The sequence below is a fragment of the Hippichthys cyanospilos genome, chromosome 13, assembly GCF_059441005.1.
Source record: "Hippichthys cyanospilos isolate Australia breed blue-spotted pipefish chromosome 13, RoL_Hcya_1.0, whole genome shotgun sequence".
Lineage (NCBI taxonomy): Eukaryota > Metazoa > Chordata > Actinopteri > Syngnathiformes > Syngnathidae > Hippichthys > Hippichthys cyanospilos.
In genome coordinates this window covers 9516924-9589012 of record NC_142381.1, presented here as the reverse complement: position 1 = coordinate 9589012, position 72089 = coordinate 9516924, and the positions used below count along the sequence as shown (strand labels likewise).

Below are 72089 nucleotides of genomic sequence, written 5' to 3'. Positions count from 1 at the left end.
TTCATATGTATTGTAACCATTCAGCACGGTTAAAAATAGATCAATCTTACCTCCCCAGACGTGTGTCTCCTGTCAGGTAGAACCAGAGTGTTAGCGTGGCTGCCTGGGACGATGGTCGACCCGATACTCATTCTAGGTCCAACTAGCATGTAGCGTTTGTCTCCCGATCTGTACTGGATGCTGTGACATAGTGTGCCATCATAATTGGCATCTTGCAGATATTTGGAAGTGTACTCTGTAGATTTGGAGCACTGCATAGCAATCAGCACAATGATGCTGATGACAAAAAGGAGCGATACCGAACCCAAAGTGATGATAAGATAAAAAGTCACGTTGTCCTCTTCGTCCATATTTGCAGCACTTTTAACGTCGGAAGATGCAAAAGCCTCTTGGGGTTCCACAAGTTTGACAGTAATGGTCGCTGTTGCCGAGAGGGAAACGTTACCATTGTCTTTGACCAGGATGAGCAGTCGATGCTCTGCCTCATCCGTCTCCATGAAGGAGCGAAGGGTTCGGATCTGTCCCGTATAGCGATCCAAAGAAAACAGACTGTGGTCGCTGACTTGCCACAAGGAAAACAGCAACCAGCCGTTGTATCCAACATCAGCATCATATGCTCTTATTTTTGTCACCAAGTCTCCTCCTTTCAAATTTCGGGGAATCTCCTCCACACCTTCAGCAGAACCATTGGCACTGACTGGATAGAGAATGACTGGAGCATTGTCGTTCTGATCCAGAATGAAAACGTTGACTGTCACGTTGCTGCTCAGAGGAGGACTTCCCCCATCAGTTGCCACAACTCGGAAATTGAAGCTTTTTAGCGACTCATAGTCAAAACTTTTTAGTGCTGATATTTCGCCAGTCTCAGGGTTAATGTTTAAAAAGGTTGATGATTTAACATGATCTCCTTCTACTCTATGAATATGATACGTCAGCGCTGCATTTTCATTTAGGTCTTTATCAAAAGCAGTCACAGAATAAATGGACTTTCCAGGCACATTATTTTCCAGCAAGTAAAGTTGGATTGGATTGTTCAAAAAGGTTGGAATATTATCATTAACATCCGCCACGTCCACATGGAGAATTTTAAAAGTGGACAGAGGAGGTTGACCGCAGTCCGTAGCTGTGATTGTGATATCATAATCCGCCACTAATTCCCGGTCCAGTCTGTCTTTTAGAACCATGGAGTACATGTTATCTTGAAATGAAGGTTTTAATTCGAATGGGACATTTGGTGAAAGAGTACATTTGACTTTGCCATTCGATCCAACGTCTTTGTCAGTAATGCTTATGAGAGAAATGACTGTTCCAGGTTTTGAATCTTCTGCTACCGTTTTCGACAGAGATGTCACGTCTATTTCAGGTTGATTGTCATTTTCGTCAACTATTTTAATTATCACTCTGCAATCGGTACTGAGAGGAGGTTGTCCTTTGTCTGTGGCATGGACATCTAATTTGTAAACATCAACTTTCTCAAAATCAATTTGGCCCCTGACTGTTATCTCACCGGTGTTTTTATCCAAACTAAACATTTCATAGATTTCAGAGTCAAGTTCTCCGCCAAAGTAATATTCAACTTCTCCATTTAGTCCATTGTCCAGATCAGTCGCATTTACCTTGATAACTCTTGTTCCGATCTTCACATTTTCAAACAAATTCATTGAATAGACGTCTTGAATGAACTGTGGAGCATTATCATTAGAGTCAAGAACTAAAACAGTGACATTAAGACTCCCAGATCTTGGGGGATTCCCACCGTCAACTGAAGTAACAACAAGTCTGTGCTCAGTGTCCTTTTCTCGATCCAGAGACTTTTGTAATACTAAGAAGGGTATCTTGTCATCACCTCTCTCTCGAATTTGAATATTAAAATATTCATTCAGATTTAATTTGTATGAACGTACTGTGTTAACAAGAACATCTGGATCCTGTGCAATTGGTAATTGGAATCGTTTTCCAGCAGGCATGGACTCAGAGATTTCAAATATTTTCTCTTCTTCTTGAAAAGTGGGTGAATTATCATTGATATCTATAATTTCCACACCAACATGATGTATTTCCATTGGGTTCTCAGCAACTAATTTCAGATTAACTAAACATGGTGTGACCCTCTCACATAGCTCCTCTCGGTTAATGGTTCTCCCCACAAAGAGGACGCCATTGTTCACATTTACCTCAAACCGAGACCCCTCAGTGCCTGGAACAATGCGGAAACGTCTTTCAGCTAACGTGCTGATGTCCAATCCTACATCCTTTGCGACGTTCCCCACCACAGTCCCCACTTTGACTTCCTCTGCGATGGAATATTTGATCTGTGCTGCAACCTGCTCCAAATAGACCAAAATGATGCAGAGAAAGAGACCTCGCCTTTGTCCAGCTGCTTCCATCCTCCCAGCCTGGATTACAGCATTGAAAGCCAAATTCGCCCAAATAATGTACACTCCAAAATGACAAAATGATTAATCTTAAAAGTATTCCCAAAAATAAAGCAATACAGGACTGAAAGGACGGTAACATCCGTCTCTGCTGAAGCCACCGTATCCTCTGATCACTTGAACAAAACGCTATCACATCGGACCGCCTCATCCTTTTTACTGTATGCCTATGTGACGCTGCCACCTAGTGGTTATAGTTTATTATGTGAATGTAGACTTTAAACACTAATACAAACAGGGCATCGCTGCATTTTTTTAGTTGCTGTTATATGAAAATACATGAATATACATAAATATGAAAAATAAATATAAATATATGAATCCAAACGCCATTCCCCATTGCATCACAATCAATGCTGAAACATAGTGTAAAAGAAGCTTGTATTTAAGATTCCACCAAATCAACAGCATTATCAAGAGTTGTCCATAATCTTTCAGAACCATGGACAGCAGTAAAACTGTTTCTGTCAGTGGGATATGTGAAGAAATTAGGTTTGTGGTTGATGTACGTATTTTATTGATCACAAGGGAAACTCAAATGTTCAGCTACTTTTTCACACAAGAGAGGTCAAAGATGAAAGTGGTAAAGGGTTGAAACTTAGATGATCATTTTGTTGTATGTGTATCTTGCATTCTTGATAGCATTGCTTTCTGGTCTTTATTCAGTGCTTTACAGTTCTTCCTGGGTTTTCTAGTGTTTTGGATCTTCTTATTATATGTTTATGTGTCAAGTTACTGTCCAGCTGTGATATGTTTTAATGTCAAATATGTTTGTTGTTTAAAATGTTATTATTAATATCGTCAGTTGTATTTTTGTTTAAAGTGTATCAAAAAGCCAACACCTATGACCAATACGATATTCACAATGACCTTCTGAGATTTGACTTGGCTGAAGAAGAATATTATAGAATACTCAAAAGTCAAATTACTCTCATTAAGGTAAGCTTTAACCAAAAAGAAAGCCTTACTGCAACAGAATGTCTAATGAGGTCTAGAAAACAAACAAAAAAACAGGCTTACCTCACCAGAAGTGTGTCTCCTGTCAGGAAGCACCAGAGTGTTGGCATGGCTGCCTGGAACTATGGTTGACCCAATACTCATTCTGGGTCCAACTAGCATGTAACGTTTGTCCCCTGATCTGTACTGGATGCTGTGACACAGTGTGCCATCATAATTGGCATCTTGAAGATATTTGGAAGTGTATTCTGTGGATTTGGAGCACTGCATGGCGATCAGCACGATGATGCTGATGACAAAAAGGAGGGAGACCGAGCCCAAAGTGATGATGAGATAAAAAGTCATATTGTCGTCCTCGTCCACTTTTACTGCACTTTTCACATCTGAAGCAGCAAATGCCTCTTTGGGCTCCACAAGTTTGACAGTCACAGTCGCTGTTGCTGAGAGCGAAATGTTACCGTTGTCTTTGACCAGGATGACCAGTCGATGCTCGGCCTCGTCCGTCTCCATGAAGGAGCGAAGGGTTCGGATCTGACCCGTATAGCGGTCCAAAGAAAACAAACTGTGGTCACTGACTTGTTGCAGGGAAAACAACAACCAGCCATTATATCCGATATCGGCGTCATAGGCTCGGATTTTGGTCACCAAGTCTCCTCCTTTTAAATTGCGGGGAATCTCCTCCACACCTTCAGCTGACCCGTTGGAACTGACTGGATACAGGATGACAGGAGCATTGTCATTCTGATCCAGAAAAAAAACTTTGACTGTCACATTGCTGCTCAGTGGAGGATTTCCACCATCGGTGGCGACCACTTGGAACTGAAATCTTTTTAGCGTCTCAAAGTCAAAGCTTTTTAGTGCCGATATGTCGCCATTTTCAGGGTTGATGTTTAAAAATGTTGACGTTTTACCTTGATCTCCTTCTCCTCTGTGAATATGATACGTCAGCGCTGCATTTTCATTCATGTCTTTATCAAACGCAGTCACAGAATAAATGATTTTCCCAGGCACATTATTTTCCAGCAAGTAAAGTTGGATTGGATTGTGCATAAAGGTTGGAATATTATCATTAACGTCTGCCACATCCACATGCAGAAGTTTAAAAGTGGACAGAGGAGGTTGACCACAATCTGTAGCTGTTATTGTGATGTCATAACCTGCCACTTTTTCCCGGTCTAGTCTGTCTTTCAGAACTAGCGAGTACATGTTATCTTGAAATGAAGGTTTTAACTCGAACGGGACATTTGGTGATAGACTACATATGACTTTGCCATTCAACCCGACATCTTTGTCAAAGATGCTTATCAGAGAAATGACAGTGCCAGGTTTTGAATCTTCTGCTACTGTTTTTGACAGAGATGTCACATCTATTTCTGGTTGATTGTCATTTTCGTCAACTATTCTTATGATCACCCTGCAATCGGTACTTAAAGGAGGTTGTCCTTTGTCCGTGGCATGTACATCTAATTTGTAAACATCAGCCTTCTCAAAATCTATTAGGCCCTTTACTTTTATTTCACCAGTATTTTTATCCAAACTAAACATTTCATATATTTTAGACTCAAGTTGTCCTCCAAAATAATATTCAATTTCACTGTTCAAACCATAATCCAGATCTGTTGCTTCCACCTGAATGATATTTGTGTCCGGCATCACATTCTCAGGTAAAGTTACCGAATAGACGTCTTGTGTAAATGTTGGGTGGTTATCATTGGAATCCAGCACTATAACTGTGACATTAAGATTTCCAGATCCTGGTGGATTTCCACCATCTACTGCACTAAGAACAAGTCTGTGCTCAGAGTGTTTTTCTCTGTCCAAAGGTTTTTGTAAAACTAAAAATGGGACTTTATCTTCAGCTCTCTCTCTAATTTCTGCACTAAAATACTCATTTGCATTTAATTTATAAGCACGCACGGCATTATTGACAACATCTGGGTCGTACGCATTTGGTAACTGAAAGCGTCTACCTGGAAGAGCAGACTCAGCAATTTCTAATATGAATTCTTCCTCTTGAAACGTTGGTGAATTATCATTAATATCTAGAATTTCTATGCCAACATGATGAATTTCCATTGGATTTTCTGCCACTAACTTTAGATTAACTAAACATGGATAGACCCTCTCACATAGCTCCTCTCTGTTTATGGTTTGTCGCACAAAGAGGACGCCATTGTTCACATTTACCTCAAACTGAGCCCCCTCTGTGCCTGAAACAATGCGGAAATGTCTTTCAGCTAAGGTTCTGATTTCCAGTCCCAGATCCTTGGCGACATTCCCCACCACGGTTCCCACCTTGACTTCCTCTGCGATGGAATATTTTATTTGTGCAGCAACCTGCTCCAAAAAAACCAAAATGATGCAGAGAAAGAGACCTCGCCTTTGTCCTTCTGCTCTCATCCTCACAGCTTGGATTACAGCATCTAAATCCAAATTCCACCAAAAAGATGTACGCTTCAAATTGGAAGAAATAGGTATCTCAAAAGTATTCCAAACTATAAGGCGATATGGAGTTGAAACGACAGCAACATCCGTGTCTGTTGACGGAACCGTCTTCTTTGATTAAAACTGTTGTAGAAGGGGCAGGACACGTAATGATCATCACTGTATACTGATATGACACTGCCTCCTAGTGGTTTTAGATTGCCTCCTCGAGGGAGCAGAGTAAACGACTATTAAAAAAAAAAAAAACGTGTATCAGCGTGATATAGCGCTACTAATTTTGTGATTCTGCTTGTCAAACTAGAAAAATAATTTCTCACAACATGCCTCTTTTATTTTAACGGTGATCCAGGAATTACCATCTCATTCAATCTACTCTTTAACACACAGATATATCCTCTCAAAATAATAGCAATTAAAATCCAAACAAATTTGGGATGAACACAGTGTGAGCTTTCATTTAAAAATGTATTTGACTGACATAACGGCCATTTGGTATTCAAATGTTGCTTCCTTGAGTTGAACAGCATCATGATATGTATATATATGTATATTTTTTTCCCAACCATAGATTGTGATGGAAGGCTAATCAACTGAGATAATCAGGGAAATAAATTTGATGCAGAGTATACAAAATGAAACACATTCAACAAATTGTTAATGTTCATTTTGTTCCTATAATTATGTTCTAGCGCTTCGCTTGTGTTGCTTTTCTTCTCAACATCCTTGATTTTTAGTGGTTAGTCAAGCATGTCCTGTTTCTCCAGGTTAGTCTCTAGAATGAAATTAATCCATCATCATTAACATGAGAAAAATATGAGAAAAAATCTGTCTTACCTCGCCAGAGGTGTGTCTCCTGTCAGGGAGCACCAGAGTGTTGGCGTGGCTGCCCGGGACTATCGTTGACCCGATGCTCATTCTGGGTCCGACTAGCATATAGCGTTTGTCCCCTGATCTATATTGGATGCTGTGACACAGTGTGCCATCATAATTGGCATCTTGAAGATATTTGGAAGTGTATTCTGTGGATTTGGAGCACTGCATGGCGATCAGCACAATAATGCTGATGACAAAAAGGAGTGATACTGAACCCAAAGTGATGATGAGATAAAAAGTCAAATTGTCTTCCTCGTCCACTTTTGCTGCATTTTTCACGTCCGAAGCCGCAAAAGCCTCTTTGGGCTCGACAAGTTTAACAGTCACAGTAGCCGTTGCCGAGAGTGAAACGTTGCCATTGTCTTTAACCAGGATGAGCAGTCGATGCTCTGCCTCGTCCGTCTCCATGAAAGAGCGAAGGGATCGGATCTGACCTGTATAGCGGTCCAAAGAAAATAGACTGTGGTCGCTGACTTGCTGCAGGGAAAACAGCAACCAACCGTTATATCCGATGTCAGCGTCATAGGCTCGGATTTTGGTCAGCAAGTCTCCTGCTTTTAAGTTGCGGGGAATCTCCTCCACACCTTCAGCAGAACCATTGGCACTGACTGGATACAGGATGACTGGAGCGTTGTCATTCTGATCCAGAATGAACACATTCACTGTCGCGTTGCTGCTCAGTGGAGGATTTCCACTATCGGTAGCCACCACTTGGAACTGGAAACTTTTCACTGCCTCAAAATCAAAACTTTTCAGAGCTGAAATTTCACCAGTGACCTCATTAATATTCAGAAATGATGCCACACTTTTACTTTTTTGATGAAGGGAGTATGTCACAGCTGCGTTTTCCTCTTCATCGGCATCCATGGCGCTCACAGAAAACAAAGAGTGTCCTGCTTTGTTGTTTTCCAGCACATAAAAAGTATATGGGCTTTCAGTGAATGAAGGCCTATTATCATTAACATCTAGCACATCCACATGTATGACTTTAGTAGAGGACATTGGGGGTGCCCCTAAATCTTTTGCTGTTATTTCTATATCATACACATGCTCTTTCTCTTTGTCTAAATTGTCTTTTGTGACAAGAGAGTAGGATTGTCCATCTGGGGACGACTTCAGGGCAAAGGGCAAGTGCTCTGGTACGCTGCACACCACCTGTCCATTCACACCTGAGTCTATATCATTAACGCCCACGAGTGCCACCACTGTCCCAAGAGGGGCGTCTTCTGCAATGCGACTCAACAGGGAGGTGATGTCTATTTTGGGTGGGTTATCGTTCACATCTTCCACCCGGACAACCACATTGCACTGCGTAGACAACGAAACTGTGCCTTTGTCTGCAGCCAGGACCTTCATTTCATAGACTTGTCTCTCCTCATAATCCAGATCTCCTTTTACAGTTAATTCTCCACTTTTTTTATTCAAATCAAATGGCACACTGGACAGTCCTCTTAGTTTGCTGCGGAAAGAATATTCAATCTCGCCGTTCAGTCCCTCGTCTGAGTCTGACGCGCTCACTGTCAGAAGATATGTCCCTACTGGTGCATTCTCCCTCACAGTAATGGAGTATTTCTGATGGTCACACACTGGAGCGTTATCATTTATATCAGATAGAATAATGGTGATGTTAATGGTACCTGTTTTAGGTGGTTTGCCCCCATCTGCTGCTGTTAATACTAAGTAATGCTGTGCTAAGATTTCTCTATCCAAAGGTCGTTGTAAAACAAGAAAAGGCAATTTACCTTCCTCGCCAAAATCTTCAGTTTCTAGGTGAAAAAAGGTGTTGTGGGTGAGCTTGTACGTCTGGACAGAATTTATTCCAATATCCAAGTCCTGAGCTCCCTCCACTTGGAGTTTGGATCCAACTACAGCTGATTCCAGCACCTCCAAAGTGCAATTTTCATCAAGGAATTTGGGTGCGTTATCATTCACATCTAGCACCTCAACAAGGATTTGATGCATCTCCAGAGGGTTTTCTACCACCACTTTGAGATTAGTGATGCATGGCACAGTGTTCCCACACAGGTCCTCCCGGTCTAATCGCTGGTGGACGGAGAGAAGACCATCTTTCTGATTTACCTTGAACTGCTCCTGCTTTGTTACTGACACCACACGGAGGTTTCTCTCCAGCAGCCTCCCGACTTCCAATCCAAGGTCCTTGGCGATGTTTCCAACCACTGTTCCCTGTTTGACTTCCTCTTGGATTGAATATCTTATCTGAGCAGAGATTCCCTCTGGATGAACAAATATCAGCAGTGGCAAACACAAAGAAATCCATGTCTCCAGCCATTGTCCTCTCATCCTGCATCTTTCCATTGTTAATCAAGGACTACAGTATTTCTAAACACAGCTATAAAATCAATCTTGTTGGATATATATTTCCAGTGTTTCATAACGGATCATTTAAAAAATAATCTGGACAGTAACCATTAGCGTCTAACTGCGATGGCTGTTTTTGTCAGCTAGTCCGCTTCTGTCGGTTGACGGTGAGTCGAGGAGTGAGAGAAAAATGACGCTACTCTCATTATATAGTCAAACAGCGCATTCTACTGTCGAAATTCTGACACTGCAACTTGCTAAAATACATTGCACCCAGCAATTTCATGTTGCATGCTGCTCCACATGATTAAGGTCAAGTTTTAAGTATATGTAAAAATTCCCTTTTGTCTCAAGTCACATAGCTCTTTTATGAACCTGATTGTACCTAACTCTTCTTCACAAAAACGATTGTTAACAAAACAACAACAACAACAATGACAGGTCAAAAACTACTGACCCCCTTTTGGGGTCAATTTGACATATCTTTTTTGAAACAACCCTACAATTGGTTGCTTGGTAGAAAGAAAACTCATTGCTTGTTTTGCTTGCTTGTTTGTCTTTGTTTGTTTGTTTTTAATAAAACAATCCAGAAGGTTGCTTCAAGTTGACCCAAATATTGTTCGGTCCTTTTTCGATGCTTCTTTTTTTTTTACCAAAACTGTGTTAAAACACGCTTGTTTTTTCTTTACCATCAGTTAATATACTTTGATCCAAATTTGCATTACTAACATATATTACATTTTTTTTTTTTTATTAGTAGAAGTATTCTTGTAGTCTTGTGATCAGTTTTCAGTAGTCCTTTATGGGAAAAGTTTTTCAGAATTTCTTTTTAGACATTTATATTAAAAAAATTGAAATGGTTTTTACTCAACTTATATTACAAAGAAAGAAAAAATAAAACAGTGATGTGGAAAATAACCCAATGAGTCAAAAAGAGTCTAACCAATATTTGGGTTAATGTCACCTAATATAGCAATTTTGTGCAAAACAATACTCATACTGCTGTCATAGACAACCTCAAAATTTGGTTATTGTGAATAAAACAACCACAAAGTACAATAAAATTGACCCAGATATTGGCTTGATGCGTTTTGAGGTTATTTTTTAAGTTTTTAAAGGGGTTGAACAACATTTTTTTTCATGGTTCGAGTAATTATTGTGTTTTCTTGTATTGTGGGGATGATTAATGTGTTTGACATCTAACTGGTCTAAATAACCAATGTGGCACAATTGAAAACATGTATTGGTAATTTTCGGCTAATGGTGGTTTTTCAGTCCTATCTTTTCACAGAGGCAGATGGGGACATTAGCTGGATCACACATTTAATGTTCAGGAAAATGGATTGGTATAGAGCTCAAACATGTATAAAATAAAAAATACCTTTGTAGAATTACTAGAGCTCAAAAACCTAAAAATAACCAATACACATGATATGCACTCAACACAGTGAAGTATTTATACAATTTAGCCAAAGTTTTGTGAATTTTTTTTTTATTCCAGTTCAATGTTCATAAAGGCAATTAGTTCCCAAGGATTGATGCAAGGCTGATTGGAAGAGGAGACAAATTTCCCTTCTTGCCGAGCTGGCTTGCCTAAACCAAGCTGGTTTCAAGCCTTGGGTCATTCCCCGCATTCTTCAAACATTATAAAAAAAAAACAACAACAACAACACCAAAAAAACACAAGCAATAAAGCGAAGAAAGTTGCGTTTTTAATTTAATTTAATTTAATTTAATTTAATTTAATTTAATTTAATTTAATTTAATTTAATTTAATTTAATTTAATTTAATTTAATTTTAAACCCCTTCCTTAAATGATTCTGTGTTTCCCTTCGAAAATGCAGTACAGAGATGACATAAAGTGCAACATCATTGTGATTTTTCTGTGCCTCCTCCCATCGTGTCCTCATGCAAGGTGTACAACAGTGACCTCTTCTGGAAAATATCTGCATGTGCAACTATTATCATTCACATTTGTGTGTGCATCTCTAATAAGAATGCCTACTCGTTAACTATTAAATTGGGAGTACAAAATGTAATCTTTGTAAATATATCGATATGTAGGTTGATTTCACAAACAAAAGATCCATTCGGCACGCCCTTCTCCACGACTGCGTCATACTTGTGGATGTGGGCCAAATTAAGGTGCGCATGCTCACACGCTGCCGCATATTGAAAGGTAAACCCCTCCCCTCTCCTCTCTCCCCTCCTCCTTTCACACTGCACCAATTCAAGCAGTCTGCATCATTGCAACTGATTTTCATAAACACTTAGGAGAAAGGATGTTCCGTCGTCTTTTAGGCTCGTACTTGCGCGTGCGTGCGAGAGCCTTGTGTGTACTGTATGTTGGAATATTAGATGACGCCTGCGTCAGCGCAGCAAGCAGGCACAACGCCCTTCAGGGCGCAGGCAGCTCGTAGCCATGGCAACCTAGCTCCTTTCCGCAGGTCACTGCCGAACTCGAGAATGGGGGAGGGATGCTGTGAATGTTATAACCAAAGCAAATCTTGTTGTACACCATTTCCTTAAATGTGAATGGTGGTCCCATATGAATTTTTAAATAATGACTGTACAGTAGATATCTAAAAGGCAATTTCGGATGAAGCGATGGTGTGTAAAAAACTCAAACTCTTAATGGTGCTTTGTGCTCCTATTTGCTTTATTGAGTGGAGCACAGGTCACTTGGCCAGAGTAGAAGATTTTGATCAAATAGAATAATGTTGACTTAAATTGTACAACATACTTTTATCACAGCCTTTCTTCTGAAATGTGCCAGAAATCTTTCTCACATGAGCTCATCTCCCTAGAGGCTGTGCAGGAGGCAACACTGAGGGAGACAATATTGCAGCTTCAGACCAGTTTGCTGCTTTATAGTGCATAATAGAGAAGTGAAATGAGTATTCACTGACAAAAAATGTATTTGTTGCTCATGTGCATCATCATCAAAACAATGAATCTCAAAATACTCACTTAAAATCAAATAACAAACGTTTGATGAGTTCCCATTTTGTTTTTATTCAGTCTTTCATACAATAAGATCACGTTACACCACACGACTATATACGGTATTTCACTGTCAAAGCACCACTGTACAAATGCACAATTTTATGTATTTGCCTGTAAAACATCACAACTTTAAACATTTCAGCTGTGCTAAAGTGTTTGGCTGAACGATATAGATGTAACATTTAATGCATAAATTGACGAGATTGGCACTGAAGAAGAAAAAGACAGCATTATTGACACTGCATTGAAACACTCCGAGTCCATGGCGCTTTATCTCACTGTATTGTCTTCTGGATATTAATTAGGTAATAGCTGCTTAAAGTCAAACATTTTCTTGTGACTGTTTGTACTCTTGAATATACTGTAAATGTTTATCTTCAGTACAGAAGTGGAAAAAGGCTTTTAATACCCACATGTACTTATTTGAACAAGAAAACATCATATACTCTAAAAAGAGTTGGGTTAAAAATAACCCAATTATGGTCCAAAAAATAAATGACTCAATATTTGTGTCAGCTTCACCCAACTTTCTGTATTATTTTGCTCAAAACTACTTAAAATGGGCTATTTTGCAATCTAAAAATGGGGTTGTTTTGTTTAAAGCAAGTCTGAATGTTGGGTCAGACTGACATAAATATTCAAACAGGCCCATAATTGTTATTTTGATGCATTTGTTTTAGAGTGTTTTCTCTGTAATGTACAACAAATTGGGTTGTTTTGTGTAACCAGAACCAACTAACTAGCTATGGAATACCTTTTTGTGCTCCATACTGAACACCAATAACACACTCAAGCACACCTTTCATTGAGTGACAAATACAAAATATCAGTACTGTAAACATTTTGTACTGAATATAGTAGACTTTAAAACTAGTTTAGTCAAAAATACCCAAATTATGGGTTAAAAAATAAAAAAAGACTGACCCAATATTTGCGTGACTTTTTGACCCTACTTTCTGTGTTGTTTTATCCAAAACAATTGTTGACGTTGTCTTTAAAAAAAAAGCTCAGATTTTGGGGTTGATTAGTGCAAAACAACCAAGAAAGTTGTAATTTTTTTACCCATAATGTTTTTTGTTTTTTTTTTAACCAAACTGTTTTTAGAGTATACCCATATACAATTTAAGACACTTTTGATATTAGGGAACATGCATGGTTTGTCTTCTTGAAAATAAATGAGTAAATAAATAAATGCATATGATAGTGTTTATGGTCCACAGTTGAGTAAATAATGTTTAAGCATACTCATGTTTATTGTAGACTAGAAGAAAGAAAGCTCTTAGCACTCTACACAAATGTCCTGTTGCTCTTCCTTTATGTTTATGTCATTTTGCAGTGAGGGATAAATAATGTTGGTCCACAAAAGGAGTTGTGCAATACCTAAAACTATGATGATCATGCAAAAATTAAAAAAGTTACAGAAGGTGAACCCTGATAAAAGCCTCACTTTTGTTTGTTTGTAACCAAACAACCCAAGTTGTTAACGTGAGAATGTTCTAGTAAAAGTCACAAAACTTTGCAGAGGCCTTTTTTTTTTTTTTAATTGGAATGTATATCGACTTGAATATACTTTTTGTTTCTCTGGTTGGCCATTCTTGTACAAAACACCATTAAAGCCTTATGGTGGATTATTGTAACTGTGGGCATTGCTTACAATGTTGTTTACAAAATAAATTTAAAAAAAAAATCACTATTTACAAAATTCCAATTCCATTCCTACAAACCACATTTTGTTGCTTTTTTTACGCCTAGTATACTGTGCCATTTCCACTGCCATTAATACAGAAAATGAGAAAGACAAAGTGGATACAAATGTAAAATACTGTACACATAATGGGTGGTCCTTTTAAAAAGGCAACAGTCTCATACAAGCAGTTCCGCATTCCATTGTCCTCTCAAATTGTCCCCTTGTTTTGGCTTCTTGGACTTTTGAAAGGGTCCAGTCTCTTTCTTGGCAAATCACATTTCCTGAAGCATATTTTTTTTAGATGAAGTGTGTTTGAAGCCATGCGGTCATACAGTGCATACGGAAGTGTTTATATAAAAAAAAAAAAAAAAAGGCTTAGATTGGCTTTTCATGTGCTTAAAGAATATACTGTAGATAGAGGACATTGTAGATGTGGTGGGGCTTATTTTCTCATTTACACTGCAGCATTCAAGTATGACGGGAATGAGAGTATTGTCAATTCTGGGTTATCGTAGCTCTTTTTCTCTGGAGCTCTCCTGCCACAATTGATTCAATATGCACCTTTAGGAGTTCTGGGCTTCATGTGGATCGCGTGCTGCTGCTCGTGGATGCCTGTCAATGACAACAAAAATATAGATTTTAAAACTAGAGACAAGAAAGTGACTGGTAAAGCTGACGTGTTTCGAGGCTGCAGGATGAGGACAGACAGGGTTGGCCTCATCTTTGGAAGTTCATGCTGTCATTGAATGCACCGTGCTTGTAAAATAGAGGAAGGAGCATGGTTGCTAGGAAACTGAGTGACTGATCTAATTTTGCACATTTTCTTGCACAGCAAAAAAAAAAAAAAAAATAGGTCAGACAAGGAATGTGTATAAAATTTGAGTTTGTTTACAAATATTCCCAAAGCAGTATGACATAAAAGGACTGATCAAGGTCCAATGGCTAAAGGTTTACCAGTCATATAGCAAATATCAAATATCAGGCTTATATCAGCCTAAAAGAGCAGTGTGTTGTGTAATTCCCCCCCAAAAAATTGCTTTTTTATTTTTTTTTAATTGTTTTTCAAAAATGTAGAAAAAATTATATCAGTACGTGGCATTGGTCTTGGTGACTATTCAAGAATTGAGTACCTGTACTGCTCGCGGTCTAACAAAAAACATCAAACATTCCCAATTTTATCAAAATATAGTACATGTTATATACATGCATAGTACATTCTCATGTTTGAGGTTAATTTAGGGAAGCAGACAGGGGACACCCTGAACTTTATATAGAAGGGTAGATTGTTTTACCAAAAAATTAACGTTAGAAAATGAAAAAGGAAACGTTAGAAACCCTATTCCCAGTAGTTTTGAGGATTGATGTGATCAATTGCAGACAAAATGTGGACATTAGGAGGAAAGCAATGTGTCTTTTGGCATAAGGAGAAATCAAACAGAAAATTGAAAGAACGACTGAAAATAATGGCAACACAAAGGGATACAAAAATACAATTTCTTAAAGAGTGCATTCACTGAAAGGGAATGAGATTCCAGCATACCTTCCAGTTGCAGAGCTGACTTTCCTCATTTGGGGTACTTAAGAGTGGGAAGAAAAAGAAAGGGTAACGTGAGATTATTTCAAGGATAATAAATACAATTCATTGTTATTATCCACTGTTTATGAGTGCTTTGATGCAAAGGATGCTAACAAGCTATACACTTCAGAAAGAGTTGAATATTCAGAGTAAATTCAAGGGTAAACTTTCTTCTCTTTAGACTATTTCCACCCAGTCTTTGTAAAATAATATGTACACTGCATTGTTACTTTGTCATAGCTCTTACACTTACCTGGATAGAAAAACACATATTACATGAAAGAATGTCAAGTTGAGTTTCAGGCTATAGTTTGGTTTGTAGGGGACTGTGTTGTAATACTCTGAAAAAAGCATTATAAATTGATTTGAAAATCACAGAAACATCAGTCATTTTTCAATTTGTGGTGGTATCCCCCATGCCCTCACAAAAATGTAAAATTAAAAATCAGTATGTGGGTGAAAATTAGTGAATATTTCATTGTTACTTTTTTCACAAAGCACACTTTATTCACTCATACATAGAAACCACATGTATGCCCTTATAAAAAAATCTGAAAGAAATTTAAGTTTTTTGCATTGCAGTGTACATAGAAATATGTTTATGAAGAATCCACAAATGGACTGCCATAAAAGATTTTTATTCAAGTATTCTACTACGAGTGTCCAGCCTCTCCTTTTGACAAAATTGTTGAGATATGAACTACTACATTTACAATAGCAATTAAATGTCACATTGCAACACGGGTTATTGGACTTCACGATTCATCACTGTGATTTAAAAAAGAAAAATATATTTTTACCTGCAAGGTGGAAGGAGCAGAATCACTAGTCTCAGACACGCCTGTACTCCTGGGAATACTAGACACGATGTATCGGGAGCCCTTTGGCATGGGCTGCCTGACCACCAGCTTTCCTTTCCTGGTCTCGGCCAGAAACAGACTGTACCAGTAGGCGTCATTGGACACCAAAGTGGAATCAGCAATGGTGGAGTTCCTCTCGCTTAACACGCTGTTCCTGCAGGGTGGAGCCGTTTTGCTAGGCTTGACCTTTTGACACTTGATCACGATGGTGACCAATATAGTGATGAGCAGCAGAAAGGAAACAGAGCCCAGACCGATGACCAAATACAAGTTGAGATCCGAGAAGATGTCATATTCCAGAGGTACCTCTGTCATGTCCGAGTAGGCTTTGATGGCCGTTTCCACTGTGGACAGCTTGATGGTGACAGTGGCAGACAAAGCGGGTTCGCCATTGTCCTTGGCAACCACTACCATTCTCTGGTGGCGTGAGTCTTTGTAACTGAACATTCTCATGGTGCGGATCTCCCCGTTGTACTGGTCCAGACTGAATAAGGAGGCGTCGGTCACTTGCAGGAACTGGTAGGTGACCCGTGAGTTGTGCACAGAGTCAACGTCCAAAGCGATCACCTTGGCCACCAGAGAGCCTTTATCTGTGGATCTGGGGATCTTCTCCTCCACCACCGAGCCGTGCGCTCTCCACGGAGATACAATAACCGGGGCATTGTCGTTTGTGTCCACGATGATGATGTGGACGGTCACGTTGCTGCTAAGCGGAGGAGAACCCGAGTCTCTGGCCTCGATGTGAAAAAGAAACTCCTTCTCTATCTCATAGTCAAAAGTCTTGAGCGCATAAAGGTTCCCGTTCTCTGGATTGATGGAGAACAGCATGGACATTGAGGTGTTGGCAATTTGCTTTTCTAGGATGAAGTAAACCAGGTACTGGTTCTCATGGAGGTCGGGATCAAATGCACTGAGGGAACTGAGCAAGGCACCAGGAGCGTTATTCTCCATCACGCGGATGGTGTAAAATGACTCAGGGAAGTGTGGGACGTTGTCATTCACATCCAACAGCTGCAAAGTCATCGTTTCATTGTCACTTAAAGGAGGAGAGCCTCGGTCTGTCACAGTGAAAGTGATTTCATATTCCGGAACCTTCTCACGGTCTAAAGGCTCTGAAACCACTAACTTGTAATAGTTATCATTGGATTCTTTCAGTTTGAAAGGCATATTGTGTGGAATGTGAAGATCCACCACGCCATTATTGCCTGAGTCCTTATCACTTACACTGACCACTGCTATCACTGTTTCAACAGGTATGTCTTCTTTAATTGGACTTTGAAATGACTTGATAGAAATTTCTGGGTGGTTGTCATTCATGTCTGTCACCTGTATAGTAACTTTACATTGACTAGATAAGGAAATTACACCTTTATCGCTCGCAATGACTTCCAAATCATATGATTTAACATCTTCATAATTAATGATTTCTTTAACTCTAATTTCACCATTTTCTTGATTTAAACTAAACACATTTTGTGTTCGTTCTGATGTGTATAAACTATAAGTATAAAAGACATCCGAGTTAGAGCCTTCATCTAAATCAGTAGCATTTAATTGAATCACCAAACTGCCAATGGGGGCGTTCTCCATCACATCTATTGAATATTTGTCTTTGTTAAACGATGGGGCGTTGTCATTTACGTCCAGGACTCGAACAATAATACTAGCCGTGCCCGTGCGTGTGGGAACTCCACCGTCCGTAGCAGTGAGAATGAGATGATGAACTTCCTGTTGCTCTCTGTCCAGCTCCTTTGTTAAAATCAAATCGGCAAATTTGGTGCCATCCCTCCCCGTCTGAATTTCGATGTTGAAATGTTGGCTGGTGCTGAGGCGGTAGCTTTGCACAGAATTGAGTCCGACATCCGGGTCAACCGCATTATTCAGGGAGAAACGCTCTCCAACCGGGCTCGACTCGGATATGTCCAAATGCATGGTGCCACGTCGAAAATGAGGAGCATTGTCATTAATATCAGCGACCTCTACTTCAATGTTGAACATACGAATTGGATTCTCAATCGCTGCGTCTAATTTAAGAAAGCAAGAAATTGTGGTTTTTGACGGGCACAGAAATTCTCTATCAATTCTCTCCAAAATAAAAAGCTCTCCCGTGTCTTTATTGATATCTAGATATTTTTTATTTGCGACTACATCGATGCGTATTTTCCTCTTGTTAAGCGTTCTCAAGTCTAAGCCCAAATCAGACGCCAAATTAGCTACCACTGAACCTTCCTCCATCTCTTCAGGAATCGAGTAGTGAGTGACAGTCGACACCGTGTCCATCAACGTGCATAAAAAGAGAAGCGTGACAAGTTGGCACGTCTCGACTAACTTACAGAAGCGCTGAGCCATGTTGATCAATCCAAATGCGCTGAAATGTGACCTAGCTGGTCCCTCTTGCAGTCAACAAACAAACGCAGCGAGGATGTGAACACAATCCTGGTTTCCCCTTTTTTCGTCCAACGTGACGTCACGAATGAAACGTCACTCTGGTCCTCCTCCAATGAGAATGCGTAAAACTGATTACCCACCGCTGTGAGACATTTTGCGGGCAGCAGCGACGAAATTCGTTTTTGATGAGTCCTAACATCTTTTTTTTTTTTTAAAGGTGGATAATCCTACTTTTAATTATACGAAGCACACGATTCTTTAAATAAAATACCAGCAAATGATTAAATATAGCATAGTGAACAGTTACATTGAAAAAAAAAATCAAGTAGCTACCAATATACGTTTTAAAACCGTTTTAAAATGTATACTTGCTACAATTGAATGATGTAAATTTTCAAATTGTTCAAAGTACAATAGCTTTTGTTGGACTAATAAAGTGAATGCCTCAAGCTATGCTTCCATCCATTTGTTTAGAGCCGCTTATCCTCACAAGGATGCAGAGATTGCTGGCGCCTATCCCAGTAGCCTTCAGGCAGTAGACAGGGAACACCCTGGACCAACCAATCACAGTGCTCACAGTGGCAAACAACCATTCCCACCTAAGGACAATTGTGTGTGTCCTATACTGCAATGCATATCTTTTTTGAAATATGGGAGGAAGCCAAACTGAACATATACAAACTCAAGGAGATCATGCAAACGTCACAAAGGAAGGCCGGAGCCACTTGGATTGGAACTGAGGACACTGAACTGTGAGGTGGATCTGCTAACCACTCCGCCACCGTAATGCCCCTTTTAAGTTAGTTTTCAATACTTCATTCCCCTTATTCCCCTGTTCTCAATGCTGCTGTTAGTTGTGTATGTTTTCCATTTATGTATGTTTGTTTTTTGTTTGTTTTTTTTTTTTTTTGCAAAGCACAAAGAGATTTCACAACATTTTAGCCAGTGCCATATATATTTAAGGGTTAGGATACACCTGCACATGTAATAAAGCAAATAAAAAAACATACTCAGCTCACTTGGCAGGTTGAATTTAATCTTGACATCAACATTGATTCCTATTTATGTTTTTTCTTAGTTCAATTTTGAGTGCACACAATGTAATTATGCTCTGACAGTTCTGATCTAAGTGTGTTGATATCATCTCTGATCAGACTATTAACTAACTACCTTATTAACAGGAGACAGTAGCAGTAACTAGGAAGCCACCGAGAGAAAAGTGATGATGATCGTTTTCATTACTTATATTAAGTTGTGCTAAATTTATGCTTTTAAGGGATCCATGCTTAACACACATAATGTGGATATCAATTAAAACGTATGAGTTAGAGTTACTCAAAAGTATGAACAAGTTACACAAACTCAATGTATATGAATCAGTAGAACTTTTTGAGTTGACAATACTAACACTATTTAACTATTTTCAACATCAGGGTTTACAGCGGTGGTCTATGTGCCAAAACAACACAGCACTTCACTTAGTTGTGGAATTTGCTTAGTTTTGTTATGCAACAAGTATGCAACAACACAATAATGAAGACAAGAAGTAAACCTCCCCACTGAATCTTTTCTTCATGTTTTAAAACTCTTGGGCACCAGTAACTGATTGCTGTTTAGTCTTCAAATATGTAGCAGCTGGAACAGATACCACGTATTTTGGTTTTTAAAAACAAGTATTTTATTTCAAAGAAAAAGAGAAGTATTTTATTCCAAATCTATGTTTGTTCATGCAAGCAACTGCAGTGACTGGCAAGCCAAATAAATGCTGCTCCACGAGATGAAGAAAAAAAACACCTTTACTTTATAGTCACGTTTCCATTCATGGAAGAAAATGAGGTATCATTTTGGAAAAGTATACCATCTTAGAGGTGCATGTACTTTCTTGTCTCTGTAATTATCTTTTGTACATTTTGTACATCATACAACATTTACAAAATGTTATTTCACTTCTCATACATTTTTTTGCTGTTTTTGTTTGGTAAAGTGACATATTTTTTAATGGATATCTTGTCTTAATAAAATTTGGTATATACTGGTTTAAGTTTTGCCCAAACCTTAAACATGGAGATAAAATTCCATCATGCATCTGTAGCCACTTATCCTCACTAGAGTACCTGGCTTGCTGGTGCCTATCCCAGCTCTCTAGAGGCAGTGGGCTGGGGACACACTGAGCTAGTTGCCAGCCAATTGCTAATTGCAGGCCAGAAACATTCACGCACCAAATCACACTTATACAAAAGTGTCCAAAACACCTTCCATGCATGTTTTTGGACAGTGCGGGGAAGCCGCAATGCCCGGCGCAAACCCACACGGGCTCGGAAAGAACATTGAAACTCCACGAAAGAAGGCCGGGCCAGCTAGAATTGAACTCAAAACGCTGAACTGTGAGGTAGTCATGCGAACTACTCTTTCAGCAAGCCACCAGTCAATGAAATAGCTATTTCAATATTTCCAATTTCTATAGGCAAGCAATAGCTTCCCCCTTATTAAGTCATCCTCTATTGATTTTCTAATATGTCACAAACAAGATAAAACATGTAGTGCCAGTTCCATGAGTTCTATCATTTTAGTTCAAATTAAACTGTAGAAAAAAAAAATGTTGTTGGATTTTCTCTACATTATATTCTACTTGATGGGTACTAAGTTAAAAGACTTAAAAGACAGAAAGATGATGCAGCTTCAGTCACATGAACGCACTTGACATACTACAATCAGTGAAGTTAGCAGAACATTACACTAAGTTGAGAGATGTGCTATCATACCTGCAAGGTGGAAGGAGCAGAGTCGCTTGTCTCAGAGACGCCCGTGCTCCTAGGAATACTGGATACGATATATCGGGAGCCCTTTGGCATTGGTTGCCTAACCACCAGCTTTCCTTTTCTTGTCTCAGCCAGGAACAGACTGTACCAGTAGGCATCGTTGGACACCAGAGTGGAATCGGCAATGGTGGAGTTCCTCTCGCTCAACACGCTGTTCCTGCAGGGTGGAGCCGCTTTGCTGGGCTTGACCTTTTGACATTTGATCACGATGGTGACCAGGATGGTGATGAGCAGCAGGAAGGACACCGAGCCCAAACCAATGACCAAATACAGGTTGAGATCTGAGAAGATGTCATATTCCAAAGGCACCTCCGTCATGTCTGAGTTGGCTTTGACAGCCGTTTCCACTGTGGACAGCTTGATGGTGACAGTAGCAGACAGAGCGGGTTCTCCGTTGTCCTTGGCGACCACCACCAGCCTCTGGTGGCGCGAGTCTTTGTAACTGAACATTCTCATGGTGCGAATCTCCCCATTATACTGGTCCAGACTGAATAAGGACGCGTCAGTCACCTGCAGGAACTGATAGGTGACCCGCGAGTTGTGCACGGAATCCACGTCCAAAGCAATCACCTTGGCTACAAGAGACCCTTTATCTGTAGATCTGGGGATCTTCTCCTCCACCACCGAGCCGTGGGCTCGCCAAGGAGACACAATAACTGGGGCGTTGTCGTTTTGATCCACGATGATGATGTGGACGGTCACATTGCTGCTAAGCGGAGGAGAACCTGAGTCTCTAGCCTCGATGTGGAACAGAAATTCCTTCTCTATTTCATAGTCAAAAGTCTTGAGGGCATAAAGGTTCCCGTTCTCTGGATTGATGGAGAACAGCATGGAAATTGAGATGTTTGCAATCTGATTTTCTAATATGAAGTAAACAAGGTATTGGTTCTCATGGAGGTCGGGATCAAATGCACTGAGGGAACTGAGCAAGGCACCAGGAGCGTTATTCTCCATCACGCGGATGGTGTAAAATGACTCAGGGAAGTGTGGGACATTATCATTCACATCCAACAGCTGCAAAGTCATCGTTTCATTGTCACTTAAAGGAGGAGAGCCTCGGTCCGTCACAGTGAAAGTGATTTCATATTCCGGAACCTTCTCACGGTCTAATGGCTCCGAAACTACTAACTTGTAAAAGTTATCATTGGATTCCTTCAGTTTGAAAGGCATATTGTGTGGAATGTGAAGATCCACCATGCCATTTTTGCCTGAGTCCTTATCACTTACACTGACCACTGCTATCACTGTTTCAACAGGTATGTCCTCCTTAATTGGACTTTGAAATGACTTGATAGAAATTTCTGGATGGTTGTCATTCATATCTGTCACATGTATAGTAACTTTACATTGACCAGATAAAGAGTTTACCCCCTTATCGCTCGCAATGATTTCCAATTCATATGATTTCATATCTTCATAATTTATCATCTCTTTCACTCTAATTTCACCATTTCCTTGGTTTAAACCAAATACATTCTGTGTTCTTTCTGATGTGTATAAACTATAAGTATAAAAGACATCAGAGTTAGAGCCTTCATCTAAATCAGTAGCATTTAATTGAATCACCAGACTGCCAATAGGGGCGTTTTCCATGACATTTACTACGTATTTGTCTTTGTCAAAAGATGGGTCGTTGTCATTTACATCTAGGACTCGAACAATGATGCTGGCCGTGCCCGTACGTGTGGGAGCCCCACCGTCCACAGCAGTGAGGGTGAGATGATGAAGAGCCTGCTGCTCTCTGTCTAGCTCCTTTGTTAGAATCAAATCGGCAAATTTGGTGCCATCCCTCCCCGTCTGAATTTCGATGTTGAAATGTTGGCTGGAGCTCAGGCGGTAGTTTTGCACAGAATTGAGTCCGACATCCGGGTCCACCGCATTATTCAGGGAGAAACGCTCTCCAACCGGGCTCGACTCGGAAATGTCCAAATGCATGGTGCCTCGGCGAAAATGAGGAGCGTTGTCATTAATGTCCGTGATTTCGACTTCAATATTGAACATACGAATTGGATTCTCAATCGCTGCGTCTAGTTTAAGAAAACAGGACGTGGCTGTTTTCAAAGGACACAGTAATTCTCTATCTATTCTCTCCTGGATAAAAAGCTCCCCCGTCTCTTTGTTGATCTCAAGGTATTTTTTATTTGCAACAACATCGATGCGCATTTTCCTTTTCATCAGCGTCCTCACGTCTAAACCCAAATCCGATGCCAAATTTGCAACTACGGAGCCTTCCTCCATTTCCTCCGGAACAGAATAATGAGTGACAGCCCGCACAATGTTCATTGTGGCGCAATGAAAAAGGAATACGCAGACATACCTTTTCCATGAATGCTGAAATGACACACCAGCCATTTTTGATAAAACAAAAAAGCTTTGGTTCAAAATAATCAAACGTAAAGTTTAGTAAAGACGCGTCTTTCCTGAGCCAGAGAAGAACGAGTCTCCAGATAGATCAGATTTCCCTTCACTGATACAGAAAACAAGACGCCCCTCGCCGTGGTCCAATAGAAAACATTTTTAGGAATGACTTCATCACGATAGATGTTTTTTTTTTTTGGAGAGCAGCGACCCGAATCGCCTAAGTGAACGTCTGCAATTTGTGGAAATAATAGTGAGAAAAATGTATTTTCTGTTCAGCTAAAAATGTCAGCCTAAAATTGCAGTCAATATCTTTAATTTGATTCCTCGTCTTCAATGGAAGCTTTTGTCAATTGTTTTAATGTTTTATTTTTTCCTATCATAAAATCCATACGGCATTTTATCAAGTCAACGGATAATATCATTTAGTTCTTATTTTCGTTCATTTTGTGTTGCTTTGAATCATGTCGGACTTTAGGAAAGCGTTTGGTTATATTTACAAAATTAACCGGGAGAACGGAAATTACTAAATTTGTTTGCAAGATGTGTTATTTGTTCCGGTGGTAACTTGTTTTGAGGTTGTAGGCCATCACACGGACTGTCAATGTTGTGTGGGTGCCTGCAGCAGAAATTATACCGCAAAAAAATACATATTTAAATAAATAAATTTTCGTAATAAATACACACCGCGAGCAAATTTAGATGCAGATACAAGTATACAAGTGACCGATGTATTCAAAGTAATAAATTGAGAAAAAAAAAGGTCTTTGATTTTTTTCACCCAAGCACATCCATATGAGACAACAATGCGCATGATAAGAAACAGAATCACATAGAAATGTACCCCCCTCCCCCATTCTCTTAATATGAATGGGTCTCACAATGTGACTTTTTACATGATGACGGATTATTTTATGACTGCAATTTCCAGTCGGTCAATGTAGCTTTAAATTTACATTCAAACACTCAGTCATCACATAAAACGAAAATATACGTGAAGACTAAAAAGTAGTACTGTGAAGAAATTATCGTTGGTGCGCTATGCAAAATTAATTAAATAGATGTACCAGATTTTAGAATAAATATACAAGTGAATGGTGAATGTGCATGTAAAGTCACCAATGAGTTTTGGGCGATGTAAAGATGCCCAAATGTGCTGGATGTTTCAGTGATGATTGAAGACTGATTGTCAATGATCCGTTTGAAAAAGACCTTGGGGTCATTTTATTGGGAACTTACTTCTTTTCTCTGAAAATGGAAATCATAACTAGAGGAGTATTCAGACAAGAAAATTATTTTGAAAAATAAGTATTTGGTACAGCAAGGCCCAATCAATAAGCTTCAATATTTGCTTTTGGCAAGATAATTATGTATTCAATTAAACATACAATAATGGTGTTTTCACCTCAAATGTTTTGTTGTCTTGTTGCTGTATTCTGACGATTGTTGATTGAATTGATAATTTTTTGTAGATGTGGTGATATTGTTACCTTTAGTAAATTTAAGAAAAAAAATCATTTTAGGGGCCTAAATTATGGAAATTTTAATACAATATATTATAAAGATGGGTCAGTCATATTTTAAGACATGTTATTGTTTTGTTTGCTCATCTTCATACCTGCAAAGTGGAAGGAGCAGAGTCGCTAGTCTCAGACACGCCTGTGCTCCTGGGAATACTGGACACAATGTATCGGGAGCCTTTTGGCATGGGCTGCCTCACCACCAGCTTTCCTTTCCTTGTCTCTGCCAGAAACAGACTGTACCAGTAGGCATCGTTGGACACCAAAGTGGAATCGGCAATGGTGGAGTTCCTCTCGCTCAAAAAGCTATTCCTGCAGGGAGGAGACGCTTTGCTGGGCTTGACCTTCTGACACTTGATCACGATGGTGACCAATATAGTTATGAGCAGCAGGAAGGACACTGAGCCCAGACCGATGACCAAATACAAGTTGAGGTCCGAGAAGATGTCATACTCCAGAGGCACCTCCGACATGTCTGAGTAGGCCTTGATGGCAGTTTCCACCGAGGTCAGCTTGATGGTGACAGTAGCGGAGAGAGCAGGCTCCCCATTGTCCTTGGCCACCACCACCAGCCTCTGGTGGCGCGAGTCTTTGTAACTGAACATCCTCATGGTGCGGATCTCCCCGTTGTACTGGTCCAGACTGAACAAAGAAGCATCTGTCACCTGCAGGAACTGGTAGGTGACTCGCGAGTTGTGCACGGAGTCCACGTCCAAAGCGATCACCTTGGCTACAAGAGAGCCTTTATCTGTGGATCTGGGGATCTTTTCTTCTACTACTGAGCCATGCGCTCGCCACGGAGACACAATAACTGGGGCATTGTCGTTCTGATCCACAATTATGATGTGGACGGTCACGTTGCTGCTGAGTGGAGGAGAACCCGAGTCTCTGGCCTCTATATGGAACAAAAAGTCCTTCTCCATCTCATAGTCAAAAGTCTTGAGTGCATAAAGATTCCCATTCTCGGGATTGATGGAGAACAGCATGGACATGGAGGTGTTAGCGATCTCCTTCTCCAGTATAAAATAAACCAGGTACTGGTTCTCGTGGAGATCGGGATCAAATGCACTGAGAGACCTGAGCAAGGCGCCAGGTGCATTATTCTCCATCACACGGATGGTGTAAAAGGTCTGGGAGAAGTGTGGCGCGTTATCATTGACATCCAGCAGATGCAAAGTCATTGTTTCATTGTCACTTAAAGGAGGTGAGCCTCTGTCGGTAACAGTGAAGGCGATTTCATATTCTGAAACCTTTTCACGGTCTAATGGCTCTGAAACCACTAACTCGTAATAGTTATCATTGGACTTCTTCAATTTAAAAGGCATATTTTGTGGAATCCGTAGGTCCACCACGCCATTATTGCCTGAGTCTTTATCACTCACACTGACCACTGCTATCACTGTGTCAAGATCAATATTCTCGCTGACAGGACTATGAAACGATTTAATGGATATTTCTGGATGATTATCATTCATGTCTTCAACCTGAATTTTTATCATACATTGTCCTGATAAACTATTGACTCCTTTGTCTGCGGCTATAACTTCCATGTCATATATTCTAAAATCTTCATAATTCAACATTCCTTTAACAGTTATCTCACCAGTAGAAGGATTTAAATGAAATGTTTCTTGTGTTTTCTCTGGTGTATATAAACTATATGAGTATGTTAAATCAGAATTGGGGCCTTCATCCAAGTCAGTTGCATTTAAATCAATAACAAGGCTTCCAATTGGAGAATTTTCCGTTACTCTGACACTGTAAGTAGTTTTATCAAACAAAGGCGCGTTATCATTGTTGTCTAAAACATGAACAATAATACTCGCTGTGCCAGATCGTGGAGGTGTACCGCCATCTACTGCCGTTAGTATTAAACTGTGCGTTGCCTGCTGCTCTCGGTCTAAAGCCTTTTGTAATATTAAATCTGCGAGTTTGGTTCCCTCCCTTCCTGTTTGAACCTCAATCTTAAAATGTTCACTATCACTCAGATTATATGTTTTAATTGTATTGCTTCCAACATCAGGATCAACTGCATTGCTGAGAGAGAATCTTTCTCCTTTTGGCGTCGATTCGGATATGTCCAAATGAATGGCATCTCTCCTGAATTGAGGGGCGTTGTCATTGATGTCCATTATTTCAATCTCAAGATTAAAAATTCTTAACGGGTTCTCCAGGATCACCTCAAGCCTTAGATAACAAGAGCCTGGTGACTTTGCGGGGCAAATGTGTTCCCTGTCTATTTTCTCAAGAATATACAGCTCCCCAGTGTCTTTGTTCACGTCCAGATATTTTTTGTTTGAAATAATGTCCAGACGCATCTTCCTCTGGTTTAACGTTTTGATATCCAATTCCAAATCGTTAGCAAGGTTGGCAACAACGGAGCCCTCCTTCATTTCCTCAGGTATAGAATAATGGGTCACGGATGTGGATATTTGACCAACGAAAGAGAGAAGAAGAAGAATGTACAAGGCGTACCTTTGCCGTGGCTGCGAAACATCAACGGACCTCATTGTTCCCCTGTGCGTTAATTGCACCTCAGTAAACGTCCAAATCCGCGTTTTCCCTCTCCAATTTCGGATACAAAATTTACAAAAACGTAGAAATATCCTCCAGCTAATGGGCTATTCGACAGAATGAATGACCGCATTGGCGGAGGCTCTATTTCAGCGCTGCATGTCTTCCAGTTTGTTTCAGGACCGCCCTCTGATGTGATGTCAAGATGCGAATGGGCTTTCATTTAAATAATACAAACAGCGCCACCATTGTTTATATGTAGTCTAAAACAAACGACCCACGTGAATAATACATTTTTTAATTTAATTTGTCTCTGTTGAATAAACGCCCGTCAAAATACATTTATATTTCCCTCACTGGTTCGCCACACTGGTAGTGTGTTTAGCATTACGACTTATGACCAAAATGCATTAAATGACAAATACAAGTGAGGAAATGACTAAACTAAGATTAAGACTAGATTTAGTGTGGTGCCCTTGCGCAAGAATATATTTTCCCCCACATGTTCCTCGGGCCATGAATAGTGTTTGCTTTTGAGTGTCACACATGCAGAGGTCTATATAGGTGATCTGTTCACACATGTGATTAGAGCACATTTTATGAAGATAATTTTCGATTATGCATGCAGAAAAATAAAATAGCCTGGTCCGAATCAAAGTATTTGGGGGAAAATAGAAGATATGTATTATGATTTTGGTGGAGCAATAAAGAATGTTTGACGACTAAGATTGGCTGGCAACCAGCCCAGGATGTACCCGGCCTAATGTCTGGAGACAGTGCATTTTTAATGAGGAAAAGTGGTTAAAATATTGGATGGATGGACATGTTGAAGAAAATGTTAAAAGCAAAACATCAAAAAACACATAAGAGTATTTATGATAAAACCAAGTTTGCTTTGACTGTGATAATGTGGGAAGGGGTGAACTTAAAAAAAAAAAAATCCACTACTCACTCTATTTTTAAATTCAAGAGCTACAATAATAAATTATCAAACTTCAAGAAATTAACATTTTATCCAGTCTTCTCTTAATTTCTCTCTCGTACTTTTATGGCACAAATATATTGTAGTATGAAGTACAAATTACTACTTTGCTATTTAATTGCCAATGTGTAAGGGCGCATATGGAGAGCTTTTTAACAACATTATTGTAAATATCTTGAGTCCTACCTGCAAGGTGGAAGGAGCAGAGTCGCTTGTCTCAGAAACACCAGTGCTCCTGGGAATACTGGAAACAATGTATCGAGAGCCCTTTGGCATGGGCTGCCTGACCACCAGCTTTCCTTTCCTGGTCTCGGCCAGGAACAGACTGTACCAATAGGCATCATTGGACACCAAAGTGGAATCAGCAATGGTGGAGTTCCTTTCGCTCAACACACTGTTCCTGCAGGGAGGAGCCGCTTTGCTGGGTTTGACCTTTTGACATTTGATCACGATGGTGACCAAGATGGTGATGAGCAGCAGGAAGGACACTGAGCCCAAACCGATGACCAAATACAAGTTGAGGTCCGAGAAGATGTCATATTCCAGAGGTACTTCTGTCATGTCCGAGTAGGCTTTGATGGCCGTTTCCACTGTGGACAGCTTGATGGTGACAGTGGCAGACAAAGCAGGTTCGCCATTGTCCTTGGCAACCACTACCATTCTCTGGTGGCGTGAGTCTTTGTAACTGAACATTCTCATGGTGCGGATCTCCCCATTGTACTGGTCCAGACTGAACAAGGAGGCGTCGGTCACCTGCAAAAACTGATAGGTGACCCGTGAGTTGTGCACGGAGTCCAGGTCCAAGGCGATCACCTTGGCCACAAGAGAGCCTTTATCTGTGGATCTGGGGATCTTCTCTTCCACAACTGACCCGTGCGCTCGCCACGGAGACACAATAACTGGGGCATTGTCGTTTTGATCCACGATGACGATGTGGACAGTCACGTTGCTGCTAAGCGGAGGAGAACCCGAGTCTCTTGCCTCGATGTGGAAAAGAAACTCCTTCTCTATCTCATAGTCAAATGTTTTGAGTGCGTAAAGGTTCCCATTCTCAGGATTGATGGAGAACAGCATGGACATGGAGGTGTTGGCGATCTCTTTCTCCAGGATGAAGTAAACCAGATACTGGTTCTCATGGAGGTCAGGGTCAAACGCACTGAGGGAACTGACCAAGGCACCAGGTGCGTTATTCTCCATTACACGAATGGTGTAAAAAGACTGAGGGAAGTGTGGCGCGTTATCATTCACATCCAGCAGATGCAAAGTCATTGTTTCATTATCACTTAAAGGAGGCGAGCCTCTGTCAGTCACAGTAAAAGTGATTTCATATTCTGAAACCTTTTCACGGTCTAATGGCTCTGAAACCACTAACTTGTAATAGTTATCATTGGATTCCTTCAATTTAAAAGGCATATTTTGTGGAATACGTAGGTCCACCATGCCATTATTGCCTGAGTCCTTATCACTCACACTGACCACTGCTATCACTGTGTCTACATCAATATTTTCACTGACCGGACTGTGAAAAGATTTGATGGCTATTTCTGGATGGTTATCATTCATATCCTCAATTTGAATTTTTATCGTACATTGTCCTGATAGACTATTGACTCCTTTGTCTGTGGCAATCACTTCCATATCATAAATTCTAAAGTCTTCATAATTCAACATTCCTTTTACAGTTATCTCACCAGAAGAAGGATTCAAATTAAATGTTTCTTGTGTTTTCTCTGGTGTATATAAACTATATGAGTATGTTAAATCAGAATTGGAGCCTTCATCCAAGTCTTTTGCATTCAAATCAATAACAAGGCTTCCGATTGGTGAATTTTCAATAATTGTAACACTGTATATAGACTTATCAAACAGCGGGGCATTATCATTTGTGTCTAGTACTTGAACAATAATTTTGGCAGTACCTGAACGTGGAGGTTTACCGCCATCTACTGCCGTCAGCATTAAATTATGCACAGCCTGTTTCTCTCGGTCCAAGGTCTCTTTCAATATTAATTCAGCAAATTTGGACCCATCTCTTCCAGTCTGAACTTCAATGCTAAAATGCTCACTTTCACTCAAATGATATGTTTTTACCGTATTACTTCCAACATCAGGATCGACTGCGTTACTGAGAGAAAATCTCTCTCCTTTTGGAGTCGATTCAGATATATCCAAATGAATCGCGTCTCTTCTAAATTGAGGGGCGTTGTCGTTGATGTCTAATATTTCCACCTCGATGTTAAAAATTCTCACAGGATTTTCTAAAATCACCTCCAGTTTAAGATAACAAGATGCTGATGATTTAGATGGACAAAGGATTTCCCTGTCAATTTTCTCCACAATATACAGCTCGCCAGTCTCCTTTTTCACGTCCAAATATCTCTTATTTGCAATGATATCCAACCGCATCTTCCGCTTGTTTAGCGTTTTAACGTCCAAACTCAGATCGTTGGCAATATTGGCAACCACTGAGCCTTCCTTCATTTCTTCGGGAATGGAATAATGGGTGACTGAAGCCGGTGCGCGATGAACAAAGGAAAAAAACACAAAGAGGAGCACGTACCTCTTAAAAGACCACATGAGAAAAACGGTTCCCATTGTTGCACCTGAATCCATCCTTTTTTCTCAGCTCGAACAAAAATATTTGCAATAATATAAATCGACAAGGTTTGTTCCCCAGTATTATCGAGCGTTTCTCCCCAATTAGCTGCGTAAATGTAGTTGAGTATAGTCCTATTCAGGGAATGTTTTCAGACTGAACAAATGTGTGTTTATTCCCGTCTCGCCGAAGAAAGCGAATCACTGTCATGGCGTCATCACATGGCGTCATATGCTATTTTGTTGGTCAAACAGCACCTCCCTCTGTTTTTCCAACGCTCAACACAGGAAAGGTGACTTTTGCTAAAATAAATTGTATTTTGAAATGTAATTGTTGACCACACTGAAAATATTCCTTGATATATTAATGTTAAGGTTTTTTGTGATTTCTCTGAAAACTGCAATTGTAAATGCATTTTCACAAAAAAAAAAAATAATTGATTTAAGAGAGTTACTCATACCTGCAAGGTGGAAGGAGCAGAATCACTCGTTTCAGACACGCCAGTGCTCCTGGGGATACTGGAAACAATGTATCGCGAGCCTTTTGGCATGGGTTGCCTGACCACCAGCTTTCCTTTCCTGGTCTCGGCCAAAAAGAGACTGTACCAGTAGGCGTCATTGGAAACCAAAGTGGAATCAGCGATGGTGGAGTTTCTCTCACTCAACACACTGTTCCTGCATGGAGGAACCGCTTTGCTGGGCTTGACCTTTTGACACTTGATAACAATGGTGACCAAGATGGTGATGAGCAACAGAAAGGACACCGAGCCAAGACCGATGACCAAATACAAGTTGAGGTCAGAGAAGATGTCATATTCCAGAGGCACCTCCGTCATGTCTGAGTAGGCCTTGATGGCTGTTTCCACTGTGGACAGCTTGATGGTGACAGTAGCAGACAGTGCGGGCTCCCCATTGTCCTTGGCAACCACCACCATTCTCTGGTGGCGTGAGTCTTTGTAACTGAACATTCTCATAGTTCGGATCTCCCCGTTATACTGGTCCAGACTGAACAAGGAAGCATCGGTCACCTGCAGGAACTGATAGGTGACCCGTGAGTTGTGCACGGAGTCCACGTCCAAAGCAATCACCTTGGCTACAAGAGAGCCTTTATCTGTGGATCTGGGGATCTTCTCCTCAACTACTGAGCCATGCGCTCGCCACGGAGACACAATAACGGGGGCATTGTCATTCTGATCCACAATTATGATGTGGACGGTCACGTTGCTGCTGAGTGGAGGAGAACCCGAGTCTCTGGCCTCTATATGAAACAAAAAGTCTTTCTCTATCTCATAGTCAAACGTCTTGAGTGCATAAAGATTCCCATTCTCAGGATTGATGGAGAACAGCATGGACATGGAGGTGTTTGCGATTTCTTTCTCCAGTATGAAGTAAACCAGGTACTGGTTCTCATGGAGATCGGGGTCAAAGGCACTGAGGGAACTGAGCAAGGCGCCAGGAGCGTTATTCTCCATCACACGGATGGTGTAAAAGGATTGTGGGAAGTTTGGTGCATTATCATTCACATCCAGAAGATGCAAAGTCATTGTTTCGTTGTCACTTAAAGGAGGTGAGCCTCTGTCGGTCACAGTGAAGGTGATTTCATATTCTGGAACCTTCTCACGGTCTAATTGTTCCGAAACCACTAACTTGTAATAGTTATCATTGGACTCCTTCAATTTAAAAGGCATATTTTGTGGAATGCGGAGGTCCACCACACCATTATTGCCTGAGTCCTTATCACCCACGCTGACCACTGCTATCACAGTGTCAACATCAATATTCTCGCTGACAGGACTATGAAAAGATTTAATGGATATTTCTGGATGGTTGTCATTCATGTCTTCAACCTGAATTTTAATTGTACACTGTCCTGATAAACTATTGATTCCTTTGTCTGCTGCAATAACTTCCATGTCATAAATCCTAAAATCCTCATAATTCAACAGTCCTTTAACAGTAATCTCACCAGTGGACGGATTCAAATGAAAGGTTTCTTGTGTTTTCTCCGATGTATATAAACTATATGAATATTTCAAATCAGAATTTGAGCCCTCATCCAAGTCAGTTGCATTTAAATCAATAACAAGGCTCCCAATTGGAGAATTTTCCATTATTTTGACATTGTATGTAGATTTATCAAACGAAGGTGCGTTATCGTTTGTATCTAAAACATGGACAATAATACTGACCGTGCCAGAACGTGGTGGTGTACCGCCATCTACTGCCGTTAGTATTAAATTGTGCGTTGCCTGCTGCTCCCGGTCCAATGCCCTCTTCAATATTAAGTCAGCAAATTTGGATCCATCTCTCCCTGTCTGAACCTCAATATTAAAATGCTCACTTTCACTCAAACGATAAGTGCTCACTGAATTGCTCCCTACATCTGGATCGACCGCATTACTTAAAGAGAATCGCTCGCCTGCTGAAGTGGATTCGGATAAATCCAAATGGACAACGTCTCGTCTGAACTGCGGGGCGTTATCATTCATGTCTAGTATTTCTAACTCGATGTTAAAAATCCGCAGTGGGTTTTCCAGCGTCACCTCCAACTTGAGATAACATGATGAGGTCGATTTAGTCGTGCAAATATGTTCCCTGTCGATCTTCTCCACGATATACAATTCGCCAGTCTCTTTGTTCACATCCAGATATTTTTTGTTAGCAACGATTTCGACTCGCATTTTTCTTCTAATCAGACTTGAAACGTCCAAGTTGAGGTCGTTAGCAAGGTTTGCAACAACGGATCCTTCTTTGAGCTCCTCGGGGATGGAATAGTGAGTCACGGAGGCCAAAACGTGAACCGCGTACAGCAACGCAATGAGGTGCACGTACCTTTTGTGTGGCCTCATTGTCTCGTACAAGTCCATTATTTCCGACTATTTCCTTACCGAAGGAGATGCAATGAGCTTTCTTTTAACCCCCAATACTCAAAATACAGCAAAAACGGACTTTGTCGGACATTCAATCAAATAAAGACCGAGGCGATTTCAGCACCACGGAGCTGTCTTTTTTTTCACCTCCTTTCTCTCTGGTGAAACCACCCACCTCCCGCTTACATTGCGTTCAGGAATGGAGGATGGCTCACAACAAACAAGGCTAGACAGCGCCACACTCTGTCTTTATGTAGCTACATTATTGCATAAATGAGTTAGGTTGGGTTTTCATCAGTCTTTTTCGTTTTTTAACGAATAAACCGTTGTGGATTTATTTTATCTTGATATTGAATTCATTATTCAGTGGCCTCGCGAATTGCATCACAATTAGTCTTTTTCAGACAATTCATTTCATTTATTCTTTCTATTCACGAAATATACAACATTTTCGAAAGCACATTTCCACTTACAGTAAATATTGACCATTCAAACAAAATCAAGTCCACACTATTCCACGTGTTTTAATGTGTGTTTGTTTTTTCAGCCTTGGAGATTTTATACATAATTTTCCAGGAAATACACTATCTATGTCGTTATTATATTATTTTAAGTAGTAGAAGGAGAATTAGTAGTAATTTTAGTAAAAATAGTAGTGGTAGGAGGAGAAGTAGGAGTTGTAATAGTTTTAATATTATTAATAGTAGCTGTTGTTGTTTTAGTAGTTGTATTATTATTATTATTATTATTATTATTATTATTATTATTATTATTATTATTATTATTATTGTTGTTGTTGTTGTTGGTGGTGGTGGTGGTGGTGGTGGTGTTGGTGTTGGTGGTATTGTGCAGTTTTCTGTACAATTCATCAGAGATACAGTGGAGATTTAGCCTATCCCAATGAACAGATGGTAAAAAGAACACTATACCCTGTATTAGTCGATCTCCATTCACACCAACAGTCACAAATCAAAATTAAACCCATGATTGTACAGAAATCAGGAGAAACTCCCACAAATAGGAGAGGGAGGATTGTTAGGAAGAGTACTACTAGTGTTGTTACCGCTGCTGGTGTTGTAGTTATATTTTTTCATTTACATGAAATTGCATGAAATTTCAGAAGAAAAAAAAAAAAAAAGTAACATGATGAAAATGAACTCACCTGTAAGGTGGAAGGTGCAGAGTCGCTCGTCTCGGACACACCCGTGCTCCTGGGAATACTAGATACAATATACCGGGAGCCCTTTGGCATGGGCTGCCTCACCACCAACTTTCCTTTCCTGGTCTCAGCCAGAAACAGACTGTACCAGTAGGCATCGTTAGACACCAAAGTGGAATCGGCAATGGTGGAATTCCTCTCGCTCAACACGCTGTTTCTGCAGGGTGGAGCCGCTTTGCTGGGTTTGACCTTTTGACACTTGATCACGATGGTGACCAATATGGTGATGAGCAGCAGAAAGGACACCGAGCCCAGACCAATGACCAAATACAAGTTGAGGTCCGAGAAGATGTCATATTCCAGAGGCACCTCTGTCATGTCCGAGGAGGCTTTGATGGCTGTTTCCACTGTGGACAGCTTGATAGTGACGGTGGCAGAAAGAGCAGGTTCCCCATTGTCCTTGGCCACCACCACCAGCCTCTGGTGGCGTGAGTCTTTGTAACTGAACATTCTCATGGTGCGGATCTCCCCATTGTACTGGTCCAGACTGAATAAGGACGCGTCGGTCACTTGTAGGAACTGGTAGGTGACCCGTGAGTTGTGCACGGAGTCAACGTCCAAAGCGATCACCTTGGCCACCAGAGATCCTTTATCTGTGGATCTGGGGATCTTCTCCTCCACCACTGAGCCGTGCGCTCGCCATGGAGACACAATAATCGGGGCATTGTCGTTCTGATCCACGATGATGATGTGGACGGTAACGTTGCTGCTGAGTGGAGGCAAGCCCGAGTCTCTGGCCTCAATGTGGAACAAAAACTCCTTCTCCATTTCATAGTCAAAAGTTTTGAGTGCGTAAAGGTTCCCGTTCTCAGGATTGATGGAGAACAGCATGGACATGGAAGTGTTGGCGATCTCTTTTTCAAGAATGAAGTAAACCAGGTATTGGTTCTCATGAAGGTCAGGGTCAAACGCACTGAGGGAACTGAGCAAGGAGCCAGGAGCATTATTCTCCATCACACGGATGGTGTAAAACGACTGAGGGAAGTGTGGAGCATTATCATTCACATCTAGCAGATGCACAGTTATTGTTTCGTTGTCAGATAATGGGGGTCTTCCTGAATCTCTCACAATTAACGTGATCTCATAATCCGGGACTGATTCACGATCCAAAGGTTTGGACACAATCAGCTTGTAATGCATCGGTCTATCTGATGACTCATTCAGAACAAAAGGGACTGAATCATGAATGAATAAATTAACTTTGCCATTTTCACCTGTGTCTCTATCACTAATGGCCACTAGAGCAATGACAGTTCCAACGGGCACATCTTCATTTACTGTGTTTTTAACAGACTGGAGGGTGATTTCAGGATAATTGTCATTCATATCCATGACGTGAACGACCACTTTACACTGTCCTAAGAGAGGGTACACACCTTTATCCCTCGCCTCAACGTGCATCTCATAAAATTTCATGTCTTCATAATCAACGGTCCCCTTCACTGTTATCTCCCCTGTGTTGGGGTTCATCGCAAAGACGTCTTGGGTTTTTTCTGATGTGTAAAGTGTAAACGAGTACACAAGCTCTGAATTTGGCCCCTCGTCGAGGTCAGTGGCATTTAGCTTTATAACTCTGGTTCCAATTGGGGAATTCTCGGTCATGTTAACTGTATAAATCTGTTTGTCAAATCGGGGTGTGTTGTCGTTGGTATCTTGCACTTTCACAATAATATTAGCAGTACCAGAGCGCACTGGATTACCACCATCGACTGCTGTTAGTATTAAATTATGGACTGCAGTCTCCTCTCGGTCCAAAGATCTGGTCAAAATTAAATCTACATATTGAGTTCCATCTGTACCTGTCTGGATTTCGATAGTAAAATGCTGACTGGGGCTGAGCTTGTATGTTTTAATTGTATTAATACCCACGTCCGGATCCACAGCATTGGGGAGAGAGAATCTCTCTCCCGGTGTAGCGGACTCAGACACATCCAGTTCTACTCTATCTCGTCTAAAATGTGGCGCATTGTCATTGATATCAGTTATTCCAAGCTCAATGTTAAAAATGCGCAGTGGGCTTTCTATTATTACATCGAGCTTAAGTAGACAAGAGGCTGGCTTGGACGGGCACAGATATTCTCTGTCCATTGTCTCCACGATGAGCAGTTCCCCCGTCTTCTTATTCACATCCAGATATTTTTTGTTGTGAAAAATGTCAAGTTTTACCGACCTTTGTGCCAGACCTCCAGGCTCGAGTCCCAGATCGGTTGCAAGGTTGGCTACCACCGAGCCCCTCTCCATCTCCTCGGGGATGGAGTAACGTGTCACGGACGAAGCAGCCGGCCACGCTGCAAAAAACACAAAGAGCCTCGTCCAAAAAGCCGTCCATTGTCTCTCAGGATCCATGATTAGCACCTTCGGTGGAAGAGAAATTATAAAGATAAATCAAATTGTTAGACTATGAAAAACAACTCAAGGCCTGCCTCAGAGCAGCATGACTGTTATACAAAAGAAAAACATGTCTCCACCCTTTTTACAACGGGGATGACGAGGGTTATATAGCTTGCAGATGAATGATGCTATTCAGTACAGGGTAACAGCGACATCATGTGGCCAAAAATGCACACTATAAAGTCACACTATCCGAGCAGTTGAACATTCCTCCTCATTTTGACAATTATAAATGTATTTATTTATATATTTATTTATTTATTTATTCGGTCGTTTATTTATTTATCATTCATGCCTCACACCAACAATTTACTGAACTATTTTTTGACGTCACAAAATCCTGGAATTCGAACAAGGATGTGAAGACTTTCAAGGCCATCAAAGCCTTTACAAATGCCTGTGTTTGTTAAAGTCTGTTATTTTGAATTGTCCATAGACGCTTCTTAGATATATTTTTTTTCCAAACTGTTTTATCATTGGCTGTAAATTCTTGCTGCTTGTGAACATTGCTATATTTCTGCCAACTAGTGGTGAAGTGTATATTTAAAAATATAGAAAATAAAATCTGAATAGTTTTTCTTTTGTTTTATTTTCAATTACAGCCTACCAGAAAACTTTATCACATAACATGCTTTTGTTTTGTGCAACCATGACAAAATAAAATTGAGAAAATTCATAGCAACACTTTTCAAGCAAAAAAGATCACAGTAATTAAGCATTGGTGTGATGTCAAGCTGAAACTATAAGATGAAAAATATCACTATATGAAATGTTGCATTGGATTTACTCAATTGTGTTTCTTCAAGTTATTTCATGGAAAAAAATTATCTGAATTTAGATACTTTTAAGTAGAATATATTTCTGCTTAAAACACGTAACTGGGTCCAGATGATTTTACTGTGTATTGAGTAAATTGAACACACAATATTTTTCAGAGTATGGGATCTTCAAAATTATGTCAATGGAAAAATAATATAGTGTATATTCTGTACATAAATTATCCGGTTGACTTTTCTCTGATAGTAACAATTAATTTTAAATGCAACAAATGAGGACCCGAGCAAGACTGGTGGTGCCAGTGGTTCTCAAATGAGGGTATGGATATCTCTGCGGGTACTTATTGAAATAATGAAATATTTCAGGAAAATATAAGTTCATAAAAAAAATAGTGTTCAGCAGGTTTTTCAATTTCATTATTTTTATAACCCAGATACTCCCTCATAGAAGAATGGTTCGATCCAATTGTCACATGCCACCACTTGGGACCTGTTAAATAAATAATTTATTTTTTAATGTGATCCCAATGTGATAATGTGTTTAATGTGATATCAAGAGGGTGCTTTAAGTTCAACATTTTTTCGTGGACGAATATTTATTTATGTATTTATTTATGAGAATAGTCTTGACATTTTATGTTTATTTTTTTTGTGGACAGATATTTATTAATAATTAAAGTGATGATTTATTTTTGTGAACAGATCTCTTAAGGATGACGCTTTATGGTTAATATTTTTCTGTGGTCAAATATGCATTTATAATTTCTTTTTGAGAACATATATGATACTTTTTGTTGATTATTGAACATATCTGCTACTTTTTGTTGAATATTTGTTTGTGGACAAATGAATTAATAATTAAATTCTTTAGATAACAGATCTATTCTATGATCCAAAAGAGGACACACCCAAAATGCTTTGCACTGGTTAAGGGGCACGGTATTTGGCCCTTTGACATCACTGAAAAAAGGTTGAGAACCTGCACAATTACATACAAGAAACTTACTCAATGATGCCACCTGCCGTTCGCTTTGTTAACCTTTTCTTGTGAATTTTGTCAGGTTTACATGCGCTGTCATTCAAACGTTATGGTTAAGTTCTAAATAATGTATATAAAAGGAATCTATATTTTAAGAAATAATTATACAAACATTTGACTTACATATGGCTGTTTGTATATTCGTGTAATGTGTCTAGTGTAACCTCTAAAATGTTAAACCTCTTTGTTGTAGACTGTTATGACAATGAGTTAGTCTATATGCATGATTGACACTGTGTATCAATATAAATTAAATGTGCCTCATGTACTATGTTTCTGCTTGATTAAAATATGTTTTATTGTCGACGTTGTTTCTATGCGTGTTCTTATCAGAGACTCACTCTGTTTTGAACGTTGAACACATACGCTCTCTAGTGGTTGAAATGTGGCATAGCGTGTGTCCAAGAGAAATCAACTGGTCAGGAGTGACTTCAGCACCACAGCAACGGACAACTTTCTTGACTAACGAGTTATCAAGGTAATTTTTTTACATTTTACGTCTTTTAAAATATGTCATTGTATAACGATGGTACGAATATTATTACCCCAGATGGTGTGAATATTGTTACCCCAGATGGAGAATAACAAATTGCAAAGTAAAAGTTAGTTCAGCAAAAAAAAGCCCATTAGAGCTCCATTTATTTCACATCTTCCACCTGACCTATAAAAAAAATGCCCCTTCTGAATAACCTTACCCCAGAGAAGGTGGCCATGCTCTTTCCACAGTTCTCTATGGACCCGCTTTTCCTTATTAACGAGATTATTCTCAGTCTCAGGCAAACGACGACCTAATTAAACCTGCTTTGTTCCTGGCCGGTAGCCATCTGTAATCTGCTGAACAATTTCCTAGAGAATTAACAAGCAAAAGGGCACGGCGAAAGAAAAGAAAGAAGCTGTGGGCCCCCGAGCTCTCATCCAGGTGTGGCATTTGCAGCAGTCGACCCACTCCCACGATACTCGTACATGTGTGGCCATGCTCTTAATTAAAGTGATATTTTCGAGAGAGGAGTTTTTGTTTGTTCAGTAAATGAACTCCCGCCGTCCTCTGCAGGCAAATGGAAATGCAAGCGCTCCAATTAGCATATGTTAGCATTTTACTGTGTTTATTCATCTAGGTAGAAAACGGCTTACCAAGGCAAAAAAAAAGATTGCAGAAGCTATACCCTTTTCACCCTGAAAATAATTGACTCGAGTAAATTAAACCTCCGTGAACAAAACTTACATCTGCATGCATACCGCACAGTGATTCGCCAGCTTAAGTCTGGCTTAAGACCATCAACTTTATTTTGCAGTTGCATTTTAGGCAAGAGATATAATGCAAAAAAATACTTTATTTCCATTAATGTATTTACAGCACATGTGTGAGGAGTTTTCCCATCTTTTTTTTGTCCTATGCTGTGACCTGCTTTTACAGTACAGCATGTTCACATGGTAGCAGACGAACAGACAAACAAACAAAAACGTACACTTTCTATATTTTTAAAACCCAACAATATGATTTCAAACTTCAAAATGTGCAAAAACAATCACCTACTGAAGCTCATCATATATTTTGGAGGACACATCCGCGCCTCCTTTTTGATTGTCTAAAAATGAATAGCCATAATAATAGTAATAAAAAATACATTGAGACATGTTGTCACATAAATAACCACAAAAATCCGCTTCGCTCCACCATTCGTTATCTCTCCTTGTCCTGACCTTCCGTTCAGCTCATATATTAAGCCACTCGCAAGCCGACTGTTCGTTAATTTATGTAACAAATGATCCTCATCTGAGGTGATCCATCACTCAAATCATCCACTCAAGTAGTCAGCGGGACGTCAGTCATTGTACAGATCGTTATTGATCATGGCAGCCTCCCCCTGGGGGGACATCTGGAGACGTCGTTTCTTGCCGAAGGTGGAGAAGGAGTTATGGACGTCCAAGTCGCTGCGCTGCGTCACGGGTCTCAGAGTGCAGAAGCCTGACGGCGTTCCGGGAATGTACACGTTGTGATGGTAGTCGGGCGGCGGGTGCGGGTGAGGGTGAGGGTGGGGGGGTTTAGTCGGTTGCTGCTGCTGGGGCGGAGGGGTGCACCGAGGAGTCCACGGCCGCGAGGTAACGCCGCTGGGTGATGGAGACATTTTACAGTCTGCGGTAGAGGATAAATGAGAAGGAATTATAAAATGATATCGCATGTTGGTGTTTTTTTGCAAAATTCAGGACAGTCCTGCTCAATCATCTGGAGAAATGTATTCAAGTTTTTATATTTAGCATTAGTGGGTGCATGGCAAAATATTGCAACTATTTCTCAGCTTAGATGCTGTTAGGGGTACCTAATATTGTGAATGTTTCCCATAGTGAATGTTTTCCTCACATTCAGTTTGGCTTGTCGTACCCTTTGCACCTCTCATGTGAGTGCCCCAGGTCCAGTACTGTCCGGGAGCCATGGACGTGACGTAGTTTTCCGGGTCAGCGTGCATGGCCTTACGCATTAATGTTCCATCCATGTTGATGGAGTTGTAACTGAAGAGAAGATAGAAGTTCAGTCATTGTTTGATAGTCTCTCGCTCGACCAGACACATAACCACATGAAGATTTTTTGTTCAAATATTACCTTTTGATGGAGGAGTTCTGATTTTTTGTGAGGGTCCAATCAGTGTTTGGCTGCTTCAACTGCAAAAAATAAATAAATAAAAACAACAACTCAAGGTCAGAAGGTCAGTTGTGAAGTCTACATGTAAAAAAATAAATGAATAAATAAATCACCATGTCATTTTAATTCAATATGTAAATCAAAATAAATTGTTAATTTTTTTTTGTTTTTTTTTATTAATCTTTTGTATCAGGCAGCAAACTGTCAAAGATAAAATTACAAAAGCTGCCCTCTTGTGGATATCTGGGAGAAAATCTATTGTCAGATCTCAGGTGGCATTTTTTATGTTTTCAGGTAAGCACCTGTCATTTAGTTTTGCTTGTATTCTCTGATTGCTGAAAGAGAGGTGGGAAAGTGTACCCAAGTGATGTTTAGTCTGGGTATGAATTGTGTTCTACAGTAAATATGGAAAGTCTACACCATATTTAAATGTCAGATTGTTGTGATCTTAAAAAATGACAGTGATCAAGTGTTTCCACCATATTTGTGAATTATAACTTGTACAATTTCGTACGGTGCCCCTGAAGTGCAAATCGCATGAACAAACACAACACAAAAGCACACAGAAGCACACAACAAAAAAGGATCATGCCAAAAAAAAGAAGCAAACAATCAAAACAGAGCACACAAGCAAAAAGACACATAAGAGAAAATATAAACATGCAAAAAAAGACACAACAGAAAAAGGGGCATGAATGAAAAAAGAAGCACAAAAGAAAGAGGAATCACGCAAGAAAAAAGAAGCATGCAAAAAATAAGCACAAAAGAAAAAAGCAAGACAATAACTTTACCTATCAGAAATGAATGGTGTGGATGGGGTTGAGGGATATGAACTGATGATTGGAAAACAGGGGTCACTTGATTGGACGTAAACAACATTCATCATTAAGGAGGACGTTAATCCTATGAATTTTTTCTCTTTTTTCCTCTTTTTAAAAACGTTGTTTGCACGGAAGCGCTCATTTTTAAAAGAGAAAAAATAACTTTTCACAGAGTTAATGTCCTGCTTAAAGACAAACGTTGTTTAAGTCCTATCAAGTGGCCCCTTGTCGTCCCTGAGTCCACATCCCCCTCCCCCACCCACACAACCACTTCTGGTTGGGATAAGTTAGTGTGCTTCTTTTTTTTTTGCATGCTTCTTTTTCCTTTTGTGCATCTTTTTTTCTTGCGTGCTTTTTTTTCTTTTGTGCTTCTTTTTTCTTGCATGCTCTTTTTATTGTTCACTTCTTTTGTCTTGTGCGTTTTTTTTTCCATGTTTGGTTTTTCTTGTGTCCTCCTTTTTGTTTGCTTGGTTTTTTTTTTTGTTTGCGAGATTTGCACTTCAGGGCCACTGTAGTACTGGGATTTGGTTGTGTTCTAAACTAACCAATGACATTTAGACTTATGTTGAAAGTAATTTGCATCCACCACCGAAGAAACCACAAAGTTCAGATGTCAGAGTGGTCTTTTTACCTGGCATTGTTTTTTGCTTTGTCATAGCAGCCTGTAGGCTACCACTGTGTGCTATTTTGAACTGTTCATACTTTTTTTTTCTTCTTGATTTAGGCCCTGGTTCCAGTTTAAGAAAATCTAATTCTTATCATAATGTTTCCTACACCATGCTTAACTGATGATCAGTATTTGTGCCAATTGTAATGATTTCCCATGTATTTGAGATATTTTAAGCATGAAAAATTTGGCTGCTTGAGTAATTTTCTTTATAAAATCTTCCATCTTGCATCTAGGTATAACACCCAAGATGTGAAAAATATCAGCTATTGTTCAACTGCCGGATATTCCTTCAAATTCCTTAAAGGGACAATGTGTAAGATTTAGACCTTTTTTCATTACAGACAGCAGGAGGTGCTGCATTTATAATTGTTTGTAGCTATAACTGACATGGCAGCCTCCATAGGAGGAGTGCCACCATCCCCAGGTAATCTAATTTAACGATAACTAGACCTACGATTATATCAAAAACAAACTGTTGGTCGTTAAGAACACAAGTTTTTGTTTTTTCGCAAGTTTTTGAAATATATAATCACTGAATTTATTTCTTTCGAATGAAAAACGGTCCTACTCGTCTTACAAATCTTACACATTGTCCCTTTAATGCTACTGTTCGCCTCTTCGGAGCCACCCTAATCAGTTGTCATTTCATTTTTTTCAAAAATTTTGGGAAGGTTGTAAGAGATTTGATGAGGACTACAAACTTTTGTGATAACAAAACCGCCATAAAAAACATACAAGAACTGCTGAACCTTATTGGGGATTAATCAGCGGTGCATAAAATGGTTGGCTGACTTGCATCGACAGCATGTGTATTTCCTAAAACTGTAATTGCTCCAACACAATGAAAAACGCATTCAAATCAGTGATGTTACAATGCATTGCCTTTTGTAGGCCTCAATATAATCCTTTCATTTATTCCACTCTCAAATTTTTAGGGGTGGCATAATACATATTTTGTGTTTGGTCCCTAAGGGAACGTTTAAACGCCCTAAGGCTTTAAACTTTCAACAAATGTTAAGGTGCTAAACGAGTTTGTATGTGATTGATTAATTCTGAACAATGCCACAGTTAGCAATTTTGCTACCTGTCATGTAAGTTGCTAATTTTCGCTTCCCTTTAGATGTATTTGTTTTCAAAGACTTGTTTAAACAATATGTCACATTACCAGTGTGAAATGTTTGGTCAAAATATATCTTGGTTTCAATTTTTTTGTCACAAAATGGTAACATTTGAATAGGGGTGTATGGACTTTCATTTTTACAGTCACTGCTGTATTCATTCTCTTAAAGTTGCTCTTAGAAAATATGTGAGACAAAAGCATAAGAATATAGTAATAATTATTATTAGTATCTGTATTCTAAGTGTGGCCCTTGCCAAGCAGGCTAGAAAACCAATTAGAGGCCCAGCGGGATGAAACGGAGCACGATTGCAATCATCAAAGGGAAAGCTCGCCAAGGAGAAAATGAAGAAAATGATCATTGTTTTTCTTCTTTCTCGCCGCACGTACTTTACATGAATATTTGACTGCCTGAGCAAGGTTTGTCATTATCAAGAGCCTTGAACAGTCACTTGAGGTCATTGAGACTAAGCTCGCGCACGCCATCCATCTGCCTCATCGCGTCCGTTGGATTTGTCATTGGATGATGTGTCCTCACGACCTCTCCCTCGCTGCGTGCCAGCGTGTGTGAGAACGTCTGCGATCGTGCGTGCCTCGATGAGTGAATTAGGGAGCCAATTAACGATTAAAGAGGGACATACTCCTCAAGGACCTGCATATAACAAACCCCTCTTGTGACCTCGTCGACCCGGCACCCGCCCCTTCCTGTGGCCAAAAGTAATGTGCCCGTGACCGAAATGACATTTGTCAGTCTGCCTGGTGGAGTCTGGTGTCACGCTTGGTGATGAGTACACACACACACACACATACATCGCACACATACATGCACTTTAACGGTCTACTGCCCCGTCTGCTAGAATTAGAAAACACTACATCCTGCCTCCTCTAATTCCCTCTCTCCTTGGCTCCCCCCCTCCACCCCCGCTGATAAATATGACTTCACATCTGAGTCTCTCCTTGGACCCAGAGGACATCGCAGGGACCCATCTACAGGCGGGCCACGTCTCAGTCCAGTCATGTCCTTGCCCCCCCCCCCCCATCATTTCCCTGTGTCCTCTCCAAAAACCAGAACATTTGCCATTTTTCATCAATAATGGACAGCCCTCCCATCGCGAGTATGCCACATTGTGTTGAGTATAATGGTGCCCTTGAGGGATGGCCAGAGGGGAGATTTGTCCTATATAAATTGTTAGACGCGGACGCCTCGCCTGCACCAAAATGGACAGAAGCATGGATAAATGAATCTAAACAGTCTTTCACCTTGTCCATTACCCTTGACTTGTTGTTCAGACTCTGTTGTGCAGGGAGCAATTTAGTGTTCCCACCTCCCTCCTCCCTTCTAAGCTACTCCAGAGCAGTGGCGCTGATGGAAGAGGCATTTAGAAAGATTTATATTTTTCATCAAATTAATCATGGTTTCCTGCTCTCTTTTAACAAATGGTCACATTTCACTTCATTCGCAGACAATACTCACACGCAGCATAATTATGCTCCGTGGATCATTAACATGTCATTAAAAGCTAATCAAGCGTCTTCTTGTCTCATTTGTTTTCAAAACATGACAAAGCTGCTAAGTGCTTTGCGATAATTACATACGCAGCTCGGGCGACTTTCAATTAGGGATTAAAGAGGAATGTGACCTTTGTGGTTTCACCTTTAAATGTGTATTTTCTGCATACCTCATTGGGGGTGGTCGCTCCGTTGTTGACAGACGCGCCCCACGAGTGTTCCGCGTTCTTCGCCTCGTTGTTGCGCGGCGTGCTGCTCGGGCTGCACGGCTTCAAAAACATGAAGTCACTTTTGGACGATTCTGGGGTCAAGCACACTTTATAGCAATAAGGCTGAGTCAGGCTGCTGCTTCCGTTGACCTCCATGCAGTTGGTGGGCACCTTGTTAGCCGAGGAGGAGATCTGCAGGTTGAGGTTGGATTTTTTGAACACCTCCGGGGGAGGCTCCGGCTGGAAGCCGCCGCAGCAGCAGCACGCGAATGGGGGAAGATTGTAGCCACTCAGGGTCTCCCGGTCCTTGTAGCACTTGACCGCGGCCAGGACGATGATGGCCACGAGGAAGATGAAAGATATTGTGCTGAGTGACACGATTAAGTAGAGGGCGAGGTTAGAGGGCGGCTGGGGGCTGAGCGTGAGGTCTCCGTAGTCGGACAAAGACTCGGGGACGCTGTCCACCACCGTGAGGACAACCGAGACGGTGGCGGACAGAGGAGGCTGCCCGTTGTCCTTCACCAAAATGACCAGTCTGTGTCTGGACGCGTCTTTGTCCACCAGCCGGCGAATGCTCCTGATTTCTCCCGTGTACAGCGCTACGCTGAACAGCCCGGGATCTGTCGCCTGCATCACTTGATAGGACAGCCGCGAGTTCTGCCCCGCGTCAGCGTCAAGCGCAGTCACTTTGGTGACCAGATAACCGGCATCCACGGAGCGGGGCACCACCTCCGTGGCTACCGTGCCGTTTTTTGGAAGCGGGGACACAATTATAGGCGCGTTGTCATTCTGGTCCAAAACGAAAACATTGACGGTCACGTTGTTGGCCAGTGGGGGGAAACCTGCGTCCTGCGCTTGTACGAGAATATGAAAGTTTCTCAGTTGCTCATAATCAAAGGAGCGCAGTGCGTAAATGTTGCCGTTGTCCGAGTTAATTGACACGTACGTGGACACGGGCATGCCCTGAATTTGACCCTCGAGAATAGAATAAGACAGATAGGCGTTCTGGTTGGAATCGGGGTCGAAGGCAGTCACGGTGCAAATGGAAGCGCCCGGGGCGTTATTCTCGGTCACATAGACAGTATATGACGGCTGCGAAAACCGTGGGGGGTTGTCGTTAATGTCAGACACTTGCACCACGATTGTTTTCCTCGTGGAAAGCGACGGGGAGCCCAAATCGCGCGCCGTGAGTGTGATATTGTACTCGGACACCGCCTCCCTGTCCAAAACCTCACTTGTCACCAGCGTGTAGTAGTTTTTAAATGAGGAGTGCAGCTGAAAGGGCACGTTATTGGGGATTTGGCAGTCCACGTTGCCGTTCTCGCCCGAGTCCCGGTCCATGACACTGATAACGGCTATTACGGTTCCCGGCGGTGCGTCCTCCTGCACTGGCGTGGACACGGAAGTGAGAATGACTTCAGGGATGTTGTCGTTCACGTCCGCGATGTCCACCAGAACTTTGCTATGCACGGCCACCGCCGAGGGTCCCCTGTCCCTCGCTTGCACGTACAGCTCGTACACGTTGGCTTTCTCGTAGTCCACGACGCCCTTGACGCGGATCTCACCCGTGTACGGATCCACGCTGAACAACTCGCGCACTTTGAGAGGCGCGTGCCCGCTAAAGGCGTATGTCACCTCCCCGTTGGAGCCCTCGTCCATGTCGGTGGCGTTCAGCTTGAGCACCAGCGTGCCCCTCGGCGCGTTTTCCACCAATCTGGCGCGGTACACCGAACGATCGAACACGGGGACGTTGTCGTTCGCGTCAAGCACGGTGATGGTGATCAAAGCGGTTCCGGAGCGTTCCGGCGATCCCCCGTCAAAAGCTGTCAGTACCATCTCGTGCTTTTTCTGCCGCTCCCGGTCCAGAGGGTTGTCCAGCACCAGCTCCGCAAACTTGCTCCCGTCGTTGCGCGTCTGTATGTTGAGAATGAAGTGCTCGTTTGCGCCCAGCTGGTAGGAGCGCAGAGAATTCGTGCCCACGTCCAGATCTTGCGCGCTCTCTAACGGGAAGCAGGAGCCGGGCGCAGCCGACTCCGTTATATCGATGTTAAATTCGCTCCATGGGAAACTCGGGGAGTTGTCATTCACGTCTAAAATTTCCACTTCCACTCTATACAGCTCTAACGGGTTTTCGATGACAACTTGTAAATGCAAAAAACAGCTCGGACTGCGCTCACAAAGCTCCTCTCTGTCTATCTTCTCATTAACAAACAAAATCCCGTTCTCCAAGTTCACTTCTAAATATTGCTTCTTGGCTCCGGACACGATTCGGAAGCGACGCGCAGACAACTTGGCCACATCCAAGCCAAGGTCTTCCGCAATGTTGCCAACGAAGGCTCCGTGCTCCAGCTCCTCGGGGATGGAGTAGCGAATTTGAGCCAGCACCAAGTCCACAACGCAGGCACACAAAAGAAGAGATATAACGAGCCCGGTCACCGGCACCCAGCTGCGCCTGGAGAGCCTTTGATCCATTTTAGAACCTTGCGTAAAAGTCACCTCAGCCGAACATCATTTAAAATACGCATTATTCACTGTTTAAAAAGGAAACAATTTGATGCCCATCAAAAGTAACAAATGCATCGTATTTACAAGTGCTTAACTAAATAGATTGTGTGAGGAAAGATAGACGCGGCCTGTCTCTTCTATTCTGCTCCACGCGCGACACGGGAGGTGTGTGAAGTGGGGAAGCTCGAACTTTGATTTTCCACTGTATTAGACACCCAGAGGAGCCGACTGGAAGGTGTGTGGGAGCGTGTGTGTATGTGTGCGCGCGAAAGAGAGCGAGAAAGAGCGAGAGAGAGAGAGAGAGAGAGAGAGAGAGAGAGAGAGAGAGAGAGAGAGAAAGAGAGGGGGTGGCGGGTGGTTGGAGCTCCTCAGAGCTCGGTATTGGCGGACGCAGAGTACACGACTCTAATTACTGTCGACGTTTAACCATTTCCCACCCTCGTGTCACATCCACTGGCCTATTAAAAAGACGAGAAGGCGTAAATTTGACACCAGACGTCAGAGCCATATTTGGATTAAGGAGGGCAAATTGTGTGTTGGGTGTCTTGGTGTGTTTTTCAGGCTATATTTGAGACAAGAGGATTGTCCAAGGATAACACACAATGGACCCGGGTCCAATTCCGATATCCTTCCTGTCATTAATCAAGGCCTTTTATCCCCAAGTACACCAACAGATTATAAATGATATTGCCCTTTAATCACAATTATGTCTACATGTCTGGGCTTTTTTTTTTTGGACATAATGAAAGTGACAGTGTAGAGGATGTATAATACAACATGCACTACAAATGCGCATTACAAGACTTTAATTCACATAAGCAGGCCCGGACATGTATCAACATAATCAACATAAAAGCCACGCCATGAAGATTAAATCATATTTATCCCTAACCAGGTATTATTGTTTGGGCTCCATTAGGTCATTCATAGCTGATGTGTTTTGGATGTGACTTTATGGTTGTTCAGAAAAAGTAAACGAACTACACGTTTGCACTGGGATTCTTTTGTTCTAAAACGGCGGTCAGTTAGAGAAGCACTGAAGCACAGGGACCAAGTGAGGGCCAAAGCAAAAGGACGCCTTTGTGGATCAACACAGACACGAGTGGCATCCTAATGTAAATGTGTGGTCGCTTTTAAATCTCTTGAAGTCTCTCTTCTCGGGACTGATGACACAGCCTGGGCCCTGCAGGCAGCTCAGAGCTCGTTAGCAACTAAAATAGAAAAATGAGAGGGAGATGGTAGATAAAGGAAGGGAAATAAAACAATAATTTGCTCTTGGGGCAGATATGTAGATAGTCTCTCGACATAGCTAACCAAATGACTTTTTGTTGCTTCCAAATAAATGACAACAGAAGATATCCTGGAACTACCCCCCACCCCCTTTCAGCCCCCACGAATATCTCCAATCCCCAGGTTTAAATAAGCAGAAAACACAATCTGCTTGCAGACTTAACCTCAAGCAGATGGTTAAGCTTCTCCAGAAATGATTACATTTCTGGAAAAAGAGGAGTGGGAGAGCATGGAGAGGGAGCACCAGTTCCATTGCTTTGCCTTCTTTTTTAATTAACGGAGTGAAGGATTAGCGTGTAGCTATCCGGGATCAACGGTTCTCCGACGGAAGAATACAAATGTTTTGTGATAAATAATCCCGAAGCGCTGCGACCGGCGCTCCCCTGGTGCCGCGGACATTAACATGCATTACACGGAGCATTAAGCTGGTTTCACCCGCCCCTATCGCCTCGCAAAGCCCCTCATTGTGAGGCAGAAAGTATGACTTTCTCCGATCCATTCAAACACCTGACCCAGACCTTGAACTCAATGTCGGAAAGTAGCCTATAATGTCAGGCCTTTGGCCAAAAATGAATGTCATACACGAAACATTGTAAATCACATTGCGTGACATTTATTCAAAAGGTTAATCTATTTGGGATTTTTTTAACAAGTTACTTCCAACAGAAACAAATGGCTGAAGTGCGCGAGCCCGAGTTATTATCCTAGGGCGTCATCTAGCGAAGCAAAATGAAAATTACATGTCTGTCGCAAAGCTAAATATTTGAAAACATCGAAGGTGCCTCTATTCACGGTATTATGCTGGTGACAATTTCTTTCTCTTTCTTTCTTTCTTTCTTTCTTTCTTTCTTTCTTTCTTTCTTTCTTTCTTTCTTTCTTTCTTTCTTTCTTTCTTTCTTTCTTTCTTTCTATCTATCTATCTATCTATCTATCTATCTATCTATCTATCTATCTATCTATCTATCTATCTATCTATCTATCTATCTATCTATCTATCTATCTATCTATCTTTTTCCCCATCCATTCATCCGTCCTTCCATTCACCCATTCACTGACAAATTCACACAAAAAACAAATCTTTCAAAAATGAGCAAGCAGACTGTATAAAACTCCGCGTACCAAATTAGATAAATATCTTAGCGCAATTACTCTCCTTTATTCAACATTTATTGTCAACAGAGCGATGCTGTTTCCATCTGTGATCTAAGTACGTCATCTACTGGCCAAACAGGGACATAACAACGTCTTGCTCGATGACGTCATCTTTAATTATAGCAACCTTTCCCGAAAAGCATAAATCCTCATTCGAAAGGCAATTTCATGAGCACGATGGTATGCCGTTTTTTTCAAACGTTTCCCTCAGATGTTAAATTAATAATAAATAATAATAAATGTAATACACCGAGGCCTTAGCAACATTTAATATATGTTCAATGTATCTATTTGTACTGAAGTAATCAGTTAATTCAGGTGATTAAGTACAAAAGTAATCCATCGTTTTCATCTCTTTAATACTTTGCCAATTATTGCAGATTATTTCAGTGATTGAAATCATATACACACAGGTACCTGTGATTGTTGGATGTCTGCAAATATGTAAATCCAATTTTGGATTTGAATCAGGTATTGTTTTATTAAAAAAAAAAAAAAGATTTACTCTGACGAACAATGACTTTTTTCTGTAATGACACTAATAATACGCTAGAGAGAGCTAAACAACAAGGCAAGAAAGTCTGAGCTTCGCTTTGACGCTGGCTGATTTTCACATATGGTTAACAGACTATCTTGTCTGTGTTTTGTATAGTACATAAAAGGCTGTGGGTGTCACTCAGATATTACTTTGATGACCTTGGCAGACGTGACTGTATGAGAAAGCGGGGATGACTCCCAAATCACTCCTCCCTGCAGTTTCTTGATAAACATCTGAAATCTGTCTTGTTTTGGAGCGAAAAGAACATGTTGGAGCCATGCATGAAGGAGAAAATGTTGAAGGCTTCTTAAATGAAAAGAGGAGCAGAAAACAAGAGTGAAGATAACGTTTTGGAGGAGCCAGTAGCAGAGCAAGTAGTCAAGTGATAGGAAAATGAAGAGCAAGGCGAAGGGGGGGGGTGAAGAGAATGGAGGGTTTGGTCCACATGCACCTCAGCTGTGTAAACTGAAGGTCTCCGCCGCTTCTCGGATTCCCTCGAAGAAGGGGGGATATTAATAGGAGGCTGGCAGTGGCAGTGAATGGACGCTTGCTCTGTCACACCCACTAATATTATTATTATACTTTATATGCGCAAAAATGGAAAATGTCAGCAACCCGAGAGGCCTACAGAGACAGTGTGTGCATGTTAGTGTGTATCGCTGCTGTCTGCCATATGTGAGCGCGCGCTCATGAGAAACCGTCTGTCGCTGAGCTGGCATAACACTTGTGGGCAAAAGAAGAGAGGCGCACGATGGAATTGGGGAAAGAGGAGACAAACAGGAAGAGGTTGGCATGTTCGTCGGGGCGTACGATCCGCCGCACTTATTGGATCTGTCAGAGAGCAAGAACAGAACGAGGGAGAGAATGAGGTGGAGCAGCGCCAGACAGACATGAGCACATATTCCAACTCCAGATTATAAAATTCCCGCAAGTTGCAGATGTGTTGAAACAGACGGCACACACATACACGCATGCACACACAGAAATGTACACAGGTTTCTCCTCCAGCGGGAAACAGATGCAAACGGCGGGCACACATATGCAGAAAGCTAAACAGTCTGATAGACATAACACCCGTGCACGCGCATGCACACACACACCCTGGCGAGAGGAGCACATTCCAGAGGAAACAGGTGGGAGTGGTGATGGCAATCTATCAGGATGACTTTGATCCTCCTCATTGGCTCCATGATAACCTGATCAGGATGTTCCCCACTCCATCATAATCTGCCCACACAAAGACGTAATAACAGCAGAACAACACATTCAAATGTAAGACAGTAAAAGAAATTATTTTGGGGGACCCAGCGCATACTTGAGCACGCGTTGCTGAGTTATGCAATGTTGACCTCGGTGTTCTTTTTGAAGCGGGGGTTGAAGACGCCTGCCGTGGCTTTAGGAGAAGAGCATCTAATGGAGGCAGTGTTGGGAGAAGGTCGACAAACGCAGCTTTCAGGGTTCAGCTATCCAAGGACTAATAATTCCATTCATCTTTTTAAACATTTTCAACTTCCTATCTGTGCATGGTCACAAGCAGGGGTGTTAAGTTTTAGTGGGGCTGAGTTTTCTTTCGACAGTGGTCTGCAACAACTGGCCAGGTACTCGTCACACAACCACGGCGATACACTTAACAGAAACACACACACAATTTGTAGCAGATTATAAATGCCTCGATTCCTCACACATGCCTATATGTACTAATCTGAGGTAAAAATTTTGTCAATTCATGCAGCATTTACAAGTGATGACACACCATGCAAATTAACATCCATCCATCCATCCATCCATCCATTTTTTATAGCCACTTATCCTTATTAGGGTCACTTGCTGGTGCCTCCCGCAGCTGGCTTCGGGCAGTAGGCTGGGGACACCCGAGACTGGTTGCCAGCCAGTTACTGTTACTGTACACCACAATAAAATTATGAGGGTTGAACATTTACACAGCTGTTGGATACAGGAAAAAAAAATGAATAGTAGGAGGGTATGAAGTTTTAAGCATCATGTATGCGAAGCATTGATGCATGTTATTCATATACCCCTCATACTTTCATTATTATTCAGAGAAAGTGTATTTTAAATATGCATACAGTGATGGTACTTTAATAAATGACTGTAAAAAACAAGTTAAATACAACTGACCTCTACTTTTGTATTGATTCTTTTGCATGTCACTAGAGGGCGCCTTCATACCACTGGACGTACTCATGCCACACAAAGGGTCACAGATCTACAGGTAATGTTGAGAAACTTGACATATGGACTGTATATGTTTTCTTTTTTACCTGCAGAAGTCCCACACAAGCACTAGGACATTTTAAAATTGAATTCACTTATCCACACCCATTGACTTTCAAACTGTTCAGTTTTTTAAAAAAGACATTTTTGATTGGAAATAAAGGAAAGGCACTTAAATTGTTGCATATATGTCTTTGTGTCCGTGTGTGTGTGTGTGTAATCTGAATGTGTCCTCAGGGTGACCTAAATGGCACATTTGAAAAAAATCATTATGGTGTCTCATCAGAATGGGAAAAGAAAATAGCAGAGTGACAGTTTTAACATGAGCCAAAAGTGAATGTGTGTGTGTGTATGCCAAGGTGGAGAACCCCTGCCTAGGGGGCCACAACACACTTGGATGACACATTACAAAAACATGAATGTGCCTGTGTAACCCCTCTCATCAAGTTCTCCTCCTCTTCTTCACTTATCCCGGCCTTCATTTTCCTCTTAGCCTGTCCCCAAATAATTCCCTCCACCTCTTTTCCGTTTATTAATGACCCTCCACCTAATTACACACTTTAAAGTCCAAAAGTCATGAATGGGGTTGTGCCCACGAACAGGTTTTCAAATAAACACATCGGTCAGCTCACAGAATGTGAGCCGAGGCCAAAACATGAGCAAGAAAAGAGGGGGCGGGGGCAGTAAATTGTGACGGAAACCATCAAATTATTCATTTCCCTCTTTTTTTATGTTTTCCTTGTGCTGACTGTATTCCCCTCCCTCCCTCTCCCCTGTCCCCCCTTTCTCTCGCACTCTTTCCCTCTCACACATTCCACTCAGTTTTACATATCTGTGACCCCCCCCCATGCTATACCTCACCACTTAAAAATAAAAAAGGCAAACTTTTTCCCTCTCTCTCCCCTCCTCATTGGCACCCCTCACTACCTGACATGGTGGCTCCATGCCCAATGAGTCACACCTCTGCTAAAATCATCAGATGGAGAAACTAGGGAGGAGGGAGGGAGCAAAAAGAAAGAAAGCGTCAGGAGAGAGAAAAAGCAGGAGGGTATGACAGAGAGAAAAATATAGAAAATAAAAATGGGAAGAGGGGAAACATCAAGAGAGTGAGCGAGTGTGTGCGAGCGAGCGCCTCAGGGGAGAGAAAGGAGCATAGAGTACGTTTAACTTTTTGACTCCAGTAGTCAGCGTGTGCTTGTCAGCAACAGTTAGCCTGTTGACAACAACACTTTCCACACATTGCACGCACGCACGCACACACGCACAAGAGTGTGCATCAATGCATAACGACATGTATGAGCCCACCTACAGTTTCAGTAAACACACACACACACACACAAATGCAGCAATCAGGCATGCAAACAAATCAGTTGAAAGTGTGGCTGCAAGTCTGTCTCTCCACATCAGCTTCCCCCACCCTCGCTTGCCGTTGCCCTTGGATACCATAAAAACACTCCCCTGTTGGGCAAGCCCGGGAGTCAGGAGAGGACGTACGGGTCACACACACATTTCCCTCGACGCAACTTTGAGAGGATGTTATGGGAGCACACGGGTGTATTTGTGCAGTACGCTGTACGTGACATGTTTTTGCAGAACTGCAGCGAAAGACAACATAAAAAATGAAATTATTACTCCCCAAATGAAATAGTGAGGGTAAAAAAAAAACCTGTGGCAGAACTTCAAAGGTCCAGCGATGGTTTGCCTCCAATTTGTTCAGATTTCACTTTTCATTTCCCAGTAGAGAAAAGTGAAAATAGAAAAGATCGTTTCCATGCAGGGTCAAACTGTCACCATCATAAAAACTTTATTTCATTGTGCAGGTACAGGTAATGTTTTAAGAAGCCTTATGTCATTCGAATAAGCTGCAGCTGTTAATATTAAAGAAGACGTATTGTGCAGTAGTAGTACCTTGACTTACAACTTTAATTCCTTCCATGATTAAACTTGAAATTAAGTTTACTTTTAAATGAAATAAAAAAAAACAAAACATCCAAGCGTTTTCTATAGCTGTTTTTCCTTACAAGGGTCACAGGCTTGTTGATGCCTATCTCAGCTGATTTCGGGCAGTAGGCGGGGGATACCCTGAACTGCTTGCCGGCCAATTGCAGGGCACACAGAGACCATTCATGCACCCGATCACACCTAAGGACATTTTAGTACATCCATCCATCCACACATTGTCATTTCAAGAAAAACATGTATTTTTTTGGGGCTTGTTTTTAAAACAACCGCTTTAAGTGGCGGTAAGCAGTTGCACAGCGTACCAGGACTTGTCAGTTTTATCTTCTAGCGTACCAGGACTTTTTATGACCTTTTTCTTTTTTTTCTTTTACATTTCTCTCTTGCACTTTATGGAACTCATGCAAATGTTACAATAACACCCCCCCCCCCCCCCCCCCCCCCAAAAAAAAAGATAACCGAATTGAGAAAAAGCATTTTTAAAAGCTTTTAAATGGCTTTTGGTAGTCTTTATCTCAACACCCTATAAAGTTTTTTTTTTTTTTAAACATCTTATTATATGGCTTTTTAATTAATAAATGTTAAGTAGGATGTTTAAAAATGTGTTGATTTAAAAAAGGCCATGTATAGTGAGGCTTTGAAAATGACTTTGTATCATGAAATTATATGATCTGTGACTCCAGCTCCAGTTGGTCATTTACTACACAGTGCAGTATTTTTCGCCATGTTACTAGCATGTGTTTTAATTTTATGCTTAAAAGACTAAAAATGTCTGAATATCTAGATATTGGATTAACAACCTCATTCAGATTTCAAAAAGATGCAAGAAAAAAAGCGACCAAGGTGCAACTTGTTTAAAAAAACTTGTAAATCAGGGCACTCTTACGTCAAAGTAACATTGGATTTCACAATTTCAAACTGTTCCTGGGTTTTCCCATTTTCCTCTTTCAACACCTTCTTCATCTTTCTAAACCGCTTCTCATTTTTGGAATGATTAACAAAAAAATAAATAAAAACACCAAAGAAAAACAAAATAAGATTGCTCAGAGTTAATCCCTTGATGTTTGCTGAACTGAGGTTGTACTGTACCGTATGTGATATGTTGACATCTTGGTTGACGTCATTAGTGGATGTGGGCCAATCTTTGAATGATTGAGATTGAAAATTAAAAAAAAAAAAGCACCTCAGTTGAGAGCAATAATGAGGACAGAGAGAAAATAAACCATGAGATAGAAGAACTTTGACTCAGTCTTACTCTTTTTGGGGTTCACACTTTTACCCTTTTTCTTGTTGTTTTTACTGTTGAGGGTGCCACAATCTGCTCCTTTTTTTTTTGCCACACCAGAGGTGACTTCCTCATGTTCATCAGGTGCTTTTTGGAGGGATTGAGATCCAAAAGGAAGGTGTTGGTGTCATGTTAGCGCTATCTTGGATTTTGCATGGAGGGATTTGTCGCGGTTTTAGAGAAACCGAAAGTCTACAGCCGAATACTGTTTAGCAGCTCACAGCTTTGATGAGGTCAATCCTAGCCGAAGCTGCGGGCTTAGGAAGCGCAACAGTCATCTGCCCACCGCGCTCGTGTTTTTAAAGCCATACCAGCCAGCCACAAAGCTCCCTTTTGCCCTTTGCACAGATCTAACCAGACAAAACCTTGGAAGGCATCCACGACAGAGCACATTCCCAAACTTTTTTTTTTCTTTTTAAACAAGTGTGGGACGGGGTCGAACAACAATTACGGTAAAATGTGACTAATATGTCACAGACATGCCGCTCGGTGTTTTTTTCTGACCTCCCCTGTTTTTTCCCCTCCGTTTTCCATCCATCATCTTCTCTCTTCTTGAAAATTCTTCACTTCAAACCCCTGTAATTGCAAACAAAAGCGCTGACTCCTCTCCAGCTGAAAGAATGATAATGATGGCGAGTAGCGAGTATGCGCGCGTGTTAGTGTGCACGTCTTCATCAAAGTGGCCGTGACGTTGATGGGTGTAGAGAAAATGTGCGCAGAAGAGGAACGCAATCTGGGCATGGAGCCCCACAGTGAATTGGGAGTGTGTGTGTTTGGACACATCTCGCCTCTGTTCTTGATAGCAACGATGCAACTCAAATCGGGGAGTTGTTCCCGCTGCAAGAGCACGCCGCAGGCCCGAGCGCGAGTTCCACAAGAGAGCGTGTGTTGCGGCGGTATCCAAGCTCCATGTATGCATGGTTGCGAGGTAGAGAAAGTGTACGGCCTGGTTGTGCTTGGAGCGGGCCCAGGCCCGAGGAGCTCAAAGCCCTGAATGTCATCATCAGAGCTGTCGGGGAGCCAAGCAGTAATCACACCCAGATCACCTACACGCTCACGCCAACTTACAGCACCAGTCACCCCAGAGCGTGCGTGTGTGAAAAAGAGTCTGATTGAGAGAGAAAATGAAAGACAAGAAGTATATGTGCATGCAGCAACTATGCAACGTGTGTGTGCGTGCGTGCGTGCGTGCGTGTGCGCATGTAGACGTTACATGCGGTCATAGTGTGAGTCGTGAGTGAGTGAAATGTGTGCGCTGGAGAAGAGGGTTTATTTTTTTCTTTCTCCTCCTCCCCTCGCTCCATGTCATATCCCACCCCTCTATTTTCCATTTTTACATGCAGCTCCAGATGTGAAGGCAGCAAAATATTAAATTACAGAAATGGGCTTGTTTCTGCACTTTGGCCATATCAAAAACAAGCCAGCAGCTATACGCTCTCTCGTGATGTGACATGCACAGCTTGAACCACGTTCGTTTGATACCATATGTGGAAGTTACAGTGCAGGTGATTGCCTTTTTATGGGCTATGCTTTATACTTGCTTTCGTTTTGAAGGTTGCCTGTTTCAGTCACTGTACTGTGGCAAGATTATGCAGTAGTTAACAAAAACTAACGAGTAAAAGTAAAATTACCTGCAGTATTTCTTCGAGTCAAAGTCAAGTTTTTCTCTAAAGTGAAAATTTCATGTGCAGAGGCGTTGGTATCTAGGGGTTCCACTGTATTTGATTGTAATGGTGCACCGTACCGCTTGAATTTTTATCTGCAAGTAAATGCAAAGTGTGTGTTCCAACAAAAAAACCCAGCTCTTTTGCGCAATTTCCATCAACTCCATTAATTTCATACATGACCTTTCAAGGGTTTACTTTAATCTAATTTTTCCTGGCATTACCATATATCCACACAGAAGCAAAATATATTACAACTCGTATTAAAACTAGTAATAACCAACTAAAAATATATTCCAAAAATAAAAACAAATCACAATGAATAAACCCATTATAAAAACTACCAGTAATTAAAATGATGTACGGCAATTAAACTAAAATTGAAATGAAAAACATAATGAAAAATGCTACACTATTATAAGCCTCTCCAATCCAACTCATTATTTGGAATTATAAAGCAGCATTTATACCGAACAATCCGATTAGTGCTTGCTTTTTACGTTGCTGGTAGTCGGACGCTCTTTCGTAAGCGCTGTAAGGCTGGAATCAGGTAATCTATTATCACAAAGGCAATACAAGCTGACTGTAAATTGAATGGCAACATAAAAATGAATCTCATTTCCATTAGTGTGTTATTAGTTTCCATTCTATGACGTAAAAGTCAAATGCAAAAATAAAAAAAATCAAATGGTTGTGCTGCTTAAAGTTTAATGATGTTGTAAAATCAAATGACCCTATGAGTGTTGTTGTGGTAAATGCTGAACAACTATAATGTTTTTCTTTTATTGCCTCAACCAAATAGAAACATGCAAAGCTAAGGTACATATAGTTTGCAGAACGATACAAACTGTACACTAAATCTTTTGTTACAAGTTAAAAAAAATGGGTTGAGAATCTGGAAAGGGGATAGATACTTCCATGTGTGTTCACCTTTTCCATTTTGATTCAATGTGGGATGTTGGCCACATTCAAGCAGTAAACATGATTTGGTCTCACCAAGAACACAGTATTCCGACACAAAATTAGAGGGATACAAAAAAAAAAGAAAGCTTTTGCGAAAAAACAATTATGTCAAGCAGAAAAGTGACTGATGCTAATATGTTTTTGCTTTTATGACCCCTCAAACAACAATAAAAACAAGGCTGAGAAAGTGCTTTTGATGGCAAAATAATTTATTAACAGCACAACTATGAAACGCGCTGACTCACCACATGGCTTGAGATGAACCTCAGTGGCTTTTTTTTATGTCTTTGGTCATTCGATGATCATTTCTCATGGTCGCAACATGCACTTTCAACTACCTACTGAGACATACAGCGTCTTCGATTTACACCAGCGATATACATAGGCGAGATTTGAGTCTGCTTTAAAGAGACAAGCTGAGATTCACTAACTAATCCTTTCCCAAAAGCTTTGCTAATGTGAATCCCAAAGCAATGCAACGTTGCTATCTAAATGGTTCTGTAAGTCATTATTAGGGGCGCACCAAATTTTTGGCCCGCCCCTGAAATTTTTAGGCAGAAAATGGCACAAAATGCATTCATGGTTAATGGCATATCAAAACAAAGGCGAATTTATACGTCTGACAAAGGATGTTGTGATAACACAAAAACTGCTGCAACGTAAGCTTAAAAATTGACGTACTGTGTATCAGGAATAAAGTTGGGTGTGAAATTAGTTTGATATTTTAATTCATTACAATGAATGGTCAATTTAGTCACACTAGATTATGATACCAAATCAAATAACAAGGTTATTGTCTTCCATTCCAGTGGTTGGTATGTTAGTGAAGCAAAACAAAACATTAACCTGTTTCAGATTTCCGGAAAGCATTTCTCCTTATTGGTTCTGGCCAAACATTTTTATTTCTATGAATCTGAAGTCATAGCATTGGTCTATAAACCTTTCAAAAACAAGCTGGTCGATATCCTGTTCCAATTCTGCTGGATGTAAAACATACTTGACGTATATATACATCGGTGGCATTGATGCTTGGATTCCAGTAGGTGAGTGTAAACCTCCAAAGCAGTGAGTTAAATGATGCACTCTTTTAATGTCTCCTGCTACTATCACACAGTTTTCTAGTCAAGAACAAAGACGTACGTGTACATAATGTGCTTTACAATTGACTTCACGCTTATATGCATCACTAAGTGATTTAACCTTGTGGCGTTGTAAACAGTTCTGCTAAATAACACAACCAAACATTCGCTGTTGTAATGTGGAACAGTTGTAGCTGCCTGGCATCTAAAGAGTATATTTAAGTTTAGTGGATAATTAAAACTTTCACTGTGTTTTACTAATGTTGGAAACATTCTGGAATGTAAGTGTGGCATAAAACAGGTTTTGTCCCTTTTCATTTTGTTGTTGTTAACATATTAATGTCAGTCTTAGATGTAAGTACAAGTGAAGGGTACGCGGACTGATTCATATGTCTGATTACCTCAGCAGAGTACTCTCAGCTGCACAGATGAGACAATTTTAGGGCAGCGTGACAAACTTCTGACACAGCCATATATATGTCCTAATTTTAATATACTGCACTCTGGAACCAAGCTCTTCATTTTAGTGTCGTTTACACACACCAGATTCCACTCAGTAGAGCAAATAAAGGCTACAACAACAGCAATAATGAAAATACGATGGCAGTTACTAAGGAACAGATCTCTGCCAGGGCCCAACTATTAACAAAATGTGGCACACTTTATTTTGACACTGATTTTCCATCTTTGTTGATTGGTTACATCATCGTTATTAGAGAATGATGTCATTTGATGGCATTTCTGAATGGATGATTGATGCCCGTTAGATTCTGAGGCAGACCGCTCCTCGGATACATTTCTGGATCTGCACCATTAACCGGATCAGAACAAAATGGAACTCAGTAGCATGCGTTTTGAAATTTCTAAGTCATTAAACCAAACATCCACCATGCAACCTACAGCCTCATTGTTGACACATGTAATGTATTAATTCACACAGAATGATTTACAACTTTTGCTTGGGAGGTAGAATTACCTGCAAAATGTCTCAGAAGTATTATTTGGGATATGTTTAACAATTGATGGACAAGGAGAAAACATCACGGGAAATCCCCCAGTAGTTGAGTTCTATTGCAACATAATTAGGGATGATCCAGGACAAGCCCGAGCCAGCCCCAACTATTGGAGGAACTTCATCAAAAAGGGTGTTTTCGCACCTTCGCATGCTCAACAATGGAATCACGGTTGAGGCTGAGTGTTCACTCCCAGGGGTGCGATGGCAATTGGGAACAAGTCCTGAACAACCAGTCCTTTGCCTTTCAGTAGTCACTGCGAATGACTTGTTTCACATTTTGTTGTGTTTCAGCCTCACTACAAAATGGACTACAGTCATTTTTTCCCCTCTCAAAAATATTTACAGAACATCCCATAATGATGCGAAAAAGTTTTTGCTTTTGAAATCATTTTGATTTATTCTATTTTATTTTTTTCATGGAGCGATACCTCAATTTATTTTTTGTCAAATTTGTGCTTCCCCCTTACTCTCCCATGTTTGTGGCCTTTATTTTCAAGCGTTCATGGTGACACATGGTGGATATACAAGGTGCAGGGCCAAACCAACATGATTTCTCATGATACTGAGGGGTCTTTAGCCCACGGTGGGAGGAAACTCCCTTCTTTAAGACCCCTTACGACTCATTCAATTCAAACCTACTCCATGAGGCCATGAGGCAAGTGGTTTCAAGAGCAGCTCAATTTCCTCCATTGTTGTTAATAAGGATTGGCGGGACAACCAGCTGAAATTTTATTTAACTTGACTGATGTAGAAAGTGTCTCCTTTGAACCTAGTATTACTGGGTGTGTTTACATGCAGTCAAAAACACTTTTAAAACACAAATATTGGCAATATTTGGGTTTTGAACTGTCATTGAACCTGGTGGACTAACCCAAATAAATTCATATTCAGATTTTTATTAGATCATAGTAAGAATCACGAGTTAAACCTTTTCTAACGTGAACATGTGGATATGCAAACAAATGTATTTTCGTTACCTCCTTTGAATGGGTCATTGGTGTATGTTCTGCGCATGCTCTAACCGCAAGGAATCTGGGTCTGCTCGATGCAAAAAGGACTTAAAATATGCACCAATGTAGTAAGCGGTGGGACTTGCCATAGTGAGAAGTAAAGCCACCCACGTTACATTGTGTGAAGCATTGATTTCCCTGTGGAGTAAACAAACAGGGCAAAATTCAGACGCTGCAAAGGGTCTCACATTGGGAGAGGGAAGAAAAGCATTTCTTTATGAATATAGCGTGTTTTGTCGACGGTAGAAAGTTAGAAGCAGAAATACTTATTTGCATACACATTTACATCGCGATATGATCGGCACGTCGCAGTTTTAATCCGGGTAACAAAATAAAATTCACTCTGGAATGTGAACAGAGATATTCAGAAAGTTTCAGGGACCCAAATTTTTGCATAATCTAACCTTAATCTAAATACTGAATGCATGTAAACAAAGTCATTAAACTTTTAGTTGAAAGGGCTTGCTTTTGGTTGAACGTTTGAAAAAAATTAAGCCACAACATACAAACCGCAGTAAAAAGAAAGTCTTTACACTTTGACAGCTGAATGTGTACATGTCAACACACCAAGAAACATCAAGGCTCATCTTTTTACATCAGCAAGCATTAGCATGTCACAGGCTTACAGCATCCCCCAAATCTTTCTGCGTGTTCCGCTATTGTGCACATTAGTTCTGAGAGTTCTCCGCACCTTCTTCGAAGAAACAAAACCCAGAGAGATACACGCGACTCACTGAGTGTCGACAAGCTGATAGTAGTTTAGGATCACAGCAGAGTTAACACACTTTCAAATGCCCTGCTATGAGCACTTTAACTGGGAATGGATGAGTGTCACATGTACTGTATGATGGTATGTATTCACACTGTGTATAAGAGTGTGAACTAAACGGTGTGTGTGTGTGTGTGTGTGTGTGTAAGCGTGTACGTAGGTAAGTGTGTGAAGGAGAGAGAGGGCTACCCTGCTCAGGGCATTGACTGAATTGTTTCCACATGTGTCTTATAACGCAGCAGAGTTCTGGGCGGGTTTGGAGGACAAGAAGAGAGGAGCGGGGGCTGCCATAGTTGATGCTGAAGGGAAAAGTGTGTGTGCGTGTGTGTGTGGAGGGGGGGGTCGGGTTTCATAGCACCGTGTTGCACATCTGTTCCCGCAACAGAAAACACACAGCACACATGATTGCCCACACATTGATAAACCGCAATGTGTGCACAAACAGTTGCAAACATGGTTCACACGGGACTTCGTTTTGGACTGAAGCTACGCAAACGCCGCTGATTGTATTCTGCTTTTTAACCCTGCTTGGTTTCATTACTCTAAACACAGATGCACAAACGCACACACAATACTTCTTCTCTGGCACAGCTATCCTGAATACTGCGGGCACACGGGCGTTTCATTAGTCCGACACGTGGAAGGAAAATCTGAATGTTCCTGCTAATCATTCCCCCATTGCAGTCAGAGAGGAAAGGGATGGCCAAAATGATGACCTCCAGCAGGTGTTGAAGGGTGAAAACGCAGGGGATAACGTCAAAGCTAAAAGGGTGGAGGAAAAAGATAAAGGAAGGTGAGAGGCCAACGGGCATGAGAGAATGTGTGGGAGAGAGTGAGAAAGAGACTTCTGAGTGTGATGGGATAAACGGGGGCATGCCAGCACCATAAATGTTTAATTGGCAGCAGGTTTATTCATGTTGAGAGCGAGCAAGTGAGAGAGGCCGAGAGCTCAATATGTGCCTTAAACTCTAATTTACACAATAAACAGAGGCGAGAAAAGAGAGGACAAAATGAAAGGGAAGAAAGGGTAAAAAAAATGCTAATTGGCTACAGTTGGGCATGTCTGGCCTGAGAAGAAAGCACAACGAGAGGACATAGAATTAAGTAGAGGGAGCAAGAGATGAGAAAGAACGCCTCCGCGGAGTGGATGGATGGCAACACTTTGTGCCACAAACTTACTATTATTGAGGCTTTTGTTCGCCAAGTTGAATAAGGGGGAAAAAAAAACGATGTGATGACATTTGCTCTGAATGACTGTACTACACTTTAAAGGCACGCCCACAGTTCAGTAAAAACATCAACACATTTGAAAATGTAATGAGGAGAAATGTGTGACCATTACTACTTGACCTTAAACTTACCTTTACCACTCCATATGAGGCCTACAATTCAAGTTTGTTGCTACTGTACGTATCTGTTTTCTGGAAAAGGAAGCCTAAATCCAAGTACTCACACTTCTTTAGCTATCTTTCGTGTAAATAAGTTAATACTTATTTTGCACGTATAATTAAAACAATTAAAAAGACATTTTTCCACTGGCTGACCAATATGACATCTCAAAAGGCTCAAGTAACGACCAAACATGGCTCATTTGTTTTCTAGGTTTGTGTCATGTGACATTCACAAACTGGGCCCATGATTAGTTGTTCCCCACCTTTGACTAGATGGCATGTCATTTTCCAAAAAACAAGTGGCAAAATGTGTTTTGGAAGGTATTAAATGTACATGCAAAATACATAAAAAATGTGGCTGTCATGTTAACTTGAAAACATGTATTATACCACCGGACATAGTGCAAACACCAGGAGGAGCTGTACAATGAATACAAGGAATTATGAAGCACAAAATGTTTAATTATTTATATTTTACTTAATGAAGTTTTCCTTTATGCTTTGATAAAGTCTGATGCGATAGAGTGCTATTCATACTTAAAAAAAAACTACTAGGTTCTAGTTAACACAAACTGAATCCAAATTATATTCAAACCTAACAAGCTACCTTTAATCCCCTCTTCAATTCCACAAGGCATTTTGGCTTCACTTGGTGTTCTTTCTCTCAACTCCGGATTTTGCATAGGTATTTTTGTCTATGTCTGCAACTTAGTGCCACTTGAGCCTGTGACTAAATCGTGGAAAGTTATGCCTTTTATGTCTTGAATAAAAGTTGTTCTATTCTACCTTCTCATAATTCTCTCGACTCCATAAAGTACATATTTTTTTCAACTCTAAAAAGGAAAACCTTGTAACATAAATCATGTGATGTGAGAGTACGTGACCATCATATTGGATGAGAGAAGCTGGCCTGCGCAATTGCAGTCATATTTACACTGAAGCACTATTTCTCCTTCTGTCGACTTTGAAATGAGTCAGATTGGACTTTCCCAGCTGTGCTGAGGTTTGGCATTGTTTGCTCTGCTGGTGCACTTACATTGGAATTTTTATCTCTTGAGAGTCTGTCTTTTATTGAAATAACACGTAACTGTAACTAATGCCCAATGGGCTCACAAGTCTGCTAAGCACTGTTTCCACCATGCACTGCACTTTGGTATGCCATCAATTCTTTTTTTTTCTTTCTTTTTTTTTTTTTTTGGCCAAAATGTGATAGAAACCAAAATCAGATATCCATAAACACATTGTTTGGGCACCAACCGTTTATGGTACAGAACGGGATGATGGACACTCTGGCTATATTTACATACAGCCAATATTTGGGTTGAGGCCGAGTTATATCTAAATTGGTTTCAGAATATTTCCGTTTACATGTGATAGGATATGTTAATTTGTGCTGTCAAAAAATATATTAAAAAAATCTGGATAATTAATAAAGATCTGTTGGAGGAGTGTTAGCACATATGCTTCACAGTACGGAAGTCTTGTGGTCTGTGTGGAGTTTGGATGTTCTCCCTGTGCCTGTGTGGGTTTTTTCTGGGTTTTCTTAATTCTACAAAAGCATCTTTGTTGGTATCATCAGCGCTTTAAATTCATGTAGTAGACCAAACCTACGCTGCTCATGTAGTAAGTTCGATCCTTCTTCAGAAGAATACATATCACTGTACTTTTATCAAAGGTATTGTGCAGGCGTTTTTCGAAAGCAAAATTTACTATTCATTAAAATCTCTCACATGCTCTTCCATTTTCACGTCCTCAAGTGGAGCCTGTCAGGTTATGTCAAACACAATGACAGCCGATCAATGTACCCTTCAGGGTGTGATTGACTTGTGTTTTAAAAAGCGCAACCTCAAGCACTAGAAGTCCCATGCATAAAAACAGATTTAATCAGCATACAGAAAGCATCAAAAAGAAAGTATAAAAATTAGAGAACTCTGTTAAAAATTAGAGTTTTAAATAATTGATTGCAATTAATCTGTTAATTTGACTGCCCTAATAGTACTATCTACTGCACATACATGCATGCTTTAGCCAACCATCCATCCATTGAATCCAACCAACTAAAACACTGAACTGGTTGCCAATCAGCAAGACATTTGTGAATGGGGCATTTAGACGGAAGACCAATCCCGCAGCCAGCAGTGCCAAAGTCAACTATCTGAACCACTACAATACCAATGATCCCGACTTACACTGCCAGTTCGGGGTTTCCAATTGCAAGCTATATCATGGCAAATTGCGCTGCAGCCGCTGTTCACTTGGTAATCTGGTTTCTGTCAACTGTGCCACAATGCATACATTAAAATCAAATCTTGTTCAGGATCTTGGTCAAAGGAACAGGCTAGAAATGAAGCTGGCATGCTTTTACTTGTGGGGGAAACCAGAGCAAACTGAGATCAGGAGAACATGCAAACTCTACAGAGAAAGACTTCAATGTTGAGTATTCAGAGTCAAACCGAGAACATTTTGCTGTGGAGGAGCCAAACCATAAACTCCCTGTAAAGTGAAAATAAATATTTTTTCTACATTTGACACACCACAGTGAAGAGTGTTGTTAACAACTTTGCAAAATTTGAATGATTAAAAACTTGCCATGTATATAAAAGGAGTGAGGGTTCCACATTAATAGTAATTATATTACAGTCATCATTAAAGCATTTTTAATCAGGTTAATCTCATATTTTAATTGTAACTTTTGGATTTCTGTATGTTGACCAGATTTGTTTTTATCGCATCAGGCTTCTTGAGTTTGAGTTAATGGGGGTTGGACAATAAAGGTTAATCACAACCTGAAGTGGACACTGATTGGTTGTCTTTCTGTTTGGCAAAACTTGATAGGCTCCTGGTGTGGGCCGGGGTAGAGGTGAGTTCAGGAGCAGAGGGAAGACATGAAAATGGAAGAGCATGTAATATTCATCTGAAGAATGGTAACAAAAAGACATTTAAAGGTTAAGGGATAGGCATTCTATGTAACTACACAGCTCAAGTTTAGCCTACCACATAACTGCAAAGCAGAAAGCAGCGACTGAAGCTACAGACAACAATAGTGACAAAGACATCATTGAAGCAAGCCAGAGCAAAGCGCTTTGCCAAACTGAAGTAGAGAAAACCTCAGGTTTGAGCAAGGCTGCAAATGACATGATGGGTGATGTTTTATGTTAATCATCATCCTGACATTGGATTTTCCACTTTTGATCCATTTCCCTCAACAAAATATAGAGAGCGCATAAAGGTGTCTTTGGTGACATTTTTTACTATAAATGCGTGCTGCTGAGAACCCAGTGTAGACATTTCTCAGGATTCCTCCCAGAGTCTGGAAAAAAAGTACGAAAAAAATTCCCTTCATATAATCAAATCGGACAGCAACAGTAATCATAAAACGTCTGTTAAAGATAAATTTGATTAAATAGTGAGTAAAGGCAAACTGAACCGCTAAGGGTTTTGTCTGAAAAAAATATGGCCACCGCACATGTGCAGTGGGCTCTTCTAAAAATAGGTCTTTTGCACAGTTGTGATCAACCCAATTGCCGCCATGAAAATTTGATAGTGACTCAGTGAGATAGAAAGGTCAGTGTTTCTTGCCTTGAAGCAGTGTTTGGCACCGGCTACATGAGGACATGTAGAACAACAGCAAGCACAAATAGAGACGGCGCATTCTTTAAAAGTCTCTCCCCCTGTCTAAGTCAGATCTACAGTATGTCTCCAGGCTGATGTAGCATCTGTGCTTTGTTAGACATATTACTGTTGCACAAGAATCTGGGGCAAGGGACAACAACACTTGCTAAATAGTGTGTTTATTGAAGTTAAAAGTGCAGTAAATGTGGTGCCTGAGAGCTCGTCCGCGATTCATCATGGGAACAAAGCAGCACTGGAAAGAAAAATAAACCCAAACAGGCCACCGGAGGAGCAATCGCCTTTGGCTTACCTGACTGCTTACCTGATTGAGTTTGGACTGTGGCCAGAACCCGGTCAGGAAAGCGGGTCGGCTGATACTGTTCTGAGGAAGATCTGCACAGTCTTCTCCGTGTGTGTTTTGGGGTTTAGCATGGTTAAGTCAGTCTCCGATTTACAAACATCTAAGGCCCCGTGCTGTTTCATTTTTCATTTAGTCGCTGCCCAAGGCCATGTCCCGGATCGCACCGCCTAGCTCGCCTCGCCGCTCCCCTCCTTTTCGTCTGGTCTGGTCTGAGGAGATGAGGACCTGCTGGTGACCTCGCAGCCTGCAAAACACACACACATTCTTGTAACTTTCTATATGGACCCTCAGACACGCACACCCGCCAAGAAAACACAGACAGACAGGCAGACAGAACCCACACATGCAGACAGCATGCGGAACAAGCCATCTAATTCCATTAATACGAAAAATATCCCCACAGACAGACAGGTATGGCACTGCAGCCACAACAAACACAACGGCGGACGTCACACGCTCAGCAGGGCATCGTTACATGTTTTCAAGCACGCTACACACGCAGGGGCCGATAACCATTCGCACACTTGCACCGTAAGATGACATCCATATAGATGCTTCACCATCACCACTAAGTTTAAACCTAGTCTCACCAAAAACAGAAATGTACCCAGAGTAGACGCGCGCAAACACACACCTGTGGTTTGGGGCCACAAAACAGAGAAGTCTTTGCTCTTTGAGCTGTCTGTCCCACTTAAAGTGAGCTAAGCTTGTGAAGAGGAGCCGACACCAAACACACACGCGCGCACACACGCATACTGTGATGAGTACACTGCTGGAGCAGAAGACCTGACTAAGCTGAATTCCCCCTGATCCCCTTTCCTATTTTCCATCTGCCTCAGCGGTGGAGAACCTGCACTAGGGAGAACTAATGCCCACCATGCACATGTCACACATTCACAGCTCAAACTGCGACACGCAGATTAAAACACATGCTTACATACTAGTTCTCAAATGGGGGTATGTGCAGACACTTTGGGGGACAGGTGAGATTTTAACAAGGTCTGCAATCTAATTCATTTTTTAATCTAATTTTTGTGTGCCTTTTCAACTTGTTGCAAGTGTTTGGCAAAAGGAAAGTCTGAAAATGAGTACCAAACGTATTGGAGGAGGTAAATATCACATGCGCATAAATATATATAACCCTAACCGTATACATACCATATATATATATATATATATATATATATATATATATATATATATATATATATATATATATATATATATATATATATATATATATATATATATATATATATATATATATATATATATATATATATATAGTGTAGTAGTGTTACCCTGGCAAAACGCTGTATGCTTTTATTTAATTAAGTTTAAAACTGTGTCATTAGCAGAAAAGCCAGAAAGATAACCAATGTTAAATTAGTTGCTGAATCAAATACATCAGTAGATACCATCTCGCTATTATATAACTACATATCCTCACTAGGGTCGCTGGCTTGCAGGTGCCTGTCCCAGCTGTTTTCGGGCAGTAGGGTTGGGACTGGTTTCCAGCCATTTGCAGGGCAGACAGAGAAAAACAACCATTCACACTCACAATCACACCCAAGTGTAATTTGGAAAGTCTAATACACCAACCATGAATGTTTTTAGAATGTAGGAAGAGACCGGAGTGCCCAGAGAAAACCCACGTGAGCACGGGGAAAAGATGCAAAATCCACACAGAAAGGCCAGGCCAAGCTGGAATTGAATTCAGGACCTGAACTATGGGGCAGACATGCTAACCAGCCTTCCGTGCCGCCCTCCAACGGATACCACTATAAATGTAATTCCAAAGTTTAATAAATCAGACAAAGATAGCACAGTAAGTCTTTCTTTTGAATCCCCAAATTCTTCCCACTGTTTTGAGGCACTTGGCTGAAAAAGGGGTACATCATTAAAAAAATACATATGAGAACCACTGTGCTAACACACTCCCTTAACCACCAACATTTTCATTTTCATCAGGTTTTTTTTTTTTGGCAACTTTCTGCCTCCACTTCTACAGCCAGACGTGAAGCCTTATCTCCTTTTCAACACCCCCTATTCCAGCCACCCCCCACCCCGACCCTTTTGTCATGTCTGTGGTGCCGTGTGGTTGACCCACAGCCAGCCAGAGACAAGTGCAGCCAGCGTGCGGCCAGACTTGCCTGCCGTTCCACCTAAATTACATGGGACAGTCCCAATTACCCTGTGGCCAACCAAAGCATTTCCTGGGTTATAGTGCTATAGTGACGCTTGCACCCCTCCCCCCTCAACGCACCCTCCCTTTTCCTCCTTTTGCTGTGGTTACAGGGGGTGTCATTAGACGCTTGTTTTACTGTAACCCCAAGAACGTAGCCGCCGGCCGCATCCACGCCACAGGAAGTGCCACTGTAACGTTCCAATAACTCGGATGCATGACAAATGGGAGCGCTCGGGCTAACAGTCTCGTAGTAAATTCCAGCGGGGTCCGGAGGGAGATGCGAAGGAAGCCTTGCAAGGGAAAAAAAAAGAGAAATTCTAGACAAGCCGCTGTGACTTCTGGGAGACAGATAAGCATTTAGCTGTAACGTTTTATGGCGTTTTAAGCGTGAGGAAAACGTTTTGGACTAAGCGAGGTGTAAATTGCAAAGAGCTGATTTATGGCGACAAGTCTAATTTAAACTGTTGGGAATATTCGTT

General features: G+C 41.0%; 3 protein-coding genes across 13 annotated transcripts in view; all 3 read right to left on the bottom strand.

Annotated features, from left to right (window-relative positions):
- The window catches only part of LOC148413760 (protocadherin alpha-3-like), a 158205-nt gene extending 149174 nt beyond the window's left edge, over positions 1 to 9031 (bottom strand). Inside the window, exon 1 of one of the 3 annotated variants that reach the window (XM_088430739.1) lies at positions 6672 to 9031. In XM_088430739.1, coding sequence (XP_088286865.1) covers positions 6672 to 9026 — 2355 coding nt within the window. In that variant the 5' untranslated portion in view covers positions 9027 to 9031. Of the gene's footprint in view, positions 1 to 50; positions 2478 to 3455; positions 5888 to 6671 lie in introns of those variants that run through there. The other 2 variants (XM_088430749.1, XM_088430748.1) reach the window with 2 other exon arrangements.
- A 2989-nt stretch (positions 9032 to 12020) lies between these two features.
- On the bottom strand, positions 12021 to 37840 carry LOC148413759 (protocadherin alpha-C2-like). Of its 7 annotated transcripts, none has more exons than XM_088431053.1 (4): positions 37595 to 37840; positions 35368 to 36346; positions 15264 to 15300; positions 12021 to 14335 (listed from the first exon to the last, which is right to left on the bottom strand). In XM_088431053.1, exons 1-3 carry the CDS (start codon positions 37768 to 37770, stop codon positions 15289 to 15291), a joined length of 1167 nt encoding a protein of 388 aa, XP_088287179.1. In that variant the 5' UTR covers positions 37771 to 37840; the 3' UTR covers positions 12021 to 14335; positions 15264 to 15288. The 7 variants fall into 7 exon arrangements, with proteins under 7 accessions (XP_088287179.1, XP_088287180.1, XP_088287177.1 ...); XM_088431054.1 differs by lacking the exons at positions 35368 to 36346; positions 37595 to 37840 and adding exons at positions 28927 to 29905; positions 31301 to 31519; XM_088431051.1 differs by lacking the exons at positions 35368 to 36346; positions 37595 to 37840 and adding an exon at positions 31797 to 34357.
- A 3101-nt stretch (positions 37841 to 40941) lies between these two features.
- On the bottom strand, positions 40942 to 49326 carry LOC148413758 (protocadherin-10). 3 transcript variants are annotated; one of them, XM_088432122.1, is made up of 4 exons: positions 46556 to 49325; positions 42230 to 42288; positions 42011 to 42138; positions 40942 to 41764 (listed from the first exon to the last, which is right to left on the bottom strand). In XM_088432122.1, exons 1-4 carry the CDS (start codon positions 49064 to 49066, stop codon positions 41454 to 41456), a joined length of 3009 nt encoding a protein of 1002 aa, XP_088288248.1. In that variant the 5' UTR covers positions 49067 to 49325; the 3' UTR covers positions 40942 to 41453. The 3 variants fall into 3 exon arrangements, with proteins under 3 accessions (XP_088288248.1, XP_088288247.1, XP_088288249.1); XM_088432121.1 differs by having other exon boundaries at positions 41990 to 42138; positions 46556 to 49324; XM_088432123.1 differs by having other exon boundaries at positions 41628 to 41764; positions 41949 to 42138; positions 46556 to 49326.
- Positions 49327 to 72089: the final 22763 nt, after the last annotated feature.

What these genes read in the sequence shown, in the direction of transcription:
- LOC148413759 (XM_088431047.1), bottom strand. Translation starts at nt 31,353, where the DNA reads ATGGATTCAGGTGCAACAATGGGAACCGTTTTTCTCATGTGGTCTTTT.
- LOC148413758 (XM_088432121.1), bottom strand. Translation starts at nt 49,066, where the DNA reads ATGGATCAAAGGCTCTCCAGGCGCAGCTGGGTGCCGGTGACCGGGCTC. An exon ending in CAGAACTCCTCCATCAAAAG is followed by an intron (nt 42,139 to 42,229) that starts GTAATATTTGAA and finishes TCTTCTCTTCAG; the next exon opens with TTACAACTCCATCAACATGG. An exon ending in TACGACAAGCCAAACTGAAT is followed by an intron (nt 41,765 to 41,989) that starts GTGAGGAAAACA and finishes CCTCTACCGCAG; the next exon opens with ACTGTAAAATGTCTCCATCA.